This window comes from Perna viridis, chromosome 10 (assembly GCF_037379345.1).
Source record: "Perna viridis isolate PV_CMFRI_1.1 ecotype Kerala chromosome 10, ASM3737934v1, whole genome shotgun sequence".
In the NCBI taxonomy this organism is placed as follows: Eukaryota; Metazoa; Mollusca; class Bivalvia; order Mytilida; family Mytilidae; genus Perna; species Perna viridis.
Window position 1 is genome coordinate 22,609,599 of NC_142454.1, and position 60,948 is coordinate 22,670,546.

General features: G+C 32.4%; 2 protein-coding genes across 7 annotated transcripts; one reads left to right on the forward strand and one right to left on the reverse strand.

Moving 5' to 3' along the window:
* Positions 1–18,120: 18,120 nt before the first annotated feature.
* LOC148604994 (fibrinogen-like protein 1) lies at positions 18,121–22,538 on the forward strand. The gene is made up of 5 exons (XM_088549761.1): positions 18,121–18,437; positions 19,565–19,707; positions 20,552–20,648; positions 21,050–21,214; positions 22,233–22,538. The coding sequence occupies exons 1-5, from the start codon at positions 18,140–18,142 to the stop codon at positions 22,484–22,486; spliced, it is 957 nt and encodes a 318-aa protein (XP_088405887.1). The 5' UTR covers positions 18,121–18,139; the 3' UTR covers positions 22,487–22,538.
* A 7,685-nt stretch (positions 22,539–30,223) lies between these two features.
* LOC148604995 (uncharacterized) lies at positions 30,224–60,659 on the reverse strand. 6 transcript variants are annotated; one of them, XM_088549609.1, is made up of 6 exons: positions 60,607–60,659; positions 59,738–59,861; positions 53,963–54,200; positions 46,452–46,678; positions 42,332–42,536; positions 30,224–41,396 (listed from the first exon to the last, which is right to left on the reverse strand). In XM_088549609.1, the coding sequence occupies exons 3-6, from the start codon at positions 54,159–54,161 to the stop codon at positions 34,942–34,944; spliced, it is 7,086 nt and encodes a 2,361-aa protein (XP_088405735.1). In that variant the 5' UTR covers positions 54,162–54,200; positions 59,738–59,861; positions 60,607–60,659; the 3' UTR covers positions 30,224–34,941. The 6 variants fall into 6 exon arrangements, with proteins under 6 accessions (XP_088405735.1, XP_088405733.1, XP_088405730.1 ...); XM_088549607.1 differs by having other exon boundaries at positions 60,573–60,630; XM_088549604.1 differs by having other exon boundaries at positions 60,490–60,616.
* Between the last annotated feature and the right edge of the window lie 289 nt (positions 60,660–60,948).

Sequence of the window (60,948 nt, forward strand, 5' to 3'; positions counted from 1 at the left end):
CAATGAGCATTTGGAACGTACGCAAAAATAGTCCTACGCAGAAATTACCCCTGTTCCTCATAGTGCTGTGAAAAAAGTTCTCATCTTATTTTAAAAATTTAAAGAGTTTCTGAAAGGAAAAACATTTCTGTACATTTTATAGGTGCATTTTGCTTCTTGTGATGTGAAGCCTAATCTCCATAATGATTTTTAAATATACCCCTATCTTGTGAAAACACTGGGATTTCCCATGCTATTTATAGACCCTTCACTTCCGGTGACCAGTACTGCACTGCAAGTCTGCTAACCCCACATGCCATTCTGAGGATTGTGAGCTGACATATGTAGAATCATGCTGATATATAGTCATCTGCAGGTTAAAGTTAAGGTAAAGTCCAGAGAAGCCATTGAATATTGTGAAATTAGCATAGAAGCCTATGGGAAGTGGAATTAGTGGTTTTTAGCCTTAAGATGAAGCCATGGCAAAATGAAAAGTTTCTTGAAATAGCTTTAAACTACTTGAAGATCTTGTTAACTTTGCCATGAGAGGAATACACTACAAAAATCCTTCAAAATATGCATTTTTTTAAGTTATAGGTCCAAATTATGGAAAATTGGTCTTTTTGGCTGATTTTTATGTCCTATCTTGTAAAAAGTGTAGAAATTTTAGTAAAAATATCAAATATTAAACTTTGAGGGCTATATTTACCTAAATATGGTAGTAATAAGCACTTGAAATCAAGTTTTGTGTAGATTTGAGCAAAAATTAGGTTAGAAATGAGGAAAAACTCACTTTCATTACTGCGGTTAAGGCCACATAAGCATTCCCCTATGGCAACATGGAAAATCCATTATTGAGCACTTTTTTTGCTTTAGGTGCCCTTTACTGGTCATGTTTTAATGTGAAAACACTGTATTTACAAATTTAAAGCCAAATATATCACCTTTTGTGAAAATTTAAAGATTTAGGATGTTTGACATGTGATCAAGAAAAAGGGGGAGGCATGTCAGAAATAAATTTTTAAAAATAGACCAATTTCTCAGAAAATGATTACTTTTAAAACTATTTCTTCATTAATATTGTTAAAAAACAAGTTGTGATTGATATTTTTTATTTGAAAAGTCAGAAAAAGTTCTTTGCAAATATTTAATGCATTTCAGTATGGTAGAATATTTTCACTTTTTTTGCTCGCACAACTTGGTTACCCTATATTTAAAAATCAAATATTTAAAAAAGTGCTTGTCACATTTCACTGAAACTTTGCAAATGCATTCAGTATGTGTGTAGGAAGATACCTGTATAGTTATTTATTTTTTCTAAGACAAAAAGTGACTCTTTAGGTTACAGACCACCAATTCAACCAATGAGCATTTGGAACGTACGCAAAAATAGTCCTACGCAGAAATTACCCCTGTTCCTCATAGTGCTGTGAAAAAAGTTCTCATCTTATTTTAAAAATTTAAAGAGTTTCTGAAAGGAAAAACATTTCTGTACATTTTATAGGTGCATTTTGCTTCTTGTGATGTGAAGCCTAATCTCCATAATGATTTTTAAATATACCCCTATCTTGTGAAAACACTGGGATTTCCCATGCTATTTATAGACCCTTCACTTCCGGTGACCAGTACTGCACTGCAAGTCTGCTAACCCCACATGCCATTCTGAGGATTGTGAGCTGACATATGTAGAATCATGCTGATATATAGTCATCTGCAGGTTAAAGTTAAGGTAAAGTCCAGAGAAGCCATTGAATATTGTGAAATTAGCATAGAAGCCTATGGGAAGTGGAATTAGTGGTTTTTAGCCTTTAGGACGCGCCCATTCCGGAATGGGAAAATTCCGATTTCGGCCGTAACATTTTGATTCTTTGTTACGCTGATATCTAAAGTAATCTGGTTCCGTCGCCAATATCATAAGCGGCCCTAGAATAGTTGTATTTGAAAGAAACTTGTGGAACGAATATATTACCCGGGCTTCCCGGTTAATATCTAAAGCGGCTAGTATATCATAATTCAAGCATTTGCAGGAAAAAGCCCGAAAACGACTTTCATTTTTTTTCAAGGAATTAAGGGGTACACAACACCTAAGGGACATTACACTGTAATAATCTGCAAAATAAAATATTTTGTGATAGATTGTTTAATTACTTCGAAAGTTTAGGATTATTATATGAGGAACAAGCTGGTTTTAGAAAAGGGTATAGCACTGTAGATTATATATTCAATCTTAAATGTTTAACAGATTTATATTTATTCTGAAGGAAAAATTTGTATTGTGCTTTTATTGATTATCGTAAAGCTTTCGACTCTATAAATAGAATTACGTTATGGCAAAAATTACTACGTACATCTATTGATGGAAAAATACTAATTATTATTCAAAACTTGTATAAGAATGCCAAATGTTGTGTTAGAGAAGATTCTATTTGTTCAGATTTTTTTTACTTCAAATATTGCAGTTAGACAAGCAGAAAATTTGTCACCCCTTTTGTTTTCTATATTTCTTAATGATTTGATTAATTTTCTGTCACATTCTTTCAATGGTCTCATTGATATTAGTAATATTGTACATTTGGTGTTTGACGATTCAGAAATTCAGGTATATTTTAAGTTATATTTATATGTTAATGACACTATTAATAGCCGAATCTGCAGAAGAACTACAATCTTCCCTGAATGCAATGTTTTTATATTGTCAGACTTGGAATTTAAAGATTAATGCTGAGAAAACCAAAGTTGTTATTTTTTGAAAGAATCGTAATGTTGAAAATATTAGATTTAATCTTAATTGTGAAGAATTGTCTTTAGTTGATGAATTTCAATATTTAGGTATTACATTTTCTAGAAAAGGGTGTTTTAAATCTAACAAATACCGACTTGTACAATAAGCACGGAAAGATATGTTCTATGTATTACGCAAATCAAGACAACGATGTTTACCTATAGACATTTTACTACAAATGTTGGATTCAATGATCGCTCCCATTTTGATGTATGGAGCAGAAGTGTGGGGATAAGTAGATAATAATATTATTGAGAGATTGCATCTTGCAAATATATATGGAAAGTTAAAAATTGTACACCAACATGTATGATATGTGGTGAACGATTGGTATTTGGGTACGTATTATAAATGGTAAACATGAAAAAATTTCCTATACTTTGTACAACATTTTATACAAGTTAGATAAAGAAAATGTCTATCACTCAAAGTGGTTAAACTGTATAAAAGATATTTTAATTAAGACTGGTAATATCCAGATTTGGAATAATCAGATGTAAATTTTCATTTATCCAAAAAGGTTAAACAGTCATTATTTGACACTTTTATTGAAAACTGGAAAAACAATTCCTCTAAATGTTCTAATTATAGGACGTACATGACAACTTTTGATTTTGAAAATTATTTAACTGTATTACCACAAGATTTATTGTTTAAATTATGTCGACTCAGATGTAGTAGTTATTAAGTGCCAATTGAAACTGACAGGTTCTTAGCCATTGATAGATATGAACGAATATGTAATCTTTGTAACAAACAAGAATTAGGTGATGAATTTCATTATTTGTTCAATTGTACTTATTTTATTCAAGAAAGATGTAGATTCTTGCCAAAATACATAACTGACAGTCCAAATACTGTTAGCTATAGGGAAATAACTTTAACAGAAATAAGTATGGTGAATATGTCAAAGAGATAACAATCCCACTAGGATGAAAATGTCACCCATGGCCACCCATTGAACTTCAATGAACAACGAGGAGAGTTAACCCTCATACTACAGGGCAGACTGCATCTGTCCAAAAACATAATTATACAAAGGTACAGCGAAAAAGTTGCCCCTATATACTCAAGTAAGACAAAACAAGACATATAGAAGCCAGAAATTCTTGACTTTGAACAGGTGGGGTTTAAGTACTTTGGCGTGATAACAGCGATCTGGGCATTGTGGAAGAAACATCACACAATTGAACACAGCTAAAAGTTAGTTGAAAAAGATGTGAGTCACTTCTTATAACGGAAATAAAGAAACTGTACGTTTTGGAGAGACAATCTGCTTAATAATTTCTATCAAAAGAACCTTAAAATATATTTAATGTACATAAAGGTAGTACACAGTGTTTTAATGATGAGTTTCACATTAAGTTAAAGTAATTGTCAACTAATTTTCCTCAAATGGTCATGTGACATTAAATTCTCACCAGTATGTGACTTTGAATTGTATTGACTCTCCGACACTAACCATTTTAAAGGACTCGAATACCAATTATTTATTGTATCTCGATAACTAAATATCTGAATAAAGTCAAGGAACGTATTAATAATTCCAAGAACAATAATTAATCATGCAGTGCAATCTCTCTATGGGGTAAACATCCCACTTCTCCAATATCATATTGCACTATTGTCCATGTACCCTTCCCATGTTTTATTTCCCAACATACTTAATATCGCTGCATAAATGATACATATAGAATATGCATGTTACAAAATTAAATGATTATCATCATATATTTAATATCATATTTTATGTTGATTAAATCAAAAACGTGTTTATCACCAATGTGTATCTATATACATATTATATCGATTTACCATTTGCCGTCCCTGATTTCAAATAGTATAATTTTATTTTTGTTATTAAGTTGCTTTAAAGGTATTTTTAATGAAATGTACAATCATTCATTTCAACCTGCTCTTAGAAAATAATCCCCATGGAAAACCCAATAGTTTCTACTTATTTGAATTTTAGTGTCATTTACAGTGTTATTTCCCTTAATTTTGAATTTTACATTGCATTTTTTATAATTTTTATCTCCTAAGAACATGATTTCTATGAAAAGCCACTAAATATTTTGTGTTTACTTTTAAATAAAATATCAAAAATAAAAATAAAATAAAAAATATTGTAGGCATTCCAACCATATATCACACTTTCCATGATTCTTAGCTGTAAGCCAGAGTGCTACTTTTTTCAATGTTTATACAAGTTAAAGTTCATATTGTTACTTTTGCAGATTGCATTTGTCCTAGTCAACTTTATTGATGACAACACTACATACATCCTTCGAGCTGCTAGAATTTCCAAAAACTATGAGAACCAAGGAATTATCAGATGGTTTTTAAACAAAATAAAAGAAATTGTTAAAGAAACAACTGCAGTGAAATTTTCAATTACTACGACTATAAGGGAAGATAAGGGCGCTGCACGGCGTGTAAAGGAAAGGAAATGTTACACGGTAGTCAACAGGGTAAGATAAAGGGTTGCATGGTTGAACTATTTTTAGCATTAATTATGTTGTTTTAATATCATAAGAATTAAATTGTATATTTTAGAAAAAATAGAAACAAAAGTAATGATTGAAATGGTAAGCAAACAATATGGTAATTTCAGACTAACACGGAGTATGTTTCCAAATTCATTTGCACTGTATAACCTTATTTACAATACGTACAAACAGATGCTTCAATACCGCACTGGAAATAAACTGATTACACGTACTATTTATCATCAATGTTGTTAACTGATTGGGTCGACAAATTTAGATTGCCACTAGAAAAAGGGAGATATGGGTAAGGTTGGGCAATTTAGCCTCCTGTGGCGGAGCGCAAAGGTTCCTACTCCTATCGAATACCGCAACAGGGTTCTTTAACGTGCAAGGATCTTAACGGGGCGTTGTTAACTGAACTCCGACCCTTAGGGTGATATAGGAGTCATGGGTTGATACAGAATGCGTACAGATTTTTGCATGTGATCTGCAGTATATAATGATCCTGGTCACTCTGGTTCAAGAACATTTCATAAAAATCTGAAAATAGTTACCAGTCTTCTATTTTCAATAATAGGTAAACTCCAGAAACTGCCATTATTTCTAAAGATAAACAATAGGACGTATAAAAGTTTTCGAAAACATTTATTAAAGTGTGTAAATAAATCATACAATTAATGGTCATTAAAGCGCAATAATTCTCCAATGATTTTAATCGTGTTATTATGAATTTTAAATATATAACAGTCCATTATCATTGCGTATACACTTGTGATACTCTTCTGTCAAAACAGTATTGCCCTGAATTGGAATATACATGTTTTTTAGGACGTTCACATTTAATCAAACATTTGTATTCTAAACACTTGCCACTATACACACTGCTACACCTTCACTTATAAAATAAATATTTTTAAGGAGATAGTGGAGTTTGAAAATGAGAAAGGAGCCGAAATGTGGAGGTCACAGAAAGTGAACTTAAGTGAATCTCATTCATGTATTGTAGTTATAGATGAGACAGTTTTGTCTGGTATATTTGCGTCTACACATTTGACGCGAAAACTTTTCTGTGATAAAGTTGTGGTCAATTACGTACCTTTTCGACCAGTAAAAGCCAGTGTTACATATATTATGCAAGAGACAAGCTGTGTGATTGGTTCAAACTTGGGCTATGTGGACCGATTATTGATAACGTTTGGAAGCCTTTATGAAGCTTCAGTTAGAACATTTGTTTGTCTTGATATATATGGAAACACGAACGAAAATCTCGCCTTGCATGTTCATTGCCATATAAATCATGCGTTGAACATAGGTAAATGCAATCCACTTTTTTTTCAAATTATTTTATAAGACAGGAAACTCTTCAGATTCCATTAGCAAAGTGATGAAAAGTTTTGGTTTCGTCAGCAAAAAATTGCCTGTAAGTGGGTGCTGGTGTTTAGAAACTAAGCTACAATAGAAGTTTGGGAGGCCTTTGTTAATGTCATTCCCATTCGACTCTGTGCGAGTTTTTTTCTGGTCGAATTCGGAAAAAAGACTATCACGGCATTACACTTCGGAATTTATAATAACTATTATGTACAACAATATTTAGACTAATTCTATGTTTTAAAAATGGTCTTTCTCGATTAAAAGAAGTCAATTATTAGGAAAACGAAAGTAAGGATAATTTTGCTCGTAATTAACATTCATCAAAATTAACTTCATTAATACTGTATTGTTATTTGTAGCTGCAAAATCGTACCTCTTGATCTTTTTTTTTTTCTTGATTTTGCGATCTAACGTTAAAAAAATACACAAAAAAATAGTTAGAGCTACGTTTCGCAGCTACGTTATTTGTACCTCAAATTTGATTTGTTTTGATTGTTAGTTTTCTTTCCCCGAAACAAATAAAACTGAGTTAGTTCTTTTTTTCTCTTTTTTTTAATTCCATATATGCCAGCTGATAATGTACACACATAATGTTTACGTACTCTAGAAAAGAGTAATTTTTTCTCCTATGCTTATTGCGTGTAATGTCATGTTCATATTTATTCTCAGTTTTTCCCTTCTAATTAGTATGAAGTTTAATGATCTTGAAAATAAAATATGTCTGACAAATTTCATAGATTCGTTTCCACCAGTTGATCTGCTTGAATATTTCTTTGAGGAAGAGTCACTCCAACAATAGGAATGCAAATTTGACAGTTCTAACATCGTTGGGAATTTTTCAGACCTTTCTATACGTTTACGTATCTTCCCTGTATCAATTTGATCCGATGGAGCAGTGTAGCGAATAGAGTCGTTACATTCTGAGACGTTTTTATAATATTGATTTATTGTGACGTGCATCATTAATTTGATCCTCTATCCTACATAATAACATCTAAATGAACTGTCCCGTACTACCATACATCGTGTACTAAGTTACAGCCCTAGATCAATCCTACGAGGAGGAATGACCCGGCCAACGAAAGCTATATTTTTAGCTAGTGGTCTAGGGCGCTGGACTTTGTGCAGGCGGTGTTGCCATAGATGTCATAGCGGTACAAGTTCGAATCCCGCGTAGGGAACGACCCAAAATTTGCATCGCAAATTTGAGTTCTAACATCGTTGGGATTTTTTCAGACCTTTCTATACGTTTACGTATCTTCTCTTTATCAATTTGATCCGATGGAGCAGTGTAGCGAATAGAGTCGTCACATTCTGGGAGTTAGGTCTTAACTATCCTTATGAATCTAACACGACAGCCCTTTACGGGATTTCTTAGTATATCAGTTAGTAGATGTAGGTAGCGAAGCTTTGGATACCTGACCTAAGAACTCAGTCAGAGTATGTCCTACTATCGGCTAGACTGCTCTGTTGATACTCTTGCCTACTCCAAGACCCCACGTGGGTCAGAAAGCGTTTCCCTAATCTATCTATTTGGGAGTACGTCAACGTGTAGCGTAAGGTTTTCAAATGGTGATCGAGCCGTTTTATATACATATGAATGCATATCATTATGGTTTGTTCTCTATCTAACTTTTGAAAAGTTTAGGTAAATATTTAACCATAAGTTCCTATTTTCATAAAACATATCTAGTTGTATCATTTAGACATTGTAAAAATAACAGATCCCCGAAATATATTTCAAATACTTAATTATTATAACTTCAATTATCCTATGTACTTGAACTTATAGGGCAGATAACTCTGTCGAATCAGATGTGTGACTTGAGTGAAGTCATATAGCTATATTATTCTTTAGTGTTCAAATAAACATGAAAGAGAAATGGTTATTTTAATTGTTTGTTCATTTTCGATACACTACCAACGTCCCCGAGGAATTGTAAAACAAATATTTCGACCAAACTCTTACAGCTTGTCCTCCTTACCATTGCTAACGACATCTATACCACATTTTGCCCTAATTTAAGTTATGGGGCAGATAACTTTGGCGAATATAATGAGTGCAATATCATCGCTGAGTGTAGAAATGAACATAGAAGAAAATTGGTTATTTTAATTCTTTGTTTCAATGACTACAACAATTTTCAATTCAACAGTAAATAAGTCTTGGACTCTGGAAGCGTGAGTACAGATAATTGTCTTTACCAGTATTCGGAAGATTTCGATAATTTTTAAATATTAAAATTGGTGTAATAGATACTTAAACTACACAAGAATGTATAGTACTCATAATGGTTGTGTCAGCAAAAGCACTTCAAAGCTTCCTTGAAATTACTCGCACCCTCTTATAGTTCATAGCGAAAGGTTTCGGTCATATAACGACACGTTTTTTTTTTCTTTTCTACATTCTACCTGCTTAGCGAAAATAGAAAAAAAATACCGAGCTTGTTGCCTGTTATCAGGAAAGCGTAGTTACGTCAACCTAAAACTAAATTGTACTCACACAACCATTGGATAATATTTAGTTTTCTTGAATACGTTATTATAATCAGTACATCAATCAGACGCAATACCAATGTGTCTTCTAATATAAAGTCATATGGCTCTAAATTTCAACATTAGGTACATATGATGAGAAACATGAACTGGAAGCACAATCCATTACTTGTGTTAAACATATTTTTCATGATTCAAATCCAATTTTTAAAAATTATTTCAAGTGCGTTATCTTTGCTGTAACATAAATCAACCATTATTGAATAATTATAACAAAAGAATAATAAAGATACCTATTTAGAAAAGAAAATGGTAACGTGGTTTTATCTTTGAAAGGTTATACCTGTAATTTAATTCGGCTTTTTATGTTCTCATTTTAAACAAACATATTCTAATCATCTACAATAAGTAGGTAACAGTGACGTCTTTCCACAAATTTGAACAGCATCAGTGGTCTCTGGAAAGAGGGGTTCCCTTGAAGACGGAACGTCGTGTGTTGGATCATTTCTGATGTTCAGAAGATATATAATACTAACCAACATTAATTTACATCACCAGTTTGTTATACTCCGTATTCAGACGTATTATTATAAAAAGTTGCTGATCATGCTGATCAAGTTAACAGTTTCAAAATTTGGAGTGATAAATTATAGAAGATTCGAGATACGACAACAGATTAAGGACAGCGCCACTCAATATGATTTCCATGACAAAAATAGTTATATGACAACTTTAAATAAGGTTGAAATCATTTTGTCATGTTTTATTTTCTCAATTCAGACGAATTTACATTTGTTTAACTAAATTTATGCAAGGTAAATGCCGCAGTGTATTTGGGACCAAGTGACGAATTGAAAAAAAATGGCTACACGACTGCTATAAGTCTTGATAGGATGATCATATACTTTTATTTTCAATACTGAATATACAACAGTCGTGTAATGATACAGCGACCTTATACAAAGACAGTATAATCAAGAGTAATAGTGAAAAGTTAGTACCTGTAAAACTACAACTTTTCGCGGATGAAAGCAGGCAAAGTTAGTCGTGCATATAGATTTTACTACGTGTAAGAAAACACCAAGTCTTTGCAGGTCATGTCTAGTCAAGTCAAAAAAGATATGAATGTGTATGAATATATATATGAAACAAACATGGCAATGATTATGAATTAATACAAATGAGAAAGAAATATGAAATAAATCATCTGTGACATACACATTCAGCTTGAATAAAATCTGTATTCTAATAAATTGCAAAACTATAATCTTTCTAGTTTGAACTCAGTACTCCCGGTGAAGATCCCTCGCCATCTTGAATGCAGTACGTCGTAGGTTCTAATCCCAATGCCACCCAAGGCTTTAGAAAAGAATAATGAAGTTGGGTTATTTCGACCTGCGGTTTGTTTCTTTTGTACAAGTAGGCTCTATGATTATTATGGATCAATGGTTGTGATTTTTGTTCAACATAATAAACTTTAAGAGGTTACCTAGGGTAGGGGACATAACTCTTACAAATCATTAGAACGTTTGTGTTAAACATTAACATCAATCTCTTCTATGCATCAAAGTAACTTGGATTGATTTCCTTCTATTTCTTCTATTTCAACTGAAAGCTGGAAAGGCTTTTGTTGTAGACCAATCGAATGAATTTCATGTCCTGAATTATAGGTAATATATACCATAGGACACCAAACTAAATCCAATCAATCACTGTCTACGTTTTTATAACGCTAGTCGTCCGTACAATATTCTTATGCCCTGTTTTTGAAAATAATTTATCCACCTAATTATCACAGTGCAACATTCAGTATAGTACAGTAATTCAGAATATAATAGCATTAAAACCTATGATTTTTTCAGCACTATATACTTCTATTCCCTATACTCAGTTAAAATCCCGACTTAAAAACATCATACATCGTTGTTTTTCCGAAAAAGATGTTACACCAGATACAAATATATAGTTCTTGATAGAGATTCCTCATACTTTGTATAAGATAATTTCAAATCATTTTCCAAATATACAGAGGAAGATATTTACAAAATGCTGGAATTTTTAATCGACAACATATTTGTCCAGTGTGGTGGACGTGTTTTTCAACAAACGGTCGGCATTCCAATGGGAACAAATTGTGCTCTTTTACTTGCCGACCTATTCTTTCACTCTTATCAGGCTGACTTTATAGCTGACCTGATCCGAAAGAAAGAAAGTCGTTTGGGTAGATCCTTTTATCTCAGTTTCCGCTTTATAGATGACGTATTATCTTTAAACAATCCTAATTTTTAAGATTTGATATATCGCATCTACCCCAAAGAACTTGAGATAGACGATACTACAGGCACTGTGAAGTCAGCCTTATATCTTGACCTACACTTAGAAAGCGATGGTAAAGGAAAACTATTGACCAAACTTTACGACAAACGTAATGACTTTCATGCAGAATTGTCAACTTTCCTTTCATCTGTGGCAACATCCCTTCGGCTCCTGCGTATGGAGTGTTCATATCACAACTCATTATACCAGAGCTTGCCGTAACTACGCAGACTTCGATGTTTCGAGATGAGTCAAATAACGACACGATAACAGAGTAATGACCGACATCTCCGGACTGTGGACAGGCGCTGACCAGTCTTACATTTTCTAAATCTCTCATATACAACAGAATGGGAAGATAATATCTATACAGGTTTATAATTCCAAAGGCGTAAAAGAAAATGAAATATTTCGACATGAAAACACAAAAAAACATATTCAACACAGTAAATAATTAATGCACTTCCCTACTAAACATGACTTGACATAAGATGCTGTAGGGTGCGCATTTTTTTATACGTTTACTTTGCTATCATATATCTCAGTTTTTCAAGTTATTTTACATGTGCAGAAATTCCATATTTTTCGTAATCGCTTGTAAATACTTTTGTTCTTTTTTACGATTCCATACTGGTTCAATGATAATTTCTCAGATAAAAGTTATCCATGCTGATATACTATTTGCAAGAAATGATTTCATTAAAGTAACGGGTTAATTGAAGTTACAGTCACATTTCACCTTCTACCATTACTTTCGTTGATACTTTGTTGTCAAACATCTTTGACCTTAAAGATAGAAATGACAGAATTTTTGGAAAAAGAGTTGTTGTCAAATGGATTCCTTTTCGACCAATCAAATAAAAGATCGCCTACATCTTCCAAGAAAGTACTTAATGCTGTAATTGGATCAAATCTACATGATGCTGATCGGTTACTAATAACCTTTGGTAATCAATACGATGCGATTGCGAACATTTTGATTGAAGCATATAGGAATGTATCTGAAAACCTCCAGACTCATATCGAACAGCCTATAAAACATGCCGCAAAACCTGAAAACCGTAGAAATATAAAAGAACGATTACTCTATGACATCGACTTGAACGTAGACTTTAAGGAAAAGAATATGAATATTGTGGTTTTGTTAGAGAAAGATTACAAAAATCTGAAACTGACTCCTAGAACTTGGAGTCAAAACTGCAAACAATAGTGATTTCATTCATATTTAGTCTGACTCCAAAATGAAAAAAAAGAACTGTGTTTGGATTATTACGCAACTGATATATTAGAGTGGATTAGTGTTATTGTTTTCATTCTTTTGTTGCATGACAAAACTGAGTTGAACTTTTCCGAACTGGGTATTTTAATTGTAAATAAAAAGATTGTATCACAGATAAATTGTGTAAAGTGGATTTTAGTAATCCTTTGCAACAGTATCAGTTTTAAAATACTGTTAAAGTATGTGTTTGATCAAAACACAGACGATTTGATATCTGTCTCTCATGCCCTATTCTCGAATAAAACGAAACCTCGACTGATTAACTAAACTCCATTGCAAACCCAACTTTTGTTTCTAAATTGAACAATCATAGATTTATGTTACATTCCATCTGCCTAATCTGACGGGCTGCCAAAGAGAAAAAAACATTGTTACATTGACTGTCTAGATTGCGCACAAACCTATTGGGACACATTTTTGTAAAAGCGACCATGTTTTTGTAGGATAAAATTTCACTACGTTCATAGCATTGGACCACAGATTGATCTCCACCCCGAGTTCTATTTTTAGTAACGGCGCTATGTTTTTTGTCGAATCAAACATCTGAACGCTGTTGCTGTGCAGCACATCTAAGAAACAATTTAGCCCAGTTCCATTGATTTCTGTTCAGTAGTTTTGTAGTTGTATAGGAGATAATTTTTTAATAAAATGTTAACTACGACGACGGACGCCAAGTGATTGCAATAGCTCAGACGACTCTTTTGGCAAGGTGAGCAAAAATTAAGTTATGAACGTTTAACATTTTGCACTATAAAATTAAGCGACAGTGAGCATATATTGACAGAGAAATAAAATTGTATATAACAAAATAGATGTTATACACTTTCAATACAAACATTAACACTCAGCCATTGCAGCCCGCAAATTTACTCTATAGTAATTTTGCTTGATAATATTATCATAAATGATTATATTAGTATTATAGAGAAAAAGACTTTGCGTAACTACAATTTAAAAAAGAAGCACGTCATCTTGTCACAAACAATGTGTAAGGGTCAGGTTAAATCCTGACTTTTGTCCAATGGCTGCTGTATAGAAGCAACAAATTTGATATTGTCAGTAAAATTGACTTTTCTGGAACACTTCTTCCACCGATAAATCCTACATTTGTCCATAATTGTCCATTAGTTGGACTTTTAAATAATTTGATATATAATATGGTTTATCTTCTCGTTTATTACCTGCAATACTGTGATAAAAATGTGACATCTTGCTGCCATTTTTAATCGCATCGGTGGTCTTGTGGAAGAGTGATTGCCTCGAATGTTGGACGTCATGGGTTTCATCCTAGGCCGAGTCACTCTAAAGATTTCTATTTGGCAGTCGTTCTCGTAATCTGTCGAACAGCAATCTTATGCCCTGTTCCTGACTTTAAATCACAAAATAGAATTTAGTACAGTCATGTTCTATGATTTTTTTTGTCAGATAATTGCAGATTGTGATTTTTGTCTTTGCATATAATATTATATGACTTGTCAGAAGTATTTCTCTTTCATTTTGGCATTATTTCTCGACTTTGTCTAGGAAAGGAAGTTTACATTTGTTATTAATTTAAGAACATTTTTTTTTCTTCGTAAATGAACCTGCATTTACATAGCTTGTTCGTTTTATAAAATATCATATGATTAAACATCGTTTTTCTAGAATTTATCGATGTGTCAAGTGGGCCATTCACTCACGATAGTGACTTCAATGTCTACGTATCCAGTACTCCTCTCTTTCCCTACCATAGTTTCAAATAAGTTCCAGACGGTGAGAAATTGATCGTGTAGTACTATCAACTTCTGTAGTTTACATTTTGTTCATTTTCCAGTTACATAACTTTTTTTAATTATAAATGTAACATGAGAATCTCTTAATTTGGACTTTTTGATATTATGCAAAAAGGAAAAGAGTTATTTTTATTTCGAACAAAAATGGCCGTGTTACCTCTTAAATGTCAGAACAATCATTAGTTAATGCAAATTATGTTGTTAGTTAAACAGAAATATATTCCAATAACCTACACTACTGAGTAAAAAATGTGACATCTTAATGCCCATTTGACAGTTTCAAACAGCATTCTTATGCCCTGATCTTTTGCAGAGTTTACCAACTTGTAATCACATGACTAACTTTGTACAATAATGCTCTATGGCTATTTGGAACGGTCAAACGTCTGTATGTTGTGATTTTTAGTTAAGATATTATTATTATTATTATTATTTATTTATTTATTTATTTATTTATTTTATTTTCCTTTTTTTTGGAGGATGGGGGTGGGGCTTCCTGTGAGTTTTTTTTCTCCTTAAGCATGGCATTTATGAATAATTTTACTTTATTTCTCGATTTATCTAGAAAAAGGGTGCACATTTATGTGATATTTGGAAGGTGCCTTTTGATAAAGCTTTGGAATTGCATGCACATTCCTCGTTCTTTCTATAACAAACTCTACCGTATTGTACCAAAACGAAAAGCTTTGAGATATCATGTCTAATAGATTCCTTTAATTAAAGCGTGGCATTAATGAATAATCAAGTTCGTGTCTCGACTAGAAAAAGATACATATATGTGTGATATTCATAATTTGTTGTCTTGTATGCACCAGAATAAACTGGTTTACATTACAGGTGTATGTTCTTTATTTAACATAATCAGACGTATTAATACAAAGGATTTCAACTGGATGTGCTGTTTTAATTAATTTAAGATTTAATTGTAATTTTTAGATCAGTAATGCTAGTTTATGTTGAAAACAATACAGTCATTTATTCAGGCAAAACAACTGTAGAAAATGAAATGTCATATGCATTATATAAGGCTCATAATATGCAACTGAATAAGGGTATTAAAATATACATTTTAAATAGATGAATTATTCCAATTCAAAATATGCATCTTCTTTTACGAAATTCGCTACTCCAAATTTCCTATCCATCATTCATTATCCCCAGTGTAGCTTAGGATTTGAAGTTTGCTCGTGGTTTATTCTGAGTAAATCCAACCAAAGTTATTTTATACAAGATGATATATTCAGATATTAGTTACATTCCTTAATTGAAATGAACTTCTGTCAGGGATTACGTCACACATTTTAATTATATTTGCACTTGTGCAATATGGAAATTTATTTCAAGCTGACGTTGCATTACTTTAAATGGGAAAAATATATTGCTATACATTAAAATCAAAAATAAATTGTATCCTGATATAAAATATTAAAAGTAAAACATTGATAAAGTAAGGTTTAATAATATTCGTTGAACGATCAACCGTTGTAATTAAATTTACATTATTCAAAACTGAAAAACGAATACCCAGTACCTATACGGAACTCAATTGAACATGAAATCCCGAAGGTGCAAAATTATGATTAAACTAAAATTTAAAAATATATATGTAATTATTGTTTCATTTTTATTTAGGTAATTTATGACGGCCTGCAATATAAATCGTGACAATGTTATGAAATATTAAAATAATATACGGTACTTTTTACTTGTTTTAAAAATGCCATACAGATTAAAATCAGCGGTAAATCCGGAGCCCTACTGGAGACACGCACTCATCTTTTGGTTTGTTAGAAATTTGATCTTTCCTTCCTTTAGAACAATTTGTGTGAGAATTGAGCAAATTTGTTGGAAAATATGAATGGATTTTCCTGAGCCAACCAAATTAAAAACATATCACAGTTAAAAGTGCCCTTGGTTGGAATAGCAATCAATAGATCTCTTCACCCTATTTTCGAAATGAAAAGTATGAAAAATGTTTATTTTTCGTGGGTCAGACCAGAGATACAAAAGTATGTATGATCTATTTGATGTTTATTCATAAGTTATGATGGTACAAATATTGAAATATTTGATCAGACTACAGGTTGATTCTTACATAGATAACTGCACTGACAACTCATTTGTTTGTTTTAATTACTACCATCGTAGTAAAACAAAAGTTTTAACGCAAGATATATCCAAATAAGCATAAGCCCAAATAAAAAAAATACAATTACACGAGTTTACATGTAAACATTAAAATAAAAATGAAAATATTTATTGCTATCAGTTGGCATCTTTACTCTCAGTGCAACTAACAAAGAGCAGCAAATAAGTCGAAAGTAAATTAAATCAGTAACCAGATAAATTTTGGGTAATGTCATTCTATATTGAGAAGGACGTCTGTCATCTTTTCGGACTTTTAAAGTACTTTACTGTCTAAGAATCAGGCAGAAATGTATTTCAGGTGTAGTACATATACGCAGATATTTAAATGTATTATCCACGTATTTATGCATCATATCCTCCAGAAATAACGGTCAAAGTATCTGTAAAGTTTGTCTTTTTAAGATATTAATAGGTCATTTTCAGTTGAAATTTACTGTAGTAAAATGGCGGGAAAATTATCGTTTACTTTTCCCGATAAATGCAGTAAAATAAAATGTCTATGTCATAGATGTTTCAGGATAAATTAAAATAACATTTCAGTTGTTTTCTTGATGTATGCATGAATATCTTTGAGACCAAAATAAAATCATCGAGAAAAGAATGTGCCATCCAGTGCTTGATTCTTACACAGAATGGTACTTCAAACACAGTAATAGTTTAGCGAGTAGGATACAGATATTTTTGCAAAAAGGATGACAATTCATATCAATTACGATATACAGGTAAACCGACAATTCAAAATAGCCCCTGCCTACAACATTTTAATTTTGCATTTTTGTTCTTCAAAATGCTCAAACAATTACTTTTTATTAGTAAAGAATTTATATAACATAATTACATTTAGCAACAAGCCTTTAAGGGTGTTTTGGGGGAAGGATATAAATTACTCAATAAATTTCATTATTTGTAAATTTAAATTTTATTTTTTTTAATTTCTAAAAAACTATTGATGTTATTATGATAGTAATTCACATGGAAATAACTTGTTGATACTATTATATACATTTGAACAAACGTTTTAATTGTGATATACCAAGTAAAATTATTTTTAGCATGCTTGAGCCAATCCTATACCCAATGTTCTTTATACTTAAGGAGGTAGACCTAGGGTAAGGGACTCAACTCTTACAAGTTATAGGAACGTTTGTAATCAGTATTTGACATCAATCTCATGTGAGCATCAAAGTAACTTGGATTAAATTTCATTCTGTTACAAATGAAAGCTTGATAGGCTTTGGTGAAAATGAATATGATATAAACATATCACTGATTTCAAGAGTTATGTCCCTTATCCTAGGTCTACCTCTTTGATTGCATATATTATTATTTTATTCATCGATCCATCAAATTAATTATATTTTCAATTCTGCATATAAAGGTGTGGTTTTTATTCAAAAAAGCTTCGGTATTGCTTACATATATTTGCTATCGACGATTATTGCGCCTTTAGAGATCGTTCGTCTAATGTTGGTTGTGTATACAATTGAACAATATGTAAACGCAGATAATGGATTTGATAACTTATATATCGCTTTTCCTTTCCTATCAATTTGTTTTTTCAAAAGTGAATAAAAGACAAAAATTTGTAATAGAGAAGGATAAAAGTGTCGAGTTTGGTCTTCAACACATTGAACAATTCAAAGCTGAATCAGTGATATCATGTGCCACACAATGTAGAGCTTTTGTTAACTGTTGCTCTGCTAGCTATGACGACTTTGAAAGGAATTGTAGTTTATATTCCTGCTGTTTCCCGAAGACGTTAACATCCGTTGGAGTAAAATATATCAGGATATCACCAAATAAAGGTTTGTTGATCTTAAAATATAAACATATGTTAGCCCCTAGTGCTTCAATAGTGTCGAGTTTTAACAAAACGAAAATTATTTTAATACATTTTTGTAAGACTCATTATCATAATTTAAAGATAATATGTCATTTTTTCTATGTTGGCAGTGTTTTAAGGAGTTAATTATTTTTTTCTTGTAAATGTTTTGTGAGTAAGATCCCTTTAAATATATATTTATATAATCAGTTTTGCATTATTTTTAATAATTTTTTTGTCATGAATAAGCAGACAGAAATTTAATTAAATGTGATAAGGAAAGTTTACAAAAGCTTGTGTTATGATAAAAAAAATAACATTATCACAAAGATACTGAATATATAATAACACGCATTAAATGATTTTATTATTATTTTAATAAATAATCAAACATTATATAATGCTTATCGTCAAATTGTGGGAATTCCTATGAGGAGCAATTGTGAACTACTTATTGCGGACCTCTTTCTGTAAATAAATAAATCTCCAAAAAATGATCACTCGTGCCAAAAATGCATTAAGATTAAGATTCGCACATTCGTTAAATCTAGGCGTTCTTTGGCACTCGTGTTTATATTTTGGTTATTCACTCTTTCCAATAATTATCCTATTAGTAATTGACTTATTCATAAACTTAATTGCAGTAATGTAAAAAAAAGTCATAATCCTTACTACATTTCTGGAGCTGATCACTCCTTACTGCGTCTGTATTATGTAAAAAATGATAGTTACTGTCCTCTCTCTGTGGTACATTTAGAAAGAAAGTTAAAAACTATAGGTTATAATTCTGTTTGTATATACCAAACGAGAGATAAACGGTATATCAATGCCTTTCAGAATAATATGTCTTAGTGGGATGCCTTGCCTCCCTGCAGTTATTGTTTTGGTATGCTACTCCACGAAATGCGGTTAAGCTTGTCTAACTAATACAAAACAGTGTTTGTTCTGTTGGTGAAATGTTCTCGTCCTGATATGCACGAAATATCTACTATAAGACGTTAAACTATAATCAATTAAGTTATCCTCTCTGTATGTCGTTTATGGTCCTTTATACGTCTATATCATTGTCTTTGACTTTTGATAACGACGCCAATTTAAAATTGCTTGCAGATGCTCTATCATCTATAAAACCAAAAGACTGTAACGAGTTACCCCATGGAAGCGACAACGATGTATACACCATTTATCCAACAAGCAGCTTTCAAATGGATGTGTACTGTGATATGAGATTGGAATGTGGCATTGGTTGGACGGTATGATACTTACATGTACCAATTCCTTACAAAGAGTAAACAAGGGAACCAAGGTAATCAAAAGAATGTAATCCAGGGACAAAGACCAGACGTGGAAAACAGACATACACAACAAAGAATATAAAGTAACTAAAATCATACATACAAAGTAACAAAAGCGAATTAGCAATGGACCAGGTGCATCGGTAGGATAAGCGTCCTCTGCTTTTCTAGAAATATAGATATACCCGCAAAAGATGTTAGCAAAATGTAAATGTGTATAATTTAGTTGATATTAAACAAAGCAAGGATGTAACAGCTTGAAACGGAGCACAGAGAAATATCCCTTCTTCCCTTATTTTTAAACTTCATATAAACTCTCGTCATTTCTGTATTGTGTGATAATTAAACAGATATACTATTAAATGTCTTTTAATTAATTAGGTTATTAACGGTTCAAAAAACAAATTGAAACTTCACTGAAGCATACCATTTTCATTTAGATTTAATTTTTAAATGCGATACATTCATAAAATTCGTTGAAAGTTGTGTTCTTGTCTTTTCTTTTATCATCCTTATTTGATTGTTTGGTCTTTTTGTTGGGTTTCTTTATTTATTTGTTGTTGTTATTTTTGTTGTGTTTTATTTTGTTTTTATTCTTTCTTTCGTGTTGTTTGTGCTTGGAATTTTGTACAATGATATTATGTTTGATCAGTATGACGGCCGTGTTTTAACTAATTGTAGTCAGACGTTATACAAAGAGCAAACATCAGAAAATGCGTAGGTACATATCAACTCATCTACTGCTTGCCCAATGAACTCTATCGCCTAATCTACTTGAAGAAATAAAACATGTCTCTTAAAGGTAATACAGAGGAGAATTGATGGATCTACCGACTTCTATGCGAACTGGACGACATACGAAAAGGGTTTCGGCAATGCAAGCAGGGAGTACTGGATAGGTATTTAACTGATGACATATTTCGTACTGGTTGGGTTATTGTCTCTTTGACGTATTCACCATACCCATTATCCTTATATGAATTCATTTTTATCTGTTTATAAATTAAGTTGGTACTGTTAACGTATTTATTGTTAGGCACACTACCAATTGAACATACAGTAATATTGAAAAGGTGTCTGCTTTTGATTGTGCAGATAAGATTCGGGCAGCCACATCTGTAAAGGCGAATATTCACATTACATTTAAACTGACGTAGAAATTAAGTTTAGAAATCAGAATTCCCATTGAAAAAAATATTATGTGTTTCTTATTAAACTTGTAAAAAGTTAAATAAGAATTGCAATGCAACCGATCCTTGGTAGGTTTAAGTGTTTCAACGACATCATTCTCCATTTTCAGGTAACGAAAATCTTCATGTTCTCACAGCAGCCAAGAGTTACACATTACAATTTGACATGCAGTACTTTGATGGTATTTCTGCATATTCTGAATACACAACTTTTAAAGTAGGAGATGAGACTACAAAATATAAGTTATCGATTGGAGGTTATAGAGGAACGTCAGGTAACATAAAAAGTCTTATGTCCGTCATTTTGTTTATCATGACGTCATTTCTGCTACAAAATGTACGAATTGACACTTACAATTACTATCAATATAGTCGAAATGCGATTTACATTGTTTCACCGAACGGGTAACGCTTGAGTCGAGATTTTCAAGTAACACTACAAAATTTCAAGACCTGTATAAATGCGCATTGTGCAATGTAACTGAAAAAGTGTAGATAGATATGAGCAAAGTGATTTAAACTCATGAACACTATTTATTTTTTGTCTAAAGAAAAGTTATCAACACAAATAAGCAGTCATAATATAACAACATCACAAAAACACAATTCTAGAGTTATAGCCTCAAAAAAGAAATTCAGAAAACTTTTTTCAAACTTAATATGCTATGACTGCAATAAAATGATAATGCACGGCTGGCTGGAAAAATAAAAAAACAAATATATATAATGAAATGAATATTTTTTTTTTATTTTGACTTAAAACATCCGAAAAGGGAGGCAAGCAGACACATAATACTTGACAACGGCAGATACAATAAAACTAGTCACTCAAGTTAACCCTTTCAATTTGAAACTTTAATAGTTTTACTGTAAATGATGTAAGATCTTAACATATCAACGCTTTTGTACGGTTGGAGCGCATGATCCGCTGGTATTGAAATATTTTATGATTCCTTCACATCGCGAAAACAAATAACAAGAAAACGCAAACATCTGCAATTAGGGAATTATTTTTCAAGATCTCCAAATCATCCGATTTAATTGAGCAAGTTGCCGAATATATAGTACTGTATTTTTTATCACGGAGATATCAACGTACAAGTGGTAGTGGCGCCTGTCATAAGCATATTGTGCAATCTCCAGCTGATATTGATATATAGATAACGACATTAAAGGAATAAAGATGTCGACGATAATTAAAATTAGTTTGCACGAATGCAGTCCAAGTAAATCTCATTGCTGAAATTATTAATTTAAAAATCTTAATACAACATAAACCTGTTTATTTTGTAGAAGATTCCATGACTGGTACATACTCTTTAAATAATATGTTATTTACAACCTTCGACCAGGATAACGACCCATCAGACTGGCGAAACTGTGCAAAAAGGCACAAGTCGGGATGGTGGTTCAGGGACTGTTCACACGTCAATGCAAACGGTCTCTATAAACAACCTGGTGCAGATGGTCCTGACTGTATCTACTGGCGGGATCTGCGGGGCTATCTTGCACTTAAATCTATTTCAATGAAATTGAAACCAAACTAAAAGTTGTGCAGCTTGATCTTTTTAAATTCTTATTTGTACCTTATACTCCCATTGCGCCATTTATTTATTAATTTATTAATTAATTAATTTTTTTATTATTATTATTTTTTTTTTTTTTTTTTTTTTTTGGGGGGGGGGGTAAAAGAAAGAATTCAATATGCCTTCTTTTACAGTATTTGTGTAAAGATAGTCACGATTTATTGTTGTAAAGTTTCTTGAAAATAAACACAAATTTTGAAGTGGATGGACACTATTGAAATATTGCTTGTTGACTCCGTATTTAATTTGACAATAACAACTTAAAAGAATGAAAACAAGATTGCACACAAAGAAAAAGAAAAACTCAGTCATACGCTTTTTATCTCATTATCATTATTTCAGAAAGAGAATAAATGAAACTAAGATGATTTATTACAACTGTGGGGTAAAGGTTACGCTTCTTATACGACGTCATACAAAGGTTATAAGACCACTGCCGATATTAAACAAATAAAAAAAACAATGGCCACAAATCAAACTTAAATGTCATATACAAATATATCACAAATGTCTACGTTTACTTCTGTTTCGTTATGTAGATGACTTTTATTCTTTAACCAATTATACATCCGGAGATTTTCAATATCGCAACTGGAGATAAAGGACACTACAGATGCTATGAAGTTAGCCCAATTTCTTGAGTCAAATAAAAAAATTACCAAATTTGCTTTAAGTGCAATGACTTCTTGTTCCACATTGTCAACTTTCCTTTCATCTTTGGCAACATCCTCTCCTGCACTTGCGTATTACATTACATGAGTTAAGCCGAAACTTCACGGACTTTGTAGCCAGCGCTAGACTGTTTACAATTAGGCTTCTGGAACAGGGTTATGTTGCTACGAAGATAAAGTTTTATGGTCGTCATCATGCACTCATGGATTGTTACGGTGTATCCATCAACACCATTAAACTGATTTGTTCATCGTGTCATAGTTTTCTGCGCAATATGGTGGGTGTTTCTATGGAAAAGCAGAAGATGATGGTTCACCTGGTCTGTGATCCCTGCGTTTAGTGGAGTCCAGATTTCTCATTTACCTTCCTTCTTTGCACGTGGGACTTTGGTAATTTTTTCTGTTGTTTGTGTCATTATCCTTGACGTTCTTCCTGGTCGTCGTCCATAAATCAACGATGTTTAAGAAGTACTTTGTTTTGTACTACGGTTATGCAAAATTGTAAATTCCTTGTAAATATCACATTTGAATCGAACATTTTCTTGTATTTTCCATTTGATGCTTTTTATTATTATCATTTAACCGGGGTTGGTGATTTATGTCGACTTTTTTATACTTAGTTTGAGCTATTTTTGCAGATCGTAGCATGTATTATAGGGATTAAACCTATTGCTTTTCTTTCTAGTTTAAGGTTGTGTATTTTTAATACATTTTCGCTACAACAAGTGGGAATACTATATATGGTTTAGTTTTGTTCTAGAAAAATATAAATATTACACTGTTTTCATAATGTTTTGCTATACCGCATCGATTATGTCGTCATTGGAGAAACAGTTTATAGCATCCAAAACAGAAGAAAGGCTATCCTTTTTTGCGGAAAAGTGAAGACATTTACCAACTTGAAAAAAGAACTGACGAAGGTTTAAATTCTATCGATTTGTTGAAAGTATGCTACAACACTTGGAAGCAAAATGACAAGCAAGAATGCAATATTTGATGTTTCCGCGGGCAAGTTTTCATCCGGAATAGTTCAGTATGTCTGTGTACTACATGAAATCGTGTGTTGATTTAAATATTCCTGATGTAAGTATATTTCAGGACTTGCTTTTTTTCGGTTTTATTTATAACTGAATAAATAAAAGGATCGTCTATTATTTTAATCTGTTCTTCTGTTTTTGATTCAATTGTTCAATTGATTTATTTTCTGAATTATCTGTTGACGGGATTAAACTAAATTTTCTACATTGACATCCACTTGTTCCCGATTCTTCATTAATTAGTTTTTTTTTTATGATAAAGCTCAGGATCAGGGTGCATTTGTATAAGATGTAATATGTTCTAAGGTGGTGAATTTTCTGGACAGCATTTACATGTATGATGGAGATATCGTGTTATCAACTGAAATTCATAAAATAAACAATGGTAATCTAACACCCAAAGGACGTTTCTTTCATTTAAAGGTCTACTAAAGTCAAAATCTAGTATATTTATTTTCAAGATAATTTTAGTATATTTATTTTCAAGATAATTTCAGTCAAGATGTTAAGAATGCAATTATTGTGTTCCTGAAAACTTTGCTGAATGCTTCTTCATACAGAATTGTAAATATGTTTTCTTCCTTCACAAAATGTTACTATAGCCATATTTTGCAACAGAAGTGTAAACATCAAATTTTAAAATAAATGTACAGATTTACTGGAACAGAATTTTGCTCGGAAATGCAAATATGCTGCAGCCTAGATATTCAGTGCAGTGCAAGCTAGCAATAATTTTTGAAAAATAGTCCGATTTGAATACAAATTTTTAAACTGCATTAGCTGTCATTTTCATTAATTTTTGTTTCTGTTGAAATATACCTTAACTAAATTATTTCTACTAAATTGTACTTTTCCTGTATAACTTCATTTGATATCCACAAATAAAATGCATTAAATACACGAAATAGGTGTCTATATATTTATTGTCTAGCAATTTACCTATTGTGACTCAAATATGGTCATTATTTATTTGAAAACTAATCAAGGCGTAGATCAAATGAAATGAAAACAAGACACGTGCTTATCTACGTATCCCTAATTGTTATTTTTTTACGAAGGTTAAAGTATTTTTAACCCAGGTGAATGTCCTATCGGCGTTCTTCGGATGTCATAAGGAAAAATAATTAGACCAGAACTATAGATCTTCTCTGATTTAAAAACGTTGTTTTCACAATACTCTGTAGGTATTATCGGCATTTATTGCTTCAATTGCATTACTTCTAACTTATTTCATTGAATCAGCAAAATTCAGTAGAATCAAAACTTAACACAATTTGGCAGCTAATGCAGCTTTTATATTTTATGATTATTGGTGTTGGTATTCAACTGGATCATGCCATGAAATATCTTAATTAATCTAAATTTAAAGAAATGGTCATTTCTACAAGTAACTTAATGCCAGTTTGCACTGCATGATAGATTTAGGAACATGACTAAATGAATTTCAGATTTCAAATTTTGTTTTTGACAGCTGTAGATTTATTCTAAAATATGTTGTTTACTCCTTTGTCGTTTATGTTATATAGAAGTTATCAACATTTTTTTCCCGAAATATGATCAGTGTTTATTTGTTAAATACTCTAAATTTGATGTGTTAATAAAACTATGAATGAAAACATTTCATTAAGGAATGTCCTAGATATGAACTTTAGTTGAATGTTAGATAGTATCATTTTTCTCAACTGACACTTGTAACAAATTGTATTCTGTCAAATCCTATTCGAGTTAGATATGCTTGAACATATAACCTAGCCATCGAGGGAACTGATTGATTACCTCAAGTTAACCTAGCAGAATAAAAAAAACGTTTGCAATAATTCGAAGAACATTTCAACGCTATAACAAGTCATTTAATCCATTTGTTAACAACATTACATGCAATAAACTCCTCCAATCTGTTAAACCTCTGAACTACAATATATACAAAAGAAATTAAATCGACAAATGTGTACATTTGGAACACATCCGAAATCTGTGGTCAATATTAAAAACACCAATTTATACAAAAGAAAAGACAATATAAAACAGAATTTACATTGTTTTAACGAGAAATCATTGAAGAATTTACATGTATATTTGTTTGTTTGAATTATCATACTTTTAAAGCGCAATGCTATAAAAAGTATGTTCGTCTGCACATAATAATAACTTACCTGTGCGACCTCAATTTGACTTCTACAACCACTGCCCATTCTGTGACATTTTGCTATAAGTGTATATATATAACATCATCGCAATGGGACACCTTGATATAACATTCTTATTTTATGTGACATTCATTAAAAATATTACCGCTAAAACATACCGCTACTTACTATGTATCTTATACAATAAAAGTCTGTTAACAAAAATAGCGCTATATTGCGCACAAAACAAATTGCAGCAAACATCGTTAAAAAATGCAAGGCTAGTAGCCGACAATAAAGAAACAACGGACAACAATGTGTTCGGACTTTGCAAGCCTATCACTAAATTAAATAAGATCCAAACGCCACCAGATAATGAAATCAAGAGAAGTTGGCCATTAAGGGTTAGACTGTCGAAAGGAGACAGCGACAACCTTTGATTTCTGAAAAGTATTGTAAAAGTAAGTCAAGAATCTAACATTACCAGAATGCAGACATGCAGTAAACTGTTAAACGGTTAAACCATGGAAATATTATTATGTAGACATAACGTAGTCTAAATAAATCTTAGACTCCATTATTTATCAACGAATTGTCGACAAGCAGGGCTTTCTGAATTAGTTTACTTTCATAATATTACTTCCGGAGCCTTGGTATATATTGGTTAACTACAAGGGATTTTAAGGCTAGTGTATTTAATACGACCGTCCAATAACAATGAACTAGCCCCGCACTCCACATAGAACTTGCGATTTACACAAAAAAATTCTTAGTATGACAACCTCAGAAACGTGTTTTTGTCTGGTAGAAACGAGTGAAGTCCCAGCAAATGCAATACAATATCCCTACAATTTTCCTCATCGACAATAGGGCATATATAGGATATTAAGGGATATCCATAAATCATGTAACTCTATGGAACATTTAAATTGGCCAGTCCAACTGCCTCTACTGTTTTGGAAAATTTTGTAGATATCGAAGTCCTTATGACTATGCAAACAACTACAAACCTGTCAGTAACCCAACAAATTGATTTCCCATGCTCCACTTGGAGAGTGATTATGTAAATAGTTTTATCAACATCTCAAAATTTCAAACCTCTTTTCTTATTGCTAAATCTTATTGTTACGTTGACATTTGATTGCTGAATTATTCATTTTAGTGTTTCACTTACACGTACCATCTCTGAACACACACACATTATGAGACGTTATATAATATTGATTTGATGTGACATGCATCATTAATTTGATCCTCTATCCTACATGATAACACCTAGATGAACTGTCCCGTACTACCATACATCGTGTACTAAGTTACAGCCATAGATTAATCCTACGAGGAGGAATGACCCGGTCAGCGAAAGCTATAATTTATGTAGCCTAGCTGGACGAGTGGTCTAGGGCGCTGAACTTAGTGCAGGCGGTGTTGCCATAGATGTCACAGCGGTACGAGTTCGAGTCCCGCGGAGGGAACGACCAAAAAATTGCTTCGCAAATTTGACAGCTCTAACATCATTGGGAATTTTTCAGACCCTTCTATAAGTTTACGTTATCTTCCCTGTATCAATTTGATCCGATGGAGCAGTGTAGCGAATAGAGTCGTCATATTATGAGACGTTGTATAATATTGATTTGTTGTGACATGCATCATTAATTTGATCCTCTATCCTACATGATAACACCTAGATGAACTGTCCCGTACTACCAGACATCGTATACTAAGTTACAGCCCTAGATTAATTAGACTCTCTATATGTATAACTTCAACTGAGTCACGTTAATTTTGCATAAACCCGTATTACTATCGTAATTTTTTTTCCAATTCATTCATATTCTTAAGGGTTTTTTTTTGTGAAGTTTTCTACACGGGTAATCAAGGGAATCAAGATTAAAATGTTAACCAAATATAATCCAATGACAAATACTAAAGAGGGAAAGTAGACACACACACTAAATAACCGAAATAACACGAACAAAGAAACAAAAATAATTCAGCAACTCGGACTCCACTTAAAACTGTGAGTATGTACCAGGTGCACCGGTAAAGTAAGCGTTCTCAGCTTATCTCGAAACCACGTCCAGTTGCTCATAAAATGTCATGTTCGGGTTGGACGAAAGAGGAAAGGAAAACTATGACACGATGAACAAATTGGTATTTATGGTGCAGATTGATGCACCGATGATGACGACCGTAGAACTTTTGTTGCAATGACTTGAAACTTGTGGTGACATATTCCTGTTCCATATGGCATATGAAAAAGGTAGATTTGTCAATAGTCAACAAGAGGCTCCCTGAATCGCTCATCTGGTTAAATTTAAAAGGCATAACTCTAACAAGGAGTTGTCTGACAATTTTGACTTCACAAAGACTTTGGTAGGATTTATTATAGGGATCATTTTATCAATAAAAATTTTCTTCTCATCTATTATAGTTTTCAAGATATCGGCTTAAAACTGCTAAAATATTGTTTTTGCCTTTCAAGGGTAATAACTCTAACAATGAATAGTCCGACAATTTTGATCCCTGACGACTATTGTAGGCCATACAATAAGAATCATTACGTCAATTGAAAGAATTTGGCTAAACCTAACGGTTTTGGAGATATATTGAAAACCTTGTCTGACCCCTATGCTCTATTTTAACTAATGAGCCCATATTTTGCAACGTATCAAAAATCTCCCCTCAGTTTTATGTAGAATACCCTAAAGAGCAATCATACCATACCAATTTTGGTTCAAATTGGTCAAGTAGTGTCAGTGAAGAATATATTTTAAGGAAATAACATTAAAAAGATTTTAAAAAAACGTCAAAAAGGGCAATAACTCCAACATGACTTGACAGATTAAAGCAAAAATTAGCCCACAGATAGATCTCATCATGCTAAACACTCTTATCCATTTCAATATTTTGCTTAACCTAACGGTTTATGAGGAATATGCGGAAAACTTCTGTCTGACCTCTACGTTCTATTTTTAGTTACATCAGCCATGTTTTTCAACGGATCAAAAATCTCCCTATGTGTTTCATGCAGAATACAATAAGGAAAATTCACACTATTTTGATGAAATTGGTCAAGTAATGTCAGAGGAAAAGATTTTTTGGGATGAACAAACATTAACAAATGTACAAGAAAAAAAGCCGAAAAAAGGGCAATAACTTCAACATGGCTTCACAGATTACATTGAAAATTTGACCCCAGAGTTCTCTCATCATGCCGAATACTTTTACCCATGTCAACATTTGGCTAAACATAACGGTTTTGGAGATATATTTGTATATGGGAAAAACTTCTGTCTGACAACTATATTCTATTTTTAGTAACAACAGCCTAGTTTTTCAGCGTATCTAAAATCCCAACATTTGTTTTATGCAAAATATCCTAAAAATCATTCATACCAAATTCGGATTAAATAGGTCAAGTTATGTCAAAGGAGAAGATTTTTGAAAGAAATAACATTAAAAAGAGCAAAACATCGGACAGGGCAATAACTCCAACATGGCCAAAGTCAAATGCACACAGATAGATCTCATCATGCTGAACACTTTAACATAGTCAGAATTTTGCTAACGTAAATGTTTTGGAGATACATGTATATGCGAAAAACTTCTGTCTGGCCCATATGTTCTATTTGGAGTAACAGTGGGCTTGTTTTTCAACGGATCGAAATTCCCATATCAGTTTTATGCAGGATACCCCAAGGAACATTCATACCAAGTTTGGTTCTAATTCACTAAAAGAGTTCTGAAAAATTGTTCATGACGACGGACGACGATGGACGCCAAGTGACGGTAATAGCTCACATGACCTTCGGCCAGGTGAGTTAAAAGTCGTATTCCTTAAAGGGACAATAACAACAACAATCATATTATTATTATTATTTTTTAAAGAATATATATTTACATTTTTTATCAGAACAATGGCTTGAATAAACTTGCTTAATTTGTAATTTCAGACCAAGTGCAATCACTATACAATACACAAGTAAGCATTTCATCTTAAAAAAAAACGCATCAAAAGTTTAATCAGATCTACAAAATTATATATTATGTAAAACTAAAAATACATAAAAATCAACAAAGTATGTCACTACAGCTTTAAGCAGACAGTATAGCACAACATTCAACCAAACTTGTTTTAATTAACCTCGTGGACAGCCTCACAGTGGGAATTGGTGATTGTAAACAGCGAAATCGGGTGAGGAAGATCCAAAGATTGTCCTCATTTTTTTTCAAATAATTATAGTGTTATTTAATCAACTGAACTGCTGAATCAATTGTGTGGTTTAGCCCATTAATATATTTTTTTTTCATGTGCCTTTTTTCCAATCCAAACATTCCACAGTTAATCAACTGCTCGTTCACTCTACAAATGTTCAGTATGATACATATTTATAGAATACATATTCATTGTATTAGAGTATTTTAAATTGACAATGCAAGAAAAAGAATGTCCCTTTTCAATAAAACTTACATACTCATATTGTACATATCTACATGCAACTTCGAGAACAAATACAATGTATAAGAGTTAAAAAATGAAAAAAATACATATGTACAGAAGTTTATAATCTTGTATAATAATTAAATAACACAATGGTAACCATTACAATGTAACTATAATTAAATTCAAAATATTTCTATATCAGTAGAGTACAATCCTAATCCTTTCTTGGAAAATGTCAATCATACTGAGAAAAAGAAAACAATCATTACATGATGCAGAATCTGCAATTAACTCGGCCACTAAGTCAACACAATAATAAAAAAATATATGTACACCCTGATACGACTACAGACATTAAATTGAGTCTATTCTTACCTTGACAAATACTTATTTCAGACATGATTTCAAGTATTATACAGCTTCTAGTGTTAATATTATCTTTAATAAGATAAATCAACATCTACAGGCATTATGGCTCAAAAGGAAGCATGGCTATAACACATGCCAATGGTCAACTGCATGTAAACATGGAAAGAGTATACTAAGAAGCTAGTAATAGTTTATATCAATCAAATATTTACGACTGTGACTTACAACTGTTGACAATGGACGATTGATAATAGAGGACGACGAATAACACAGTGATAACATAAACTCACACTGTCCGTCGGTCTAGATCGACAAATAAGGCTTTCATCAATGATAATGATTTAATTAATATTGATACCGAGTACTCCTTACAAACATACCAAGGTTTTCCCTTACGACTGCTTGGTTATTTTATAGTTCTAATATGCATTTTCATTATAAGGTACTTGTAATATATTTAATTGTATATTGGTTAATATCAACTCTCTGTATTAGTCTGCAATAATAAATTCGCCAAGGCTGGTTTATCATTGTAACTAGACATTGCCCCTAATGGGAATAATACCTCCACGGCTTACTGAACCCTGTACATTTTGGGACCAAAGTTGACAGACGATTTATATTGAACCCAATTTTTATGAGGATAAACTAAGCACTTTTGACACATATTTGTGCTGCCATTTCTATAACACCCAATTCCAAACCACAATCAATACTACATGTATATATATATTTTTTTTTGTTTTGTTTTATTTTTTTAACAACACAATGACAGTATATGACGGCAAATTTACTTTTAACATAAATTCCTCACAATATGCACATCCAAATACGGTATTTTAACATTCAAGTTAACATTTTAAGTTTCATAACAATTCTGCAAGTTGTGAGGCGGAGTTTCGGACAACACATGGGACCATGGCAAGCTTTGTTGAAAAACGCCGTCATTTCTACAATATTTGCCCAAACATAAATTCTTGACAATATGCACATTCCAGTATGGTAATTTAACATTCGAATGAGTTACATTACAATCCTGCAAGTCGTTATGGAGCAATACGCATCAGACAGAGTTTTACTAAAAAATACTTTCAGTTCATACAACCGTCATTTCTACAACTATTGCCCTAACATAATTTCCTGTCAAAGTTTTATACAATGCTGCTAAGAAAATAGTTTGACAGACAGACAGACAGGGAGAAACCAATATATCCCAAATTTTCGTTTGCAGGGTGAATAAATAAGAAAAATATGGTAATCTATCACCCCATTTAGTTCCACACCAATCCTTCAAATTCTTGCGGAGTAGCGGACAACGCATGGGACGAAATTATGTTGAAAAATGCTTAACTTTATTTCTACATTTTGTGTCCAAACATAAATTCCTGAAAGCATGCATATCTCTATGCGGTTATATAACAGCCCCCTAAGTTCCATAGCAATGCTGCAAGCTGCTTAGAAAATAGTTCGGACAAACAGACGGACAGACAGACAGGGTAAAAATAAATAACTCATACTGATATCAACCGATACACCATTCTTACTCTTACCATGAAACCTATAAATTATTCACCGACAGTTGTAAGTGAAGGCATACAGTATTAACAAAAATGATTGCCATCCGCCTCGCCGACATTTAATGTTCACTTTACTTAAGGTTAAAAAAATATTTGTGTTGATACAATGTATTGTACAGTAAGCTAAATAAAGAGTTTTTATCTGTCTTTCTTAAGCGAAATTCTTACATTTTATATTTTATTTCCAATCTTCAAATGACAAAATATTATCTGTGAATGAATTGTTCGAAATCAACTCCATAACGAGACTTTTGAAAACTGTATTAAAAGATATTACAATGTGAGGACCTATTAAGTGTGAAACTTATCCGAGCGCCGACTATCTCTACTCGCACAAGATATATAATTACAAACTTTTTAAACAGTTTCTATATATTTGTAAACGATTATTTTAAATTTGGGTCAGATAGATTCTTTGTCTTTCAGGTGCAGATAATTGTGTATTGACAGTTTCCTGACTTAATTATGCCAAAATCTTAACGTGTACTTTTGATGTATATCAGAAGAGGCTCTCCATTTCATTCTTTATTCTAAAAATGAAATTTGTCACTGAGAAAATGCCTTAAAAGGTATTTGATAAATTTCATTTGAAAATATAAACATGTACATGTATGTATTAACGATTGAAAGGTTATGCGGTACCTGAAGGTACATGTATATAAAATGATTTTAAGTTAAAAATCTAATACTGAAGTCTTCAAAGTCGCTAAATCGTCAAATATTCTCGGTCACTGATTTTGGCTTACTTTGTAAATATAAGGTTTACCAGATTTCTGGCACTTTCATATTTTAAATTCCCGTAGCTCAGTTTTACAATATAGTTGAATAATACGTTTCTTCTGTAAACCACAGACCTGTAATTATAAGTTTATGGTACTACGGAGACATGCAATACAGTAAGAGATAGTGAGTAGGCAAATAGCAAATAAATATTATCATTAGAAACTACTTACAGCCATTACATGTGCGTGCAAAAAAACTCTTGAAATAATATTGCCAATCTTGCACAACTAAACAAGAAAAATATATTTTTGAAAAACAGAAATGCAGATTTTATAAAAAGCTTATCTTGTACAGTATAACTGTGTAGCAAATATCCGTGCACCAAAAAGGACAGGTAAAGTGAAGTGCCAGTCAAGTAAATGGAAGGTCACTTTGATTCAATTGAAAATACCTTATTTTAGGTGGTGCAAATCCATATCAGCATTTCTTCATTTGGTTTGATCTTAGGACAGCCCTTTTCTTCGTCCGAATCCTGATTCCCTTCATGTTTCTTTAGTCAACAATATTAATGTAATAATTGATACAAAAGAACCTTAATTTGCAAACAACAGTGGAGTCATAACATCCTTATCAGCTACGCTACATGTAAAGTCTGCTCCTTTTTCAATCTACATTGTTCAACATCCGAAAGACTAAATACTTAATACAGACATTAGAGTGCTAGTGCTAATAGAAATGAAGGCAGACCCTGTCATTATTTACCATTCTACAGAATGATAAAAACCATGCTTAAATATAAACATCGGTAGTAAGCTACCGTTTTCGTAATGCCTAAATGTCCCCCCGAACACCAAAATAGTCATTGAAACTGGCATTTGGTTTACTTCTAAAATAATTCTTTTGAGTATATTTTATTTTACACATATTTATGTCAAGCGTTCTAAAGGTATTGAAGTCTCTAATACACCTTCCTCTTGCACGCCATCCAAGTATCGGTTGGGGTTTAGTGTCTGCCCAGTACTATTTTTTCGTCTGACAGTTCATTACAAGAATTGGGCCATATCAGATAGCCTTCCACTTTTACATTCCGACATCAGTGGTTTAATACAATTCTTATTCGTTCATATTAACTGTCTATTTAAGCACCTTTCTCAGCAATAAATTCTGAAGGTTTAAATCTTTTTTATATGAAAACCTCAAGAGTGTCGCATCATTCTCATTAGCTCATCAACAACTATTTGATATTGTGAAAAATATTTTCTTCGCTAATAAAATCTCATTTCATTAGCAATTACAATTTCAACCCCTTTCACTATCAATAATTTAATAAACGAATTAATTGAATGTTTACGTGCAAATATTAGTCAAACATCAGACCTTTTCTCTTTCGTCAAATCTACAGGAGTTTGCTAACTATGTTCACATGAAGACATGGGTGGTGTGGCACCATTCTTATAAGCCAAATTTTAACCAAACAATTCTTTTATAGACTGCAAACGATCTGCATACATCAGTGGTGTATTACCAGTTTTATCAGCAATGTTAATATCAGCCCCTTTATTAATCAATAATTCTGCAGTAGAACCCAAACCACGTTGACATGCCAACAATAGTGGTGTAGCATCATTTTTATCAGAAATGTTAATATCAGCCCCTTTACGGATCAACAATTCTGCAGTAGAACTCAAACCACGTTCACATGCCAACAATAGTGGTGTTTTACCATATTTATCAGCAATGTTAATATCAGCTCCTTTATGGATCAACAATTCTGCAGTAGAACTCAAACCAATTTTACATGCCAACAATAGTGGTGTTTTACCATATTTATCAGCAATGTTAATATCAGCTCCTTTATGGATCAACAATTCTGCAGTAGAACTCAAACCACGTTCATATGCCAACAATAGTGGTGTTTTACCATTTCCATTAGCAATATTAATACTAGCCCCTTTATTAATCAACAATTCTGCAGTAGAACTCAAACCACGTTCACATGCCAACAATAGTGGTGTAGTACCATATTTATCAGCAATGTTAATATCAGCCCCTTTATCAATCAATAATTTTGCAGTAGAACGTAAACCACGTTCACATGCATACAACAATGGCGTAGTACCATTTCCATTAGCAGTATTAATACTAGCCCCTTTATTAATCAATAATTTTGCAGTAGAACCCAAACCACGTTGACATGCCAACAATAGTGGTGTAGCATCATTTTTATCAGAAATGTTAATATCAGCCCCTTTACGGATCAACAATTCTGCAGTAGAACTCAAAACAATTTTACATGCCAACAATAGTGGTGTTTTACCATTTTCATCAGCAATGTTAATATCAGCCCCTTTATGGATCAACAATTCTGCAGTAGAACTCAAACCAATTTTACATGCCAACAATAGTGGTGTTTTACCATATTTATCAGCAATGTTAATATCAGCTCCTTTATGGATCAACAATTCTGCAGTAGAACTCAAACCACGTTCATATGCCAACAATAGTGGTGTTTTACCATTTCCATTAGCAATATTAATATTAGCCCCTTTATTAATCAACAATTCTGCAGTAGAACTCAAACCGCTTTTACATGCCAACAATAGTGTTGTAGTACCATATATATCAGCAATGTTAATATCAGCCCCTTTATCAATCAATAATTCTGCAGTAGAACGTAAACCACGTTCACATGCATACAACAATGGCGTAGTACCATTTCCATTAGCAGTATTAATACTAGCCCCTTTATTAATCAATAATTCTGCAGTAGACCTCAAACCACGTTCATATGCCAACGATAGTGGTGTTTCACCATTTTTATTAGCAATGTTAATATCAGCCCCTTTATGGATCAACAATTCTGCAGTAGAACTCAAAAAACTTTCACATGCCAACAATAGTGGTGTTTCACCATTTTTATCAGCAATGTTAATATCAGCTCCTTTATGGATCAACAATTCTGCAGTAGAACTCAAAAAACTTTCACATGCCAACAATAGTGGTGTTTTACCATTTTCATCAGCAATGTTAATATCAGCCCCTTTATCAATCAATAATTTTGCAGTAGAACCCAAACCAATTTTACATGCCAACAATAGTGGTGTTTTACCATATTTATCAGCAATGTTAATATCAGCTCCTTTATGGATCAACAATTCTGCAGTAGAACTCAAACCACGTTCATATGCCAACAATAGTGGTGTTTTGCCATTTCCATTAGCAATATTAATACTAGCCCCTTTATTAATCAACAATTCTGCAGTAGAACTCAAACCACTTTCACATGCCAACAATAGTGTTGTAGTACCATATATATCAGCAATGTTAATATCAGCCCCTTTATCAATCAATAATTCTGCAGTAGAACTCAAACCACGTTCACATGCCAACAATAGTGGTGTAGTACCATATTTATCAGCAATGTTAATATCAGCCCCTTTATCAATCAATAATTTTGCAGTAGAACGTAAACCACGTTCACATGCATACAACAATGGCGTAGTACCATTTCCATTAGCAGTATTAATACTAGCCCCTTTATTAATCAATAATTCTGCAGTAGACCTCAAACCACGTTCATATGCCAACGATAGTGGTGTTTCACCATTTTTATTAGCAATGTTAATATCAGCTCCTTTATCAATCAACAATTCTACAGTAGAACTCATACCACTTTCACATGCCAACAATAGTGGTGTTTTACCATATTTATCAGCAATGTTAATATCAGCCCCTTTATGGATCAACAATTCTGCAGTAGAACTCAAACCACTTTCACATGCCAACAATAGTGGTGTTTTACCATTTTTATTAGCAATGTTAATATCAGCTCCTTTATCAATCAACAATTCTACAGTAGAACTCATACCACTTTCACATGCCAACAATAGTGGTGTTTTACCATTTTTATCAGCAATGTTAATATCAGCTCCTTTATCAATCAACAATTCTACAGTAGAACTCAAACCACTTTCACGTGCCAACAATAGTGGTGTTTTACCATTTTCATCAGCAATGTTAATATCAGCCCCTTTATCAATCAATAATTTTGCAGTAGAACCCAAACCACGTTGACATGCCAACAATAGTGGTGTAGCATCATTTTTATCAGAAATGTTAATATCAGCCCCTTTACGGATCAACAATTCTGCAGTAGAACTCAAACCAATTTTACATGCCAACAATAGTGGTGTTTTACCATTTTCATCAGCAATGTTAATATCAGCCCATTTATGGATCAACAATTCTGCAGTAGAACTCAAACCAATTTTACATGCCAACAATAGTGGTGTAGTACCATATTTATCAGCAATGTCAATATCAGCTCCTTTATGGATCAACAATTCTGCAGTAGAACTCAAAAAACTTTCACATGCCAACAATAGTGGTGTTTTACCATTTCCATTAGCAATATTAATACTAGCCCCTTTATTAATCAACAATTCTGCAGTAGAACTCAAACCAATTTTACATGCCAACAATAGTGGTGTAGTACCATATTTATCAGCAATGTTAATATCAGCTCCTTTATGGATCAACAATTCTGCAGTAGAACTCAAAAAACTTTCACATGCCAACAATAGTGGTGTTTTACCATTTCCATTATCAATATTAATACTAGCCCCTTTATTAATCAACAATTCTGCAGTAGAACTCAAACCAATTTCACATGCCAACAATAGTGGTGTTTTACCATTTTTATCAGCAATGGTAATATCAGCCCCTTTATCAATCAATAATTCTGCAGTAGAATTCAAACCATGTCTACATGCATACAACAGTGGCGTAGTACCATTTCCATTAGCAATATTAATACCAGCCCCTTTATTAATCAATAATTCTGCAGTAGAATTAAAAGCACCTTTACATGCCAACAATAGTGGTGTAGTACCATTTTTATCAGCAATGTTAATACCAGCCCCTTTATGAATCAACGCTCCTGCAAAAGAATTCAAACCACGTTCACATGCATACAACAATGGTGTACTACTATATTTGTCAGCAATGTTTACATCAGCCACCTTTTCAATGAATAATTTTGCTGCAGACTGCCAACTATGTTTACATGCATATATCAGTGGTGTTGTACCATGTTCATCATCAATATTAATATCAGCCCCTTTCTTAATCAATAATTCTGCAGTAGATTGCAAACCATGTTTACAGGCATACATTAGTGGTGTAGTGCCATTGACGTCCCCTCCAGCATCAATAAGCATTTCAACAATGATGTCTTGTTTCATCATTTTTGTTATCCCATTTTCATCATCTACTGGGATGTGATGATGAAACAAGACAGGATTGTTGACAAGGATCGCATAAACAATGGCTGAATATTTATGACAGTCAGAAAGATTTACATCAGCTTTACATTCCAATAGATATTGAACAGCACTAACATTCCCAGTATAGCACGCCCACATTAAAGCAGTCCTACCGACATGATCAGCTTGGTTTAAATCAAACCCATACTGAATCAATGGTTTGATATGTTCACAGGTGTCACACTCACTCATGCACCCATGTATTAATGGTGTCCTTCCTTTCAGATCAGTAACATCTGTCCTAACTGTTTGATTCAAAATTACTCTTATACATTCCGTTTTTACCAATCGACAAGCGATCATAAGAGCAGTTTCACCAAATTCATTAGTTTTGTTAATATCTGCCCCCTTCGATATTAAAAACTCAGCCATTACGCTGTGACCCTTTTCGCAAGCCATCATTAAAGATGTCTGACCACCTATATCTGACTTGTCTATGTCTCTTTGTCCTCCATTTTTTAATAGCAGTTCAACTACTTTAATGTTACCTTTTTCACAAGCTTTCATTAAAGGAGATACATTGTCTATATTAGGTTTATTGATATCAATTCCCTGAGAAATAAGGTAGTCTATTAGCAATATATTTACTCCTGATTCCTCCATACCATCTAGAGCATGCCAGAGAAGACTGCGTCCAAAAACATCACATTGATTAATGTCCATTCCAATAGTACAAATCAGAAACTGAACAATGGAAATGCACCCAGTAAAACATGCAAGCGATAATGCATTCCTTTCATTTGCATCTTTTGTATTAGGGTTTGCTCCAACTTCAATCAAATATGTTGCTGTTACATAATGGCTATTGTATATGGCAAAGAGAAGAGGTGTTAAGCCTGTTAAATCTTTTTCGTGAATATTAGCTCCCTTCTCAACCAGTAATTCTACAATAGAAGTTTGCCCAAAAATGCTTGCTCTGATCAAAGGAGTTACTTTCTTTTTTGTAGTTGATTTAGAAAAATCTATGCCTGCATCTATAAGCAAATTAACAATTTCCAGGCATCCAAGTTCACAGGCCAAACAAAGTGGGGACTTCCCATCGTAATCAAATACTTTAATATCAGCCCCTTTTTGTACAAGTGTATCAACATTTATGGTACTCTTGCTTCTAACTGCCATTATCAGTGGATTTTGTCCATGACAATCACATTGATTGATTTCTGCACCTTTATCTAAGAGAAATTTGATTATATCATTATCACCATTTTCACAAGCTGCAACTAAGGGGGGATAAGCAGAGAAACACTCATGGCGGATGTTTTTAGTTCGATTGATGATCATTTTTGTCAATTGTTTATATCCTCCCATGCATGCCAGGTATAAAAGAGTTCTGTTACAGAAATCTTTCTGTAACAGAAGATCACTGATCTTTTCTGTATCAGAATTTTCTAATTTTGAGACAACCTTCTGTTCAAAACTTTCATCTTTCATATTACTTTGGAACAGAACATCAGTAAACTTTCTGTTAAAAAGAAATTCAACCATTTTGCAAATATATTTCTCTGCATTCTTATCATCTAAAATGATTTGGAATTTTCTATTGGGTATCACAGACGAACCTAAAATAAACCTTTTGCAAATGAAATCATCAACTCCAATCTCAAGGATTAGTTTTTGAAATTTCTTGCCATAATAACAACAAAGAAAATCAAAAAACTTGTCATGTATAGCACTGTACCCTACATCTTTCAAAAACAAATTCATGTCATCCTGCCAACTTAGCCGAATATCTTTGGTCAAGTATGTTTGGCAAAGAGAATCTAACTGTTCTGAGATAGCCAAAGTAGGCGTTCCATAGTTAATACCACAGGCAATAAATATCTTTTCTAGTACATTTCTCAATTTCTCAGATGCAATATCAGACTCCTTAACAAAACCATTACACAGGACTAAAAGCAATAATGAACAGAATTTTGTCTTGTCATACTGCTGTTCAAGATTACCTAACTGTTTAGCAAACACCTGAAAAGGATTTTTGAAAAATTCAACTGAATCTCCAGATGGAGATTTCAGATATAGTTTACAAATGAGAGGGAAAAAGTCATACATATCAACATAAGGTGTAATTGCAGTTACAATATCATCATCAAAATAAGACCTGGCTACTTCTAACCTCTCATTTGTGGTAAGTCTAAATTGTTCTAAAGACATGTTAAACGAATGTTTAACCAATGGAGTAATCCTTTCAAACTGCTTTTCTTGAAAGACTTGAAGTCGACATGTAACTAAAAGCTTTGTTTTCCCACCTGTTAACATCCTTGAAATGTTTTTCTTGTTCTTCATCCAATCATCAATATCATTCTGACACAAGGTGTACTTTCCACAGACATCGTCAATAACAAATACCTGAACAGAATCTGACTTGAAGTGTGAAAATATCTCTCTTGGGGTTCTGCATGGAATTATTTGATAACCGCTTTCATTACACAGCTTGAGAGCAATATTGTGAGCTGTAGCAGACTTCCCAATTCCTGGTTGTCCTATTATGGTGACAATATCATCCTTTTTAATCTTCTGAAGAATAGTGCTTGCAGCATTTGTGTTGACAAATTTCTTGTCATTTTCTTTCCATTGGCATAACTCCAGCACATGGACATCTGAAAATATTTGTTTAAATCCTGAAAAATTTACAATTTTAACATGAGTAATGACTTGCATTTCTGTTTTCCTTTTAGTTAAAATTGTATAATTATTGCCAGTGGTTCATATGCACTAAATACAGCAACTGTACTTAAAAAGTGAAATGATCTAAGGCCAAATAAATTACTTAATAGATTCTCATACCCTCCCACCCCTAAAAAATTTATAGAATTTTTTTAAAAATGTGTGGATTTTCGGAGTTTCTAGTATTGAGATACTATAACACAAAGATCTTTCATTTCTTGGTGACTATATTAAATCGATGTTTCTTCTCTGAAACTGATGCGGCCATGGATTTAGAACATATCTTTCCTTCAAAAAGCTAAAATTAGCCTAGCAAATATCTGGTTACAAATAAAAAATTAAATTTAAATCCTCTCATCTGCCCCATATTTTTTGTGAATGTTGGATGAGTATCTACCACTTAAGTTTACTTGGCCTAATAAGAATAATTTCAATTTTTTACAAAATAAATCAAACATTCTCATAGGAAAAAAATTGTTAAAATTTGAAGCTACATCCTATTATATAGATGCTCCAAAACATAAATGGGTAAAAAATGTTCTGTCGGAAGTGACGTAATCAAGAAATAACACAGTTAGGAAGTGAGTGTTTAAACTTACATGTATAACCAGACACAGTGTTTTTATTTTAGGAGATCTCACATATTCCTGTTCGTTGAGACATCAACAAAGAGTACTAATAGCCTTTTCTCTTTTTAAAAAAAGGCCTGATATTATACAGATATAAAGCCAGTAAATGGCAGGTATAGTTACTGATAAAAGGTCACTCACATATGCATTAAACCAAATTTTCTTTTTTCAACTCTTTTTCCACAAAAAATTCTGGCCAATGAAAAATTTCTAAAAATCAAATCAAATTTTGTATATACCATAACATTCACAGTGACTGCTCTTCAGATGTAAGGTATATACTCGTTCCTGTAACATTCGATTTTCATTCTGTAATGTTGTTAAATCATCCCGTAATGTTGTTAAATCATCCCGAAGAGCAGTCATTTCATCTCTATTCCATGACATATCTTTCAATGCATCACATTCTTCCTTATAAGGTGGTCCACCAATTCTGACAATAGCCTATAACAGTTATTAACAAAGGGTTTTGAACATATGTCCAAACCATGCAGTAGGCTATAATATATTACAGGAATCAAATTATTTGGGGCAATGAGGTCACATGTCCTGAAATATCAATAAGGCACATGACAGTAAGAAGTGGTATCCTGGTAGGCTCCTTCATTTCCATTAATAAAATTTCGTTTGATAAATAAAAAAGTCAGAAAATTTACACTATTCATCCTTGAAAACTTATTAACTTTGTAAGTATTTTTATGGATTTCTACTGAGGAATCTGACAAACAAGAAATTTTCAAAACTGGACCAAAAATTTTAATCAAAGTTTTTTTATTCTTGGTAAATAGTACTATACACACAATTTCACATGACCCAAAGATTACAAAAGGGTTTGATCATGCGTCCTAAAGGATCAAAAACCCAAAAGAGTCAAGAGTTTTGTGGAGTTGCCTACCTTGGCCACTTATTACATGAAATTTGTAAAAAAAAAATATGTGAAGTCAAATTAAACACGCAGGCTGAAATGTTATGACCAATCTAATCAAAAAAATATTTTCAAAATGTGATTAGATATGATAAAGAGCTTTGCTGAGAGCAGCGTGATACAAATGCAGTGATAGAACCCTGAACAGTTTGGGCAAATGTGGACACAATATTAGTTTGGGACACCCTTAGGCAATTAAATTACAAAAATAAAAAGGTTTTTTTTAAAAAGTAATAACATTAAAAATTTCCCAAAATGTCAAACAAGGGTAATAGTTCCAACATGGCTAGATAGACCACAAATAGATCTGATCTTGCTGAATATTTTACTCATGTAAGAATTTGGCAAAAATAATTGTTTTGGGGATATATATATGCAAAAAAACTTCTGTCTTATCCCTATGTTCTATTTTTAGTAAATGTGGCCATGTTTTTGACAGATCAAAAATCTCCACATCACATCTATGCAGAACACCCTGAGGATCATTCATACCAAGTTTGGTTTCATTTGCTCCAGTACTTTCAGAGAAGATTTTTGAAAGAAAAAGCATTAAAAATAGGGAAAAAAACATTAAAAAAGGTCAATAACTCCGACATGGTTTGACAGATTAAAACAAAAACTTGATCAGAAATAGATCTCATCATGTTATACATGTTTACCCAGTCAGAATTTGACTAAACTGAACAGTTCTGGAGATACATTCTAAAAATTTCTGCCTAACCCCTATGTACTATTTCTAGTAATGACAGCCATGTTTTTTTCGACAGATCAATAATGTCCACGTCAGTTCTATGCAGAATACCCTAGGAAATATTCATACCAAGTTTGGTTCAGTAGTTTCAGAAGGGAAGAGGTTAGAAAAATTGTTAACGATGGACACTAAGTTATGGCAACAGTTCACATGTCCATCTACCAGGTGAGTTCACAAGATCCTCCAAGGAGACTGAATCGCTCATCTGCTAATATTTTTTTATGTTTCAAGGGCAATAACTCTAACAAGGAGTTGTCCAACAATTTTAAGAAGACAATGGTAGGATCATTTCATCAATTGAAGGACTTTTTTTTATTTATTATAGTTGTCAAGATATTGGTTGAAACTGCTAAAAACATTGTTTTTTCGCCCTTTCAAGGGCAGTAACTCTAACAAAAATTTGTCTGACAACATTTATCCCCACACACTTTTGCAGGCCTTATCGTACAGATCATTTCAGCAATTGAAAATTTCATTCCATCTATCATAGTTTTCAAGATATTGACTGAAAACTATAAAAACAAAGTTTTTTCACCTTGCAAGCGCTATAACTCTTACAAGGAGTCATCTGACAACTTCGACCCAATGCAGACTTTTGTAGGTCTTATATTAAGGATCATTTCCACAACTGATAGAATTCAGCTACACCTAACAGTTTTTTTTATATATATGTGAAAAACTTGTCTGACCCCTATGTTAAATTTTTAGTAACAGCAACCATGTTTTTCGACAGATCAAAATTCCCACATTATTTCTACGCAAAACACATTAAGAAACATTCATTTCAAGTTTGGTTCTAAATGGTTGAGTAGTTTCAGAGGAAAAAAATTTTGAAATAAATAGCATTAAATAGAGGGAAAATGTGTCAAATAGGACAATAACTCCAACATGGTTTAACAAATTTAACAGATTAAAACGAAAATTGGACATGAGATAGATCTCATCATTCTGCAATCTTTTAACCCTTTGTCATAAATTTGCTAAACCTAACAGTTTTTGGGATATATGCGGAAAACTTCAGTCTGATCCCTTTGTTCTAATTTTAGTAAAAATGGCCATTTTTTTCTACGGGTCAAAAATCCCCAAATCAGTACTATGCAATATACCCTATGAAACACTCATACCAAGTTTGGTTCTGATCGGTCAAATAGTTTCAGAGGAGAAGAATTTTGAAAAATTATTAATGAAGACAACAACGACAATGGACGCCAAGTGATGGCAATAGCTCACATGGCCTATGGCTACGTGAGCTGAAAATGGGATCAACAATAAGCTTTTCCTATCAATTTTAATTGTAACACCCGTTTTCCACCTTTAAGCCCCATATTTCCAAAAGGATAGGACAAATCTCCAAAAACTAAAGGGCCCTCCTCTACTTCCCTAGGAACAACATTTTAAAATGTCAAAAAAGATTAGATAAGTTTTTGATCAAAAAGATAAGTTTTACTCAAGTTCCAATGTTCGCCAATGGTTTGTCAAGGAATCTGGTTTTGACGGACTTGCTACCTTCTAAAAAAATTGGAACAAGAGTAGCAAAGAATTTTTTGGCACCCCTAACATTGGTTTCATCACATAATATAACAAATGGATTCTGTTTCCTGTTTTCAATCACTGTAGCCTCAATAATTGTTACAAAAGCCTACAGTATGATTAGGGTGTATTTAGTCCTTTTACATGAAAATTTCTCTGTAATTTTATGGTCAGGGAATTTTTTTCACCAACTCACTAAAATGATCTGCAACGAGGAACGGTAAGTTGTGTTTGGCAAACAAAGTTCGATCATTATTGACATAACTAGCCATTCGAAATTGTAAATCATGCTATTCTTCTTCTTTCTTTTCTTTCGTTTTTCCTTCACTATCTGCACACTATATCTGATGAGAATTGTGAGGCAACTGCACTTTAGCAAATAGATATCTTCATGCTGAACACTTTTGCCCAAGTCAGAATTTGGCTAAACCTAACGCTTTTGGAGATATATGCAAAAAAACTTCGGTCTGATACATGTTTTATTTTTAGTAGCAGTGACCATGTTTTTCGACAGATCAAATATCCCCATGAATACCTCAATTTACATTTATACCAAGTTTTGTTCTATTGGTCCTGTAGTTTTAGAGAAGAAGAGTTAAGAAAAATTGTTAACGACAACAACGATGGACGATGACAGTAGCCAAGTGATAGCTATAGCCAGGTGAGCTAAAAAGTGCCTGGTTTAGACAGGTTTCACTTTATTTCCTTTTGCTTTATTGCATGTTAATGTATAATTAATGCTTTAACTTCAGAAAGTAATGAGCCTTTTACAGTCACCGGCAGCCTATCATTTGTAAACACTAAAATGTATAATATTATCTTTCTTTTTTAAAAGTTTGTTTACAATCATAGAGATACATGTCATATGTAAAATAAACTAAGTATGGCTATAAAAACATGTCGTTCATTATACTATAATGAGTTACATGCAAGCTAAGCACGTTTAAAAAAAGTTTCTTTTAAAAGATAAATGTGATTAAAACCTTTCTGACTCCATGTGTACCCAATTAAGCAATTAAGACTGTGCTATCAATAATAGTTATTGGTATATTTAAGAAGGCTACGGCATAATATTGGTAACTATTACTTAAAGGGTATAATAATGAATCGGGAGTCTAACATTAATGTTTGAGAAAGGGGAAAAATCGCTCACCTCAGTTAACACTGCCCACATGCTGGTAAAATCTGAAGATTTCAATTCATTTTTCTCTGAGTGTGCCAGTAGGTTCCTGTAATATCGAATTCTTATAAGATCAGCTCCTAACCTGTGATCAGTGAGATCAGGAAGCTCATGAATCTTACTAGGTGATGGCACATGCTGAACATTTATGAGAACAAAAATCAGCAGTGTCAAGTCGTAATTATCTGAAGATGTCACTCCTGAAAAGAAACAGGAAGAAATATTACTAGAACCCTGGAGAAGCCAAAATAATTTAAGGAAACTTACATTTTATTCCATCAAAAATGCAATTATTGGTGAACAAATTGAACCAGAAAAAAAATATGTGTAACAAGTCTTTCAATGACAAGTCCCAACAAAGTGCTTCAATAAAATAAGACATAAATAGGTTTATGTGCCAGATTAATTTCATTAACCTAGAGTTGCTTTCTACATGAATCTATCAACAAGAAATGTGACAAAATGCATTACAAATTGTCAATTTTCATCAACAATGAGTCATTAGGCAAAACAAAATGAATGTGTGTTTACTGTACCTTGAGGAACAAAATATAGGGTCAGTAGGTCAACTATTTTTTAAAACTTTTTAAATTTTTTTTACAACTTCCCCTACCATGAGGGTCAAAGTAATCATGGTTTCATTCTTCACTTTGATAGAATCCTCGCTGTTTTTCAAATTAAAATCATGGTGTTCATGAAATATATCCACAAACTTTGTATTGTCACTGAACGGGGCTGTTAGATTTACAATCATCTTTTCCTTTCAATGGATGCATTCTTTGAATAGTTAGAGATGAGACATATGACCAGGTCAATCAGAAAACCTCAGCATTTCTGTAAATAGTTACACAAAAGAATCATCTCAGAGGCACTAGGCGGAATAATATATCTGGAATTTGACCAATCCAATTCTAAAATTATAGTTAAACTGGTTGAAATTTTTACCATTACTTTTTTTCTTGCTTCACGCCATAATTCTTGAAAGAGTTATAGTTCTTTATTTCTAGGGATATGTAACTAATTTTTTAACACCACCTGGTGGATATCTCTACTTTGATTCATGTTTGACTACAATTCCAGCAAATCTTACAAGAATAAATTTTCCTTTCTGCATCAAAGGTTACTTTTTAGTGTACGAAAGGGCCGAGTGGTTCTGATTGTTGACCATGCATGGAACCCAGACTCGGAGGTCGCCATGTTTGATTGAATGGGTAACAGACAAAACCGGATGCGGATGAAGCAAAATTTCATGATTTTTAGACTTTCCTTTAATTTTTCCAATAAAAACATTTATGTTTGGAATCGGAAATTAGGGTCGTAAAGACAGCAACAGCATGATGCCATTTTACAACCTCAATTTTTTGTGGTTGTTTAAAAACTACAGACCTTTTGAAAGCATTTGAAAGCAAATCCTTCATTCATTAAAAGTTATATGCATTATCAGTACATAGTTTGAATGCTTCTTTTTCCCCACAATAAGATATGTTTGTAGTAGTTGAACTATTTCTGTGAATGATTGTAATTTGCAATGATACCTAAGCCATGGAATTTTAACTCAGAAAATATGTGAATGACAAGAAAATACATGTACATGTACTATATTTGGTATTGATAAAAGACACACTGTAAAAGTATATCCATTATTATCAATTTAGTTCTAAGATCAGTACTGATATAGCAGTTATTAGAGGCTATATATTCATAAAGCCTGTTGGCATTTGCGACTATCTTTTACAATGCCACAGGAAAATATAGTTCCATTGGAATACCCTGTTAAGGTTCAAATGCAAACATTTAGGGCCCCTTTACAGTTACTTTTAAAATATCACAATTAATGCCATGTTATTTATGCCAATAAACAAACCAGGAAATAACTTTCTACTCCCAACTGATTAGTTTGGTTTGAATTAACAATGATCAATAAAAATAGTTGACTTCTAACCTCTTATCCATACCTGTTGTTCATTTCTATGCATTTACCAATATACCAGTTGCTTACTTTCAAAATTCAAGTTGTTTTCAAATGTTAGAAACATAATAAAAACCTTCTTGCATTAAACTGTAATGTCGAAAGGGTATCTTCTATTATATATGCCTAATTCCATATCATACTGGATAAAAAAATGCCAAATCAAAGAAACTATAAACTGACACCTACAGGTAGATTGAAAATAAATTGTGTACTGATATTTATCTAAACATATTTTTAGTATGGTTATTGCTTCGTGGAATCAGAAGGAGATGACAAATAAAAAAATAGAACTTTGCTTTGATGGTGTAAGTGTATGGCTTGTGTTTCCTTCACCAGAACTTATTGTTGAAAATCATATTTCAGCAAAGACATCAGTCAGCGTTTATGTTATTGTATGTGTCTCTAGAACTATGTGCCAAAAAACAAAGTGCTAATAGAGGACACATAAGTTTCAATGCAACAATTTGTAGAAGTTCAACTATAGCTATGGGAAGCCATTGTGGAATTTATTAAATATTTTAACTGATATCAATAAATAAATCATTGATGTTAAGGGTTAATTATTGATATCAATAAATGATCTATCAACACACTAATAAATATTTTTCATGTTAATAATTATTTATTGATATCAATAACTTGTACGATTTATCAACATGTTAATAATTTTTTTATTAGCATGTTATTAAATCATTTATTCATATTAATAGATTAATTATTTGCATGTTGATAAAGACAGTGCACCTATAGGTGGTTTAATCATGGTCAGAAAAGTGTTAGCAATTGCTTATTTTATTGGATATTGTCGGCATGCATAGTCTGTAATAAGATTTAATTATACAATAAATGCTTATTAAGAGGTCATTACCATGATAAATTGACTGCTGGTAGACAGTGATATTACCTGAGACCACAATAATGCTTGAAACACATTATTATGGTGGAAGGCAATATCGCTGTTCTAAGGACTGTCAATTTATCATGGTAATGCCTTCTATATAAGCAACTGTTATGTTTATTTCATTGATGAAAATGTGATTTAAAATATGCAAATCATGTTTCCGATTCAGGAGTAGACATGTGGCTTGCCATATTTATATTGACAACTGCTTGATCATGAATGTAATTGAAAAAGGAGATGTCACTCTTAACTCATAACCGGGCATTATCACATCATGGTATTGACTGGTAAAACTTTTTACTGCAGATTATTTAATACCACATGAAAAGGTTTTATCCAACTGAAATTACTGACTTTTCACTGATATGAAATAATAACACATTAATTAATATCTATTAACTTTTTAATATTGATATCAATAAATAATTTATTAACATGTTACTAATTCATCTATTTATTTATGCAAATGTTACATGTCGTCAAATATTTATTAACATGTTAATAATTGAGTAGGATGTCAGAGAGTTTTTGTGTTCATTCATCTAGGAGTTCAATGTTAACGGTCAACAAACCTAAATATTCAAAATTGTGTTTGGATAGTTTGAAGTCAATCCTAGTTTTTTTTCATTTATCTTACCCTTATTTTTGCAATTTGACAATTATTTGAGGAGTAAAAATTCAACAATCGATATAAATTGATTCAGTACACAAGTACTTTGATTTCAACTTGTATTTGTCAAGATTTTAAAAATCTACCTTTGAAATTAAAATTTTTTTGTAGAAAAAGACACTGATTGAAATTTTATGAATCAGTCTCCACTTTCGCCTATCAAGATACCAAGATCAGTTCAGACTGAACACATGTAAATACATCATATGTTTGTGAAGACATGGTACTTTGAGGGCAATTTGGTTTGGCCAGTTGGGGGCATATAAGTTCATGATGGAAGGCAACACAATAGCTTGAAGATGAAGGCATGGTGCAGCACCATGCTAAATTGGTCTTTGGAAACCTCTATAATTGTGAAGTAATTCTCAATTACTTCAATAAAAATAATTAATTGTAATGGATTACAAATCACATAAACTAGTGTAATTGAATAACAATCCATTACATGGAGGCATGTGTAATTTATAAATATTCAGTTAAAGAACCTTAGTGAGGGCGCTTACATACCCCACGCGTCCCCATGTTGGATACTCGAGTAAATTTGTTTGTAAGAGAAATACATGTAGAAGGACCCCGATAAAAAAGAAATAAGAGTGTTTTTAAGGCTTCAGACCTTTACCTTGTAACTAAATTCTGATACTCAGAATGGTAGTTTCAAACTCCAGACTGTGGTTTCTTTGAGTTTTAGTTAATCCAATGTAAATATCATCGCAGTGGAACAAAACTTACACTTGACCTGTAACTTACCATGGTGAACTTATATACCAAATATCATGTCATAATCTGCAAGCGTTTAGAAAAATAAGTCTGAAAAACGGTTATTTTTGCGAATTTAGCTAAGTACAAGGCACATAATTTTGGTAAAAATCATGGGAGCAAAACCAACTACAAACTTGTCCTGTAACTTATCATGTTGAATTTCTGTACTAAAATCATGTCAATATTTGCAAGCATTTAGAAACTAGAGGCTCAAGAGAGCCTGAATCGCTCATCTGGTTAACCATTTGCTTATTCCAAAAACTTGAGGAATGAGGCATTAACTTAATTGTCATTTGTAGTAAATGCTTTTAATGGCATTTTTATGACCTGGATCAGAATTTTGCTAAAGGCAACAGTTTTTGAATTATTTTCAAAAAAATATCTTCCGACCACTTTGTTCAGTTTTTAGTAGAGGCAGCCATATCTATTCACGAAATTAAAAATCAGATGTCATAGCACAATATACTTACGAACCAATATGCTTATTTTCATTATGCTTCTTCAGCACCTGCGTATGGAGTTTTCATATCACAACTCATACGTTATGCCAGAGCTTGCCGAAACTACGCAGACTTTTTGTATCGCACTAGAACTCTAACAAATAGGCTTCTGGAACATGGTTATGTTGCTACAAGATTGAAGTCATCACTACAGAAGTTCCATGGTCACCATCATGAACTCGTGGATCGTTATGGTGTATCCATCTGCACCACGAAAACTGATTTATTCAACGGGTCATAGTTTTCCTTTCCTCGTTTGTCTACCCCGGACTTGACTTTTTATGAGCAACATGGTGGGTGTTTCTAGAAAAGCAGAGGACGCTTACCCTACCGGTGCACCTGGTCCATGCTCCCAGTTTTTAGTGGAGTCCGAGTTGCTCATTTACTTTTGTTACTTTGTACGTATGATTTTAGTTACTGTATGTTCTTTGTTGTATATGTCTGTTTTCCATGGCGGGTCTTTGTCCCTGGATTACATTCTTTTGATTACCGCTATAACCTTGGTTCCCTTGATTACTCTTTCATTAAATGATCTTAAATGGTTTGAGAGAAGATTTTCAAAGTTGTACATGTGGAAAAAAAATTTCAGAATTGTTTCAGGAGCCAAAACACCTACATCAGTACACATATCGTTTTTAAAATATCAGCATTGGTAGGACTCATGATGTTGAACAATATTACCCCTGCAAAGCTTTTGCAAAAGGTAACGGTTTTTGAGTTACATGCAATATCAATATGCTTATAAGGCAACAGGTTTTGAATTATTTGCCAAAGAAAGATCTTCTGACCCCTATGTTTTATTTTTAGTAATGTCAGCTGCATCTTATCATGGATTAAAAATCACATAAGTTAATTTGAACACATAGCCTATCGAACAAATATGCATCGAATAATTAAATGGTATAAGAGAAGATTATCAAAGGTGTAAATATTTGGTTAAAAATATTCAGAGGCTAAAACTCCTACTTCGGTTGAATTCTTTTTTACATTTCAGCCCAAGTCTATTATGTTAAATACTATAATTACCCAGCTAGAATTTTGTTAAAGGTAACAGTTCATAAGTTAATTGCAAAAAAGTTGCCGAGTGATGCCCTTGTTCTATTTTTAGAAACAAAGACTGCTTTTCCGTGAATCAAAAATTCTAAGTCATTTTGTGTGAGATATCCGAAGCAACAAATAAGCCAACTTTCATTGAATCCTCTCAATGGATTTTGAGAAGATTTTCAATGTGGCACAGGGAAAAAATGCAAAGAAAAAACTTCAGGGGCCGTAACTCCTACATCAGTTGACAAATCGTCTTGAAAATTTCAGCATAGGTCCGTCTCATGATGCTGAACAATATACCCCCTTCCAGAAATTTCCTTAAGCAACGGTTTTTGAATTATTTGCAAAAAAAAAACTGCCATCTGACCCCTATGTTGTATTTTTAGTAACAGCTGCCATGTTTTTTTACGGATCAAAAATCATTTTTTGAATGGTCATTTTGTGCAGAAAACCCTAGGGAACAATCCTGCCAAGTTTAAAACCTGTCAGTCCAAGATTTGTCCACGACAACGACGACGACAACGGATGACAAGTGATGGCATAAGCTCACTTGGCCTTCGGCCAGGTGAGCTAAAAAGTCAAGAAAACCTTTTTTTCTGTTAATTTTGCTAAGTTAAAGACCCGTAATTTCCATAAAAATCATCAGAGCAGAACGAAACATAATCTTGACCTGTAACATATCATGGTAAACTTATATAACAAAATCATGTCAGTATCTGAAGTGTTCAGAAAAAAAAACCAGGAAAACTGTTACTTTTGTGAATTTTGCTAAGTTCAAGGCCCGTGATTTTGGTAAAAATCATCAGAGCGGAACGAAAGTTAAACTAGACATGTAACTTATCATGCTGAAATTAAATACAAAAATTATGTCAATACCTGCAAGCATTTAGATAAAGGCCGGAAAACTGTTATTTTTGTGAATTTTGCTAAGTTCAAGGTCCGTAATTTTCAGTAAAAAACATTGCAGCAGAATGAAAGTTAAATTTGACCTGTAACTCATCACGGTGATTTTATATACCAAAATTCATGTCAATATCTGCAAGCGTTTAGAAAAAAGTATGGAAAACTTTTTTTTCGGTGAATTTTGCTAAGTTCAAGGCCTGTAATTTCGGTAAAAATCATCGGAGCGGAACGAAAATTAAACTAGACATGTAACTTATCATGTTAAATTTCTGTACTACTAAAAATCATGTCAATATCTGCAAGAGTTTAGAAAAAAAGTCCAGAAAACTTTTTTTCTGTTAATTTTGCTAAGTTCGAGGCCCGTAATTTCGGTAAAAATCATCAGAGCGGAACGAAAGTGAAACTTGACCTGTAACTTATCATGCTGAACTTATAAATCAAAAATCATGTCAATATATGCAAGCGTTTAGAAAAAGAAGTCTATAAAACTGATAATGGACTGATGGACGGGTTAAAATCATTATACCCTTTGCAACTTCGTTGTGAGGGGTATAATTACTGTTGCTCATAATTGAGCCAATCCCTGGTTAAATCAAAGCTGAGAACAAAAATTCCACAAAAGGAAAATAAAGGAAAAATTGTACACCCAGGTTGTATGAATACACAATAAGTTTTCATTAATTGTGGTATTTTTCGAATTATTTTTGTCTTTGCACAGTGTATTGACAAATATACCTGATGTAGGATACAATAAGTCCTTCTGTTTCTGAGTGATAAGTCCTCTAATACTGTTGACAAATGGTTTAGCTGCTGCTAATTTAGCTGGTAGATCACTTGGTGGTAGAAGTTTGTTAAACTCTTCCCTGACAACTTTTGTTCCTAGTCGTATACATAATCTGTAGAAGCGAAAAAAATTTACTTCCTCTTCATCCATTTTTCTTTTCTTCCTAGGTTAATTATACCTACTGCTTATCTATAAAAAAGTAAAAGGACTTTTTGAATGTAATTATATAAGATTATAATAATACTTCCATGATCTGAATTTTGCTTGTGATAAAAATGTTTGACAGAAAAGATTTTGACCAGAAATTGACAGAATGGAAGTGGTCAAATAACTCAAATACTTGCAATAAAACTTATAAAAGATTACGTGGACAGACAAACAGAAGACAAACAATGCAATTTCTATACGTCCCAAACCTTTTCTTCTAGATGTTATAAAAAATAAATATAGAAGCCTTAATTAAAAGCAACAAACAATTCATAATGTCATGACAATTGGTGGATACATTTTTAGTTGTAGTCCATAAACTGGAAATTAGCCCATTAACTGTATGAACAAAAACAGCTTTGAACAAGCTAACAAAGAGAATACCCCCACTTCAAAAAAGTTAGATGTTAAGTGTAAGACCTTTGAGTAAAATGGTAACTTTTAACGACCTTTAACAGTAATTATACCCCTTCTTGATGCCTAACCTTCATAATCCCTTGAGTTTTATAGTGAAGTATGGGACCTATACTTGTTTTTTTTTTATTAATTTAGAATCAAAATCAAAATTGATATAGCAGTCGCCAAAGCCTTTAAATTAGTAAGGCCTGATAGCATCTCCAATTATCTTATTCTACCGCAGGAAATAGTCCCATTGGCATACCTCATTAAGGTTCAAATGCAGATAGGTAGATCATCTTTATAAGTATTTCTAATATATCAAATTCAAATCTGTGTTATTAACACCAATAAACAAACCCAAATAAACAACTTTTACTGTGAACTGAATATACTTTCAAATTCGGTTTGCATTAATAATGATGGAATTAAAGATAGTTGACCTCTAACCTTTTATCAGTACATGTTTATTTCTATGCAATTACCCTCATATTCAGTAGTTCAGTTTCGATATATTAAAGTTGCCTATTTATTTTTAGATGCATAATAAACCATCTGATGTTAAGCTAGAAACGAAACCATATGAAATTATAAATAGTCATAAATCATAGAGTTGAATTATGAAGTGGAATGCTGAGTACCAATTGGAATAGCTGTCCTCAGATATTTCATGCAGGCCCTGGTGGAAAAAAGGGGAGGTTTATCCGATCAAGAAAATGTGTATAAAGAAAAGGGGTTCAGGGTTCATATTTTGGCCATTTTTTAAATAGGAGTAGTATAACCCCTAAAATCATCCTGACATATCAGCAATTGTGTCATGTATTTTTATCACGATTACCGCCTCATGACATTGGAAGCCTGGAGATGACAAATAAAAATGAAACTGCATACACTATGGCATAGGAATTTCGATAATGATTGTTTCGGGATTGTGTCATTTTTTGGTCTTGAGTTATTGCATTTTTCTTGATCATTCTTAATCTATTTGACTATTTTTGCCATTTGTATGTTATTATAATAGAGGTGCATGGCTAATGTTCCTGCACTAGACACCATTGTTGAAATTATATTCTAAGGCTTTATCTTTTATGGGTATGTTACTGTACATGTCTCTGAACTATGTATCCAGAAGCTAAGCACTTTTTTGTGACACATAGGTGTCTGTGGAATGACTTGTAGAACTTGAGCTATTAAGTTTATCAAGTGAGCAATGTACCTAGTTGAGAGGATCATGTATCTAAGGATATATTCATTCAATAAATTTGGCTTAAGTTTGGACCTGGAGGTCGATAAATTGAATTTCGACCTGAAAAATAAAAAACTGAGAATGGCCAAATTGTAGTTGGTAGTTCAATCATGCACAGAGTCGGAGAATTTTTGTGTACATTCATATAGGTGTTCCATGTAAACCGATATCGAAACTGAATATAATGCAAACTGGCGCACTGTTACGATGCATCGTGAATTTTTATAATGTCCTTCGTAATCAGAATGGTAAACTTAAAAATAAAACAAAGAGTTCAATATTAACCATTTATAACAATAAGCATGTGTTGAGATACATTTGAGTTCAAGCCCCGTACTTTCCTATTATTCCATATTTTTGCAATTTGACAATTATTTGAAGTTTAAAAATGCGAACGATCGATATAAATTGATTCAGTACATGAGTACTTTGATTCAAATTGTAACAAACTAATGTTGAGCTATCTCCCTTTGGAGTTATATCCCTCAATGCGCGTCTACATATGATTGCAAAACTTCCTATAAAATAACATCAAAATTCCTTGAGCAGTTTAGGAGGAGTTGGGCTTAAGAGGTTTTAACTAGGAAAAACCCCTTCTTAAGTTGAAAAATACCAAGCATTTTAAAAGATGTTTCATTTTTAAGGATGCAACAGTTCATTGCGATATTGATGTATCACAATACCTATGGTCACCATACAATACAATACATTTGGTAGTACTATACGGTTAAGTCTATTCTGAAAATTTTGTCTCATTTTGATGAAAGGAAGCTGCTTTGAGGCAGTCCGCACAGAAATTTCAAGGGTTTTTTTTTTTTTTTTTTTTTCATAAAAAAAAATACATATTTTGTTTATCCTTGATGAGGAGGTTCAAATAATTTATAGGAGGGTTGTCATCACTCACATGATTTGATTTTGGTTGGCAAAAATTTCATTGAGTGGCATAGGGCATCAACTTTAAATTATCAAAACATTTTCATTTTTTAAGACAATTGAAAAATTTTTGCGGTCCCCTACACTGCCAATAAAACTCTTTTTATTCATGAAATTTTTATATAAATATTTGGTAATTTGAATATATAAGCATGAAAATAGAGGTTAAGATATGAATATCATTTAAAAGTTTATTTTTCAAATAAAAGAGTAATTCATTTCCATACAAAATATTAATTATTTTATCCAAATGACACATTTTACAGAACCAAAATTGGATATAAAATAACAAAGATATAAAGTTTTGAAAATTGGATTCTAATCATGAAATTGTCGATTGATTATATAGTTGTTTATTTGCCAACCAATTTGACACTTAATGATATGCAAATTAGTGAATATGACATCACTAATGAGACTGGCGAACTCTCCTATAAGTAAATTAGAAACTGATGTCATAAAATCCAGTACATAATTTTCTTATCCTTTGGGTATGGAGGTTAAAATAATTTATAAATAAATTAGTGATTATTGTCATATAATCCAGTAGGCATGGTAACATACTGAAACAAGTATTACTGAGTTTAGTATAAATCAGGAGTGCCTTTCCAAAACTAACAGCCAAATACTATGTTTTGTAAAATATCAGGCACTTAGACACTAGCACAGGATGAAAACATGCATGGAGGAGGTGAAAGGCAAAAATAATAACACCCTTCATTCTCTCACAATCTTAGTTCCTAAAGTTTGTGCAATTAAGGTATTTTGAAAATCAGCCACCTAATGTTGAGGAGAGAACCTAATACGACAGGAGAATGAAACGTTCCAGATACTTTTCTTCATTTAAATTACTGTTTTACCATTTCATATATTACACCTGTCTATGTATAAATGCTTAAGGTTCTGCTAAAGTCAAAATTTAGGACATTAATTGTCAATATAATTTTAGACAAGATGTTAAGAATGCAATACATTGCTTTAATGCTTAGGTACAGTATTCTACATATGCATGTACCCTTCCTTCACAAAACATGTTACAACAGCCATAATTTGAAGCATCAAATTTTAAAATGAATGTAGTTTTACCAGAACAGATTTTTGATGGGAAATGCAAATATGCTGTACTTAAATATCTAGTGCAGTGCAAGCTAGCAATAATTGGTGACAAATTGCCAGATTTGAATGAAAATTTTAATATTTTGTCTTTATTAGTATTGGTATTAAGCTGGATCATAGCGTAAAATTCAATTCATCTAAATTTTAAAAAATGGCAAATTTTTCAAGATAAATAATGCTAGCTTGCAATGCATAATACATTAAGGAACATGACTATATGAATTTCAGACTTCAAATTTTGTCTTTGACAGCTGTAGATTTATTCTAAAATATGTTGTTTACTCTTTTGTTGTTAATGTTGTATAGAAGTTATAAAACTTTGTTGCTAAGTTTGACTTGTGCTTGTGTGTTATATACATATAAAGATGCATTTAGTCATGTTTCAGTGCTAAATTTAAGGTATTATTAAAACTGTGAATAAAAACAATTCAGTAAGGAATATTTGACACTGACTTTATCTGAACCTTAACTACTTTTAAAACAATATATCCACCGAACTTCGACTATTAAATTTTACAAAATTAGGCCGGGCCAACTTAGTGTGCGAAACAGTGCACCTTAATGTAACTGCATAGTGTACCCTTTGATACAATAAGATACAGGTCAAAATACATCTTTTTTTTCAAACTATTCATTAAATTTCCATGCAAATAGTAAAGTAGGACATGTCTTGTTAAGAAAAATTCATTATTTTTAGGACCCTAAGAATGAAACCTGGCTTCAACAAAATTCATCATATTTGAATTTGTTGAATATTTTTTTATTCCAAATTGAAGAAAATATACAGGACAACATGTTGTTGTGTATCTTATCCAGAACCTTTTTTCACAATATGTATCATATCATGAGGTAGGTGTATTGTTGCAGCCCAATTCATTTTTTATGTAAGGTAAGGTGTTATGGAATTTATTACCTAATTATTGATATCAATCAATCATTGTTGATATTCACTATTGAATAATTGATATTTAGGATTAATTATTGATATCAATAAATCATCATTTATTGATATCAATACATACATGTTTATTCACACATTAATAAATAGATATTGATTTCAATAAATAATTTACCAACACATTAATAAATATTTATCAACATGTTCATAATTAATAATTGATATCAATAAACTGTAAGATTTATCAATACATAAATAAATATTTATTAGAATATAAAATCATTTATTGATATCAATAAATAGATAAATTATTTTAAACATGTTCAAAAAGAGGGTGCCACCATAGGTGGTTTAATTGTGGTCAGAAAAGTGTAATAGCTTATTTTATTGGATATTGCCCTGCATGTATAATCTGGAATAAGATTTAGTAACAAAAGGTTTATCATCATATTTATAATTCGTTCAATTTATAGATATTAATAAATGATTTATCAACATGCTAATAAATATTTATCAAATGTTACTAATTCATCTATTTATTGATATCATTAAATCATTCATGCACATGTTGATAAGTAATTATTATCATGTTATTAAATATTTATTTACACATTAATGAATATTTATCAACGAGTTATTTAATATTATTGTTATCAATATTAAATTACACAACAACTTGCAATATTCATATCTATGTTATAAAACTACATATAGTTATAGAACTATATTTCCCTAGGTATCATGAAATGAGTGAAATCACTATTATACAAAAATAACTTTTTAGCTCGTTTTACCTCATTTGCATCCATCACTTCTTCTCTGAGAGAGACTGAGAAGAGCAGTTTTACATGTACATATGTACTTTCGCTTTTCTTTTCTGTTTTTGTTGTTGTTTGCTTATCAAGTGCAGTAGTATAGAAATAAACATACCTATATCTACACCATTATCATAAAGTCTCAACAAAGTCACTATTTTCTGTATCTTAACTCAGAGGTTCATGCCCAAAACTCCAAAGCTGCTTCAGTTCTGAACCATTGACGTTCCATCACTAACCTAGAGACCAACATACTAAGTCGTGAATACGAAACAAGTCACACAAAATGTAGTTCTTTATTGGTTACGACAATGTTATAGTAAAACATATAAATACATAACATGACAAAGCATTTCTAATCAACAAAGTACCAAAAATATTTTGATACAAAATGATACACAAGATCATCTGATTTTTTCTGCGTAGGAAAACGTGTTTTATTTGAACACAAATTTCTCCAAGCCGGTGGCAGTGGTATTCTGGAATGGAAAAAGTAGTGCCAGCATTGAAGAGACTAACGCTCCGGAGTTTGGTTCATGCCATCATGGAGGTCTCAGTATCGTATTAATTTTCCCATTGACTTCTATAGTGAAATGCATATTTTTTAAGATTTTTTTTTTTAAAATATGTAAATTGATTCAATAAAACTTTCACTAATGTAGCTTTTCTAAGGACATGTGAAAAAATAATCTCCCGCAAAGAAAATAGGGTGAGACCCCGAAGATCGGACAGAAAAGTAGTCTTGAACTATAAATTATAGCCATTTTCCTTACTTCAACTTTCGTTTTGCTCTCATCAAACCAACCTTTTCAGTGGAACATTTTTATGTTATTATGTTAGATTTTCTTTTAAACAAGTTCATCTTACAGTGTGATGTTTGCTCTATTTATAAGTCATTGTTCATATCTTTTGACAAAACATTAGTTTGTAGAAAGACAATGCACACGTACACCCGCTCAGGGATATGCAATATGATACTGGTACCTGGACTTTAATCTTTGTGCGTTTCCGGGACATTGAATCATCAAGTATGATCGTTCGTACCTTCGTCATTTCGCCTCTTTATTCATTTAAAGGAGTGGTCAAGGGAACCAAGATTCTAGCGGAAATCAAAAGAATGTATTCCAGGTACAAAGACCAGATATGGAAAACAAACAAACACAACAAAGAACATGATATAACTAAAATAGTACATACAAAGTAACAAAAGCTATGGCATAACAGGGGCGGATCCAGGGTTTGAGTTTAGGGGAGGGGGCATTAATTGAATTCAATGCCATCCAATGCAAGGCAAAAATATTATGGGGTGAAACTGGTGGTGAAATT

What these genes read in the sequence shown, in the direction of transcription:
- LOC148604994 (XM_088549761.1), top strand. Translation starts at nt 18,140, where the DNA reads ATGGATTTGATAACTTATATATCGCTTTTCCTTTCCTATCAATTTGTT. An exon ending in CAGGATATCACCAAATAAAG is followed by an intron (nt 18,438 to 19,564) that starts GTTTGTTGATCT and finishes AATTGCTTGCAG; the next exon opens with ATGCTCTATCATCTATAAAA. An exon ending in AGGTTATAGAGGAACGTCAG is followed by an intron (nt 21,215 to 22,232) that starts GTAACATAAAAA and finishes TTTATTTTGTAG; the next exon opens with AAGATTCCATGACTGGTACA.
- LOC148604995 (XM_088549609.1), bottom strand. Translation starts at nt 54,161, where the DNA reads ATGGATGAAGAGGAAGTAAATTTTTTTCGCTTCTACAGATTATGTATA. An exon ending in TGTGGGCAGTGTTAACTGAG is followed by an intron (nt 42,537 to 46,451) that starts GTGAGCGATTTT and finishes TAACTGTTATAG; the next exon opens with GCTATTGTCAGAATTGGTGG. An exon ending in CAGTCACTGTGAATGTTATG is followed by an intron (nt 41,397 to 42,331) that starts GTATATACAAAA and finishes AAATATTTTCAG; the next exon opens with ATGTCCATGTGCTGGAGTTA.